Source organism: Amblyomma maculatum, chromosome 11, assembly GCF_055883805.1.
Source record: "Amblyomma maculatum isolate TAMU_Amacu chromosome 11, ASM5588380v1, whole genome shotgun sequence".
NCBI classification, from domain to species: Eukaryota; Metazoa; Arthropoda; class Arachnida; order Ixodida; family Ixodidae; genus Amblyomma; species Amblyomma maculatum.
The window spans coordinates 72907639-72968586 of record NC_139354.1 but is presented as its reverse complement, the minus strand read 5'-3'; the positions used below and the strand labels follow the sequence as shown (position 1 = coordinate 72968586).

The 60948-nt window shown below is 42.5% G+C and overlaps 1 protein-coding gene across 1 annotated transcript; it reads left to right on the top strand.

Annotated features, from left to right (window-relative positions):
• Window positions 1–13760: 13760 nt before the first annotated feature.
• LOC146174157 (uncharacterized) lies at window positions 13761–31214 on the top strand. Its single transcript, XM_084583901.1, has 5 exons — window positions 13761–13868; window positions 16390–16547; window positions 24044–24117; window positions 29819–29902; window positions 30973–31214. Exons 2-5 carry the CDS (start codon window positions 16420–16422, stop codon window positions 31104–31106), a joined length of 420 nt encoding a protein of 139 aa, XP_084440027.1. The 5' UTR covers window positions 13761–13868; window positions 16390–16419; the 3' UTR covers window positions 31107–31214.
• The last annotated feature ends 29734 nt before the right edge of the window (window positions 31215–60948 follow it).

Here is a 60948-nt window from a genome sequence, read left to right as displayed (position 1 = left end):
ATAGTGGATTCTGTCAAAATCCTTGGTGTCATGTTTTCAAAGCACATGACTTGGAATGATCATGTTAATCTTATTAGATCTAAAGTATCCTCAGCTGTCGGAGTTATATCGCGCTTGCACAACATTCTTCCTGTCAAAATTAGGCTGTTGGAGTATAACTCTTTAGTTCTGTCTCTCTTAAAATACTGTATTATCGTTTGGGGTACCACTGGCATCACGGACATGGCCAAGTTGCACCTTCTCCAAAAAAAGAGCTGTGAGATGCATTGCTGGCGTTCCTTATTGTTTCACTACGACTGACCTGTTTTTTTTTAAAATACGACATCCTGCCAGTCTTCGCTTTACACGAATACAGACTTTTAAAGAGCTTCAAAACTGCTTCGCGGAGCAATGAAAATTACGTTGGTAGTTTGGCAGAACTTGCAAAAAAACACCCATGTTCCACAAACCAGAAACAAAGAAATGTGGTTAGTTCCTACACCTAGAGCATATTACTCCGAACAATCTATCTCACACACACTGCCAGTGCTATTAAATAAATTAAACAAAGAAATGTTTGACCGTTTCCAGCATTCAAATACTGTTATTAAAAAAAAATTTCTGAGGAAGTTACTGTGATGACGCTGCGTGTACTTTTGTGTTGGTACTTTTTGCTCCTTTTTAAAGGTGTGTTATCTTCTTTTGTGCTATAATGTATAGCGCAGAATTTATTGTCGCTTGTCTGATGCAATGGCAATGTAAAAAAGGAGGCAGGACCTCTGTCAAGCTTCCAAACTTTTAGTCCTGTCTCCTCCTGTAATATGGAGAAAATAAAAGGCCGATTGAATGATTGATTGATATCACTAATGGTTGAGCTAAGTAACCTCCGAATTTTCAGCATTGAAAGTTTCCTACCAAGAATGGTGCATTTGTCTTATTGCCATCAAGTCTCGCGATAGTTGCACTCGCCAGCTTGGTATTATACTGGTTTTTGGAAATAACCAGCTCTTTCAATTTTTCAATTGTGTAAAATATTTGAATATTAAATTAGACACGCTAAATTTTCTGAATTAGAATCAACATGCATGTTCTCTCAATCTGAGCCGTACGACGTATTTAGACTCCCGTTTGCAATGTTCGGTTAATTGATTGTTGCCTTTATTTATTGGTCATACGCTAAATTTCTTAATTCGCATAAGAAAGAACTGCATTTTATCTCTCAGCATTTAACAGTTCCGAACCCAAGTTTAGAAGCGAAAAGCTTCACTAGATTAGTGAACTCAGGTTTTCGCGTGTGCTCCGTCGTTAGAACACATATAAAGCCCGGCTTTAAAGAAGCCGTATGAACGTGCCTTAGTGGCCAATAGGGGTAGCGTGAATGCAAGGATCCTGAGACCCACGTTGGCATCTTCTTCCAGGGGACCACGGTCATGAATACGGACACGGACACGGCACATAGCGACGAGCGGCTAGACCTGGCGCAGTATTGCTTTCGCAATAAAGGCACAGCTGTGCATGGGCAAACCACGTGACGTCACAGGAGAGGCGCAGGTGGTCCGAGCCGCCGCTGCTGCCGCGACTTCTCAGGTTGACCTTTAGTCGGTGCCGCGTGCTTTCACCGGGCTGTGTTTATGTGTATACAGAAGCGTAACGGTGATGATAATGTGGAATCGGAATAAAGTTTAATCTTATGTGCTTTGCGGCTGTAAGCAATGTTTCACCGTGATGATAAGCGATGGAATATCTATAAGGTGCGACCGTTAACACCAAGGTAAGCCACAACTATCCCAAGGAACCACAAGCTAAGCCACGGTATCGTCGAAGCTTTTCGGTTCTGATATCCAGACTTAACGAAGCTAAGCCACCACCGATTTTTTTAACATTTTATCATTGTTTATTTCTTCAATTAAGCTATTATTTAACTACAATGATTTCTTCAACTCATCATCGCCTCCCGCACACCTGTGTTCATCCACGTGCAACGAGATCACAAATTGCGTTTTAGTATCTTGTCCGCATAGAAAAGCAGCAAGCGTCAGTCACTGACATTCGAGTTAGCAGGCTGGAGCCGAAGCGAATAAAGTACCGCGGAAACAAACAAAAAAATCAAACCACTACATGCAAATGAAATCTGTACATGAACACGGCGGAAGTAAGCTACGCGATCCAAGGAAGTGTATTATTATTGTACGGCAAAGACAAATATATTCGAGTCGCAGATTCGCTCAGGACAGCCTTTGGATTTTCACTTTGTATGTCCCGCAGTTACTCCCTCAGAAATAAAAAGACTTATGAGATAAACGCAAAATACCTGAACTAAGCCATCGCGCACCAAATCAATATTTTACAGTGGCCTCACAGCACTAGTGAAAAATTCCAGGCACGTCCATAGATCAAGTTTCGCGGGAAGACGGAACAGACGCAAGCAAGTTAGCAGAAGAGATAGTCCCCCCTGTTAGTTACTTGGAGCCTCTCGGAAGTGGCGCTCAGCGTCACGCTGAAATGCTTGATTCCCCTATACTTTTATAACTATCGCTCACTAGTTCATTGAGTATTTTACGACGAACACCCTACTCGGCCCAAAAGCAGCTTTGAATGAAAAGGTACTAAATTATCACGTGGTTTATCTAACTTCTACCGCAATGAATCTCGGTGCACCATGTACGGTGCTGCCCTTATATTTCGCTTCCCGCTTAGAATATATCTCCCGTGAAAATTAGTGGCTACTGTGGACATCCTAAACTACGAAACTTTTGTACACGGTGCTGTGCCATTGCTAGGAGCAGAGGTCTAGCGAATTGTGCCACAGATAATTCTCATTTCTTTTACCCAAAGTAGAAAGCGACTAAAATATTGAACACTTCGACTGACTAAGTACGAGTCCCTTAGTCGTTAACCACCAAGCAAAATGATGAAAGGCCGTGCCAAATTCATCTTTCTAGCATCACGTTTGGGTTCAGTGAAATTAACACAAATATTGTCTCCTTTAACGAACATCTCAACGTTTTTTTCCGGACATGTTTGCACATTTAATACATGGCAGCCTCTTGCAGTACGAACGTATTGTTATTCGCGCCATGTACTCTGTCTTTCATGATTTTGTCGTTTTTCAAAGCGCGCAAACATTGCACTCACGGGATTGCCGAATGCGTTTATTTCGTTTTGATTAATAAGGCGAAATCCTTTCTAGGCGCATGGAACGGAATCACGTGTGCGATAGTTGAGCGCGAGATGTGAGCGGAATCTGTGCGTCAGGTTTCCGCGCTGATGTGTCTCTTATCAGTCATCCTGATGACGTCATCAGAAAAATACAAATCTTGTCTCTACCGAGAATCGAATTTTCTTCCAGGATTACGAGCCGATCACTTTAACCAATTCCACTACGCCTCCTTGTCTGTCCTCGAGGATGTTATTCGCGATAACAATGGCGCTACATTAAGTGATAAATACGAAGATGACACTAGCAGAGATAGTGGTGGTGCATTTAGTTGATGTGAGAATAAAAGCAAACGTCATACACAGTGTGCAGCAACAACGCTCCGGCTTTCGATCTTCTGCAGTGTAGATACCGCAGTGTTCTCGGAATTTTTTCGTGTTGCCGTCAACCAATCAATTCAAAGTCGTGGCGGTCCTACTGTGCATGATACATCTGACAACGGAAGCTTCATTTGTGCGGCGATCTATGTGTGTTGGGGCCTCGTTATTCTCCTCTTATTGCTGAAATTTATCATCTTTTCCATGTCACTTATTCCCCATCTGGTGCACCATATCGCAGAGTACTGCTGTTTTCAAAGAATCACATTCGTATAGGCGGACTGCAGGAAGTTGTTAAAGCGTAAACACTTCCGTTGTCGCAGCGAATATGTCGGCGTACCTTATACTGACCTCTTCGATGGCTGAATACATGTTATTGAAATCATAAAAATTTAGTTCATCTGCCCAATATCATGCTAGCTTGAACACTCATTTCACCGACACTTAGTGCGAAGTTGGCACTAGCATTTTACCTACGGTGGCGCAAGTGTTGCTGGGGCAGCACTCGGCTAGCCACTCAATTAGTACCCATGGTCTAGTTTTCGATGCAGATGGTTATGACGAATCGAAGTACAAACGCTCTTCCGTTACCCCACAGCAGCTTATATAGATGCAATAATGAAAACACACAAGCATATAAAGCGGCCGATTTATCCTCTGCATCCCAGACCAACGTTCGTAGCCGTATTCACACAAGATGCCTTGCAACTTTGACCTTACAAGGTGCATATTATACACATTCCTATTTGCTTTAAATGCATTGTAATCAATGCGCACCATTTTCTTTCGGAACAGGTAATGCATTGCCACAAATAGGTACAGAATATTTTGTTTTCTTCAGATAGGGGGATTTCTTTCCGCGAAAATTGATGCAACTCCTAAGGCTCAGCGACCGTGCATGTCTATGAATTCACAAAAAATATGAATGTACCATTGAGCCCATCGATTACAAACAAAAGTAAAGTGTGTCTCACGTATTGCTTTAAATTATCTGCAAGTCCATAACAGACGCGATCTCAAATTGGTGTTCGCAAATTCATGCGCAGTGCAGCAACTTCACAGAGTCGCGCATATATGCCTTGTTGTTTCCGGCTATTGGCTACAGAGGCAGCGCGATGGCAGAAACGTAGGTAGTTAGCTGAAATTATTCATGTTGTGATCATATATTGTTGCGTTTTGCGAACAAAATATATCCCATCGCTACGCTTACTGGAAAATATTTGTCATTGTATAAAAACAGAACCACAACTATAACTCCCTAAGGATTGGTGGGGCACAAAATATTATTAAAACAATGAGCACCCCAACTGAATTTCGAGCTTAAAGATTTTTACTAGCCAATCAAAATGTTCCACCCTATTCACGAAAACAGAAGGTGCTCTAGGGATGGCGCATAGTGACATATTGCCCGTGACAGGGGCGCGAACTGTTTCGCAGTCTAGTTAGTTGTTAGAATATGCCGTTCGATTTTCTGCCGCCAAACGAAAATAGGCTTGTGCATATATCGTAACAAGTTTTTGTTTTTATTTTGAATATCTTGATTATTATAGACGTTCTCAGAAAAGGAAAAGCAAATTATATTCACGACTGTTTTTTTTTTCGGAAACAAACTCATCCGTTAGCTATGCGTCTCAAATAATCTCATAAATCCAGATCCTAGCAGCAGTTTGCGTCCTTTTAACAAAAAAAGGATGGTCGTCAGCGGAAAGCTACAGACTTTGGCTGTTCGGAAGTCCAAGTTCGCTGATTGCTTACACTCGCTGACGGAGCAGCCTACAGCGTCTAATTAATCTTGGGACTGTGTCTTCTCTTAGCTTCCCGTATATTCTTGTGTATACACTGCCTTCTTCATGTAGTTTGTGTTCCTTTTTACTTCATTACTAAAGGGTATCTTAGCTATTTTGCATTCTCTCATCTGACACAAATTAGTATCAGTACAATCTATTCTTCTAAGTGCAAGTCTCAAAATTTAAATTCGCATCCACCTCGACTCTGCATGTCAGGTTAGCGTTGAAGTGTGCTTATCACCTTTATAAGTATAAAAGGGATGCGATTGTTGTCGAAGCGTAAATAGAACGTTGACCCTTTAATAAAGATTTTTGTCACCTAAGCAACGATTTTAGACCATTTAGGCGATGAATTCAATATTGTACTCGAAATGACTTCCCGTGCCTCTGACCTCTAATTTTTTGTTGCACGTGCATAAATACGACTAACAAGGCAGGAAGAGGCCATTTTATGACCTTGTGTGCTGAAGTATTAAAACGAGGACGTTATTCACACTTCAAAGCCAATCCACAATGGTGGGCGGCAATGTCGACATCTTGCTTGCAGCGTTTACTACTCTATTGTTGGAACTGCTCGGAACGTATGCCTTCATGTCCGATTACCCAGAGGCTCGGAGCGACCTCCAACAGTACCAGGATGTAAGCAGGGTAAGCATATTTGGTGAAAATGCATTATTTTCTAAATTCCCTTGTTCAAAGGCACATTGGGATGTTTATTTTTTCTTATGTAATGAGTACAACATGAGCAGGTAGTAAACTACTGAAATCATACTTTTTCTACTCGATATTCTTGTGAGCTGAATCGATGTTTAGAAGAAATTAGAATGGTACGAATGACCCTTTAACCGTGCGCATGAGTTGCAAGATATTATAAACACTTATTTTATAGCAGAAATATACAATTTTTAATCTCTGTGTATATATTCAACACAAAATGATTGACAAAAAAGCCGTCTGTTTCGAAAAGATATATTTAGGCTACATAAAGGCCACGAAACAAAAATGTTCAGAATAGGTTGCCTAAACAGGTGACTCAAGGGTCGAGTTGCGTCTTTTATTCTTAAGCCCTAATTTGATCACAGCCAGGTATCTGACTGCAAAGCGGAGATGTAAGAAAAGGAATGGCTTCCTAGACAGCTGTCAGTATTGTCACGAAGTGATGACAAGGGTCATCACCTCGAACGAAGTGTTTAGTGGCGCACAAAAGGAACTCTTTACTCGGCTGATATGGACCCACTAGTAAACTAAGCGTTTCGGCGGTGGTGATAACAGCAATCGTGCTTGACGATCGGCGAATGTCAAATGTCCGTTTCACTAATCAACAGTAAATTTAAAAGCGTCGAATTAAAAAAGAAGCCGACAGTGACTAGCAAAATCCGGAACATTGTAGAAACACAGACGAGTGGTTGGAACCCTTCGAGATACATCCCAGCGCATCTTGCATGACAAAGGAAATGACAAAGCCGCGTCTTGCTACAGCGAGAATCAACAAACAAAATGTACAGATTTACATTGACAAGGCCGAGGCTGGCTGCTGTTGAAAAACGAATAAAAAATATTTGATTGGGGCGCGGTAATATTCGCCCATACTTGTTGATTATGTCTCAATCGAAATCAGATCCACTTTGTGGGAGCGGCTCGCTACGCAGGTCAATGGTTTCCTTGATATAAACCTTGCGGTCACATTCACCACAGTTTACGGCCACCATGCTTCGCAGTCTCTCTCTGTTTGTCTTACGCTTTTTGTTGCTGCATTTTTGGATATTTTCTTCAGCCATATACTGCGTCAAGCATTTCCGGAAGGCATTCTTTGAGTTAGCGACAGGGAGCCTATCACTATGGCTGTATCAATTGTGTATACACATTTCTTGGAATTTCGAATAAACCGTAGATTTTGTATTCGACAAACATTTACCACAGAGATCTGCACCAATTTTATTAGGAAACTTAATATCTAAAATCTGCACGTTATGGCCTTACGACCATGACACGAACGCATAGCCTTGCAATTGCGATTGGAAAACACGCTTCGGTGAAGTTTCGCTGGCTTGCCTAAGCTTTAAAAGTTCGAAACTTGAATAGGCATTGAATGTTGAGGCTAAAATGAAGGAGGTAATGCACCTCGCAGAAACTGTGAGATTTTCTTTCGTGCAGTGTTGCGCAGTTCATTCGTGCTCTGAAACTGACGGACACAACCAGGAACACTGAAAATTTAGTATTGGTAATGAGAACATTTCGAAAAACGTCGGGCACTCGATAATCTAGATCGCCATTACTGAGACAGGGGCACGTAACGTGTGGAGTTCGCAAAGAATTTGGTTACTAAATGTTTCTGGAACCTTCGAATTGCTATGAGTTAGTGTTCTCAAGGGGAGGTAGATACTTTGTACGGCATGTTTCACAGTAGTTATGGTTGCCATGCACAGAGGAGATAACCATGCTTGTTCACATAGTATCACTGTTAGGTGGATTGAATCTAGAAATCAGCGAAACCTAAATTGGTATGCTAGACTTTCTGCTGCCCTAGAAATAGCTCTACTTATCTATGCTAAAGCAAAATCGTACTGAAGAATGGAGAACGTTAGACCAGTTGGCAGAAAATCTGATTTAAGCATGTAATTATGTGAACCAGTTCACGGCTGCGACAAGGCTACTTTTCGGCTTCAGCCAGTCCATACATCGTTAAAATTTTCGGAAGCCAAATTCAAAAACACTATGCATTCTAGCTAACAGTTTGATTGCTATGCAGTGCTCAAAAAGCAGACCTTCATATTTATTTAGCATTCAATTATTGAGAATAAAAAGTGTAAAAACATTTTACCGCGAGGAGAAATAAATGATATTAAACACTGCTGCTAGATACACAAAAAAAATGTTTCCGTTGGTGAAAATATTTCAGTAGCCACCAGTAAATTCAGAAATATTTATGAAAAATTACGGGTGACTATAGAAAGCCGAGAAGGAAGGTAATTTGATCAACAACAAAGTAAAAACTGACAAACAAATGTAAAATTAGGTAGAACTCAAAAGAAAAAGTGTCTTTCGTTGCACATTCTATGATGTCTGAAAAGACAGCATGACAGGAAACATTCGTTAAATGTGCATTCTGTTGTCGCAACAAGAATGCAGGCAAGAGAATTAGAGGGTCTCCGAGATGTCTTTTAAAACGAAAATGACGAAAGCTTACCTTTACAATCCTAATATTTTCCTCACATCGTTTGCCTCTTATTGGCGTTCATTGCAATGCTACATATAATTATAATTGTTTACACAGAAAGGAAAGGTGCTGTATCTGTCACACTTTCTCCGGAAAGCGTGACGTTGGAAGATACATCATCGCTCCTGTAGCATAGCATTCCTTGGCTCATGTTCAAGTGTGGGATTGCTGATGGCAGGAAAGCTAGAGAATCGCGGAATCTCGCGGATTTTGACAGATCTCGCGCATAACTCTCGCGTACGGGAATTCTTTCCATGAGCCAGAAAGGCTTATACCCTAATAATTGAAAAGACACACTATCTAGAAAGTATTATAATGGTCCGTAATCCACTCATATTAACTGCCACAGACACATGAATACACCGTGACATCAGCGGTGCCGAATTTTAATCGGCAGGTTATGGAGTTAATCGTAACGACAATGATTCACAAGGCGGTGAAGTAGCAATAGTTTGTTATAAAAGTGCCTAAATGTTCTTCAAAGGCCATTTTTAAAAAATGTGGTTTGCAACTGTACGAACTGTTTTATTCTATAAAAATTTATAATACCCACGTCCAGGCCTTGCATGACAAAAGCAATACAAGTTGCAGGTCATAAAGGAAGCAAAGATTAAGTAACGACAACGTGCTTTCCTTGAAGCGCACACCGGCTATCTGAACTGCATTTACTATCGAAAAATACTACAAATCGCTTGGAACTTACCTATGCGTGCATCTCCGGCAAACGTTTCCGAGACACTTGTCGCCAACAAAGCAATCTGCCCCAAATCTCATGGTAAATAGCACTGCCGTAACAAACAGACGAGGAGCAGATGCTGCCTGAAACCATTAGGTTTGTTCCGTCTTCACAGAGAACAATGGCGCCACTCCACAGTTCAATGTGTTTGATGAAATAGCTCCAGAAATTAATATATCTGTCAGTAAATAGGCCGTATTAACGCTTCTTAATGTTCAAGTTCAAGTTTATTTCCTTTTAGCAAGAAAAGGAGGGGCCAGAACTAAAAGCTGTAAAAACAGCTTGATCTTGAACAAGGTTGGCAGAGCAGCAGACAGGAGAAAAATCAATTCACATGTTTATAGCTAAACACGTTTACACAAATAAAAAACGGGTAAAACGTTGTACTGTTCCTTCTGTACGAACGAAGGAACGTTAGAAAATACAGCAGAAAGATACAAGGAAAGAAGTGGGAAAGCACTGCTGATACAGAAAACAATGGTACACAAAGATGCAAAAATATATATATATATACAAATTCATGACAGCTCTCCTCGACAATAGAGGCTGACATCGTGGTTCGACAGGCAAACTGGATCAAGTCCAGCAAAATGTAGCTTATTCAACAAATTGGGTACAGTATAATGCAGTGACTGTGTATATGCGTATGTGCGAGGTACTGGAACAAGCTATTTTTCGTTATGTCGAGTTTGTCTGCTTCCAGGATTTTATTTTATGTCTGCAAGTGAAATTATACAACTGCGATTTGATTTTTTGTGAGACTTATAAGTCAATATAAGTCTGTAATCAAATAACTGGAACACCGAAAGTATATCATACTAGAAAAAAAGCTCTTTGGTGGGATGGAAATAGGTTACACCAGCGATATACCGGACGGCTCTTTTTTGTAGTACATGCAGTTTTGATAAAGTGGTTATTCCTGTGGTACACCAAACTAGGCTACAGTACTGGAAAAGGGATAACACGAGAGCATTATGTAATAGCAGCTTGATTTTAGGAGGTAGAAGATATCTTATTCGAGCCATGACGCCAACAGCTGATAACACTTTCGATTGAATATGGTCAATATGTTCATTCCAAGTCAGGTGGCTCAAAAATACCACTCCGAGTACTTTGACCGAATCTACAAGTTCAGTTTGTTCGGTTCCTAGTCGTATGTTTATGCTACCTGATAAATGTTTTCCTTTCGGTGAGTAACACACAGCTTTTGTTTTGCTCGTGTTAATTTGCAAGCAATTTGCTTTCACTCAGCGATCCAAGTCGATTAAAGCGCTATTTGCTCGTTCTTCAATGTCGATTTCCGTGATCCCGGACAAGAAGATAGTGGTGTCATCTGCGTAGGAGTTAAAAATTACGCCCTGTGTATAGTGTGCCATATCATTAATATAAATGAGAAATAAAAGCGGCCCGAGTATGCTTCCCTGCGGGACGCCAGTGTAAATAGTTTGCAAAGAAGATTTAACATTATTTATTTCTACGTACTGCTTTCGATTTGTAAGGTACTACATCAGTAGCTCGTGGGGTGTTCCGCGGACACCATATCTGTATAATTATTGAAAGAAGGATGTTATGATTTACCAGATCAAATGCTTTTGAAAAATCTATGTATATCCCTAGTACTACATGTTTCTTACTAAATGCTTCTATGATAATTTTTTTTGCGTTAACAGGGCTGTTTCTGTTGACCGATGCTTCCTAAAACAATGCTGATAGTCTAAGAGAAAGTTTTGTCGAGAAAAATATGATGTAATTCTAATGTGCAATATTTTTTTCTATGCCTTTAAAAAATACCGGCAGCACCGAGATTGGACGGTAATTGGAGAACACGTTTCGGTCTCCAGATTTATGTATTGGAACCAGTCGTGCAATCTGCATTGCCCTAGGAATAAACCTGTAGACAAAATTAAATTATAGATAAAAGTGACAACGGGACAGATTAAATCAAGTACGTGCGTTACGGGAAGGAGCTGCACACCACATGCATCCTCAGTTTTACTGTTTTTGATGGACTGAATACAAAAGGGCACCTCGGCACAATCAGTAAAACGGAGAAAAAGTGATTGGCTGCCCACAAACTCAGATAGATACGTGTCCGCGTCATATGCACTGTCACTTCCAGAACCGTCGCAGTGGTCAGCCTGCCGTACGAAAAACATATATAAGGCATCATCCAGTGGGCTACCATTAATTTCCTCTCTCTCATGCATAAATGTATCAGGTATAATTTCCTGAGTGCCAGGATGCAGTAGGGAATTAGGCTTTCGACAAAGCACACCAGAGCGTTTAGCGCTGTAATCAGAAAACATGTTAACAAAGTATGCATTTCTTGCTGCACGTAATTTAGAAGTAAGCCTGCTCCGGTAAGACTTAAATTGAGCAAATATTTCTAAAGTCTTTTCTTTTGCAAATTTGGCATACAAGGCATTTTTATGTTCAATCATGCTCAGTAGTTCTTCCGTTAGCCAAGGTTTTCGGGCTTGTTTTGTTTTTTTTATTGGTGTTAACAGAAAATTTGCGTCATAGAGAGTTTTGAACACGGCAATGAAATTATCACACGCGGCGTCACTATTTCCTGCTTCATAAACAGAGTTCCATGCTTCGTTACCAAAAGCACGACGAAAAGACTGAAGTTTGCCTTCATTCATTGTTCGCATATATTTTGTTTGCTTCACTTTTGTACTAACTTGATGGGGTTTCCAAACTAGCAATAGCGTTCCGAAATGGTCAATAAGGCCAGTGCATACAGCGCTTGCTTTCACTAAATCTGCATTACTATTTGTGATAAATACGTCCCAAAATGGAGGAACTATCTGGGGTAACACGAGTTGGCTTTGTTATTGCGTTCCAAAAACCGTTCGCGTCTATGGTGTTGGATAGCTTCTTTTGGGAGTGTGTTGGCACGAGCATATTTACATATCTCCTCTTAAGTAAAGATCTATCCTATTGTCCATCACGTAGCCGAATAAATGTTCAAGGAAATGAAGAAAGTTGTCGAAATCGCCGGCGGGCGGTCGATACAAGACGCAGTAGACATTTTTATGTGCGCAAGGTAAGCACTTCATAGTCTGCAGTGACTGCACAGAATTCAGCCACTTCTTCACAGATAATATTTTCTTTCATTAAAATAGAGACGCCGCCCCCTCGCCTGTCAAGACTTCGACAAAAAGACTGATAGCCAGGTAGAATTTACACCAGCGAATCCTTGGTGTACCAAGTTTTTGTGAGCATGATAAAAGAAAACGATATGCGGAAAGTGTCAAGCAAGATCGCTAGTTCATCCTCCTTGCTAGCTATTGATCGAACATTTTGGTGGAACAGAGATAATTCCGGGTATTTTCCTATTGCAGTAGATTTAACTTCAGATGGCCGAAGAACCACCTACAAAAAGTTTGGTCAAAAACAGACAATTTAAAAATTCGTCTAAGCGATCTTGGACAGGTCATTGATGTGCTCAACAGAGACGATTGGCGTACCATCTGCTTTCCGGGCGTAAACTTTTCCTTGCCGCGTCCACACATACTTTCAGCCAAGTTCTTTCTTTCGCGCATTTGCCGCTCCAGATAACCATTTCATTGCGGGAGAAAGGTGCTCATTTACAAAAATCGAGACGTTTGGCTCGACTTCCAATGTTTCTGATGTAAGTCTTTGCTTCTTAACCTTTTCAAGAAAAAGGTCGCGTTTAGCTCTATGTGCCAATTGTACGACAATGTTTGGTGCAGTAGAATTTCTGTTCGAACTCGATGGCATGCCTCAACGTCAGCATCATCAAGAGGAACGCCAATGGCTTTGCCGAGCTTCTTGGTTAGTTCTAGAGCATCCTCCTTTTCAGATTGAGGTACCGCTGTCTCCTCAATATTGAAACATCTGGAGTGCTGTTCGTTTTTCAGGAGTCGAATGTCATGCTGCTTTAACAGCAAGCGCAAATCACCACGTTCCTCTTGCAGACTGGTCACGCATTTCTTGAGGTCTGCATTTTCCTATTCAACAATGCTAACCAATGGTTTCATTTCCTCGTAGCTTTCATTTAGGAATGCTAAGCTATTCTTTATTTCTCGTACATCAAATTTCCTGAGGTCTGGCTCGAACCCTTCTTTTAATTCTTTGAATTCTTGTTTTAATTCTCGCTTTAAGTCTTCGAACAGCTTAACGAGCTCTTTCGAAATTTCAGTGATATTTGTGAGCAGATGTTCGCCCTGCACACGCGGCCGAGATTATTCACCTAGTGAATATCAGTTCGCACACTATCAAGCAGAAAGGACGAGTAAAATATGCTTGTGGCAGCAGATTTGTCGGGATAAGTTTCAAAGGGGAAAGCAAAGGATAGCAAGTAGACAAAACAGCAACCAACCTGCAAGATACAAGCAACGGTGTTCAGCAATGTTCTATCTCCGCCACTGCTGCCAATGCGGGAGGCCGGTCGCTGTCGACGAATTTATAGCTGTAGCCGTCGTGACGTCATCGAGAGCAGCTGAATCGGTAGGTTCCATGTGAGTGTCAGGGTGCTGCAGTACCACAGTGCGGCAGGTAAGCAGCAAGCAGCCGGTGACGAGCGGTAGACAGGCGTCAGGCAGGCAGGCGATGAAACTTCGCGTGATGATGGTCCTGCAAGATACAGGTAACGGTGTTCAGCAATGTTCTATCTCCGCCACTGCTGCTGCCAAATTAGATGTTAAAAGCCGCCGGACATTGATGCATTCCAGCTGGCTTTTTTTTCCTTTAAGAAAAATAGTGCGCAAAGTATTCCTGTTTGATATTTATCAATCATTGTCGCAATCACAACTGGAAACATGCTAATGCCACTTAAATAACAAGAACACCCAGCAGTTTTTTTTTTCTCGTACATACCTATTTTCTCGTTATGCACTATGTTTGAAGGCACCTGAGAACACGTTATATTATCATAAATGTCTATTTCTGCATAGCATAACTTTATTGATGGCCAACAGCTTGTTACCCACCGAAAACGCTTACCTGTAACACACATGTGTGAAACTTTGTCATCTTGCTGCAGCGTTGGATAGGTGTAGCTAAGTCGACACGGTTTTTCTGGATTTGGGACAGCTTGTTTCACTAAAACAGCTTTAGAAGCTTAAACGTATTTTTAAAAACGATTTACTGCTTACATGGCTAGCCGCGCAACTAGCATGCAGTCGTCGAATAGAATGTATTGGTGGCATCACTTCTGCCTCTTCTTCTGTACAACCTGGTATCGCACCCGTTTCTGTGCTGGGGCTATTACTTTGAAAAGCGTAATCTCTTACCTGTCATGTTTGTGACTTCTGTCTGTCTGTCGGCGCATAAAAATTCATGATTTTGGTCCACGCGAGATAGGGGAGTTGCATTATATAGTTCAAAATTGTTTCCTGATGACTGGCCACCCGAGGTTCAAACTAGTGCTAAAAGGTTCTTTGGGTTAATGCACACAAAATCTAGCCGAACATTAATTTATGTAAGGACGTTGTGCACATAACATCTGGCTATTTAAACAGTAACGGTGATGTAACTTCCTCGCGTAGTCAAGATAAATTTTTAATTGATTTAGAGGGAAGGAAAGGTGCATGTATCTCTCGCTCTTCTGGGTGGACACCTGTAACGCCCCATTAGTAGAGGAAGGGAGGTGGGAGTCAAAGAAGAGAGGCAAAGAAAGAGGTCCAGTAGTGGAGGGCTTCGGAATATTTTCGTCCACATGGGCTTCTTTAACGCGCACTGACATCACACAGCCCACGGACGCCTTTTTGTTTAGGATTGAGCCCTTGCATTTTAAATCTTGGTCGTGGCTGCAGTTTTCTTTGCCCTTTATAAATGACATCTTTCACGATACATCAGTTAATATACGTCTGTTCGCCGATTATTGCTTTACACCTAATTGCCAAGACCATCAGGAGCTAATAAATATAAATTTGTTTAGCATTCAGGCCTAGTGCTCTGCATCGAAAATGTGCATGAATTATAAAAAAAACAGTAGCAATGACTTTAGCGTGGAAAATGAATCCTTTGCACTTACACCAAAATACAGATAGCAACACCTTAATTATGTTATCAATTATAAATACATAGAAGTGTAATTACATCTTACTTGAAATAAAACGACCATATCACATGGCAAAAAAAGCTGCGAAACAACTTGAATATATAAGGGGAATCCCTGAAAAATCTCCAACAGAAATCGGGCTACTTGGATACAAACTTCGCAGCTCTATGGGAGCTGCGAAATTGTATCCATTGACATATTAAACCTGAATAAGTCCAGGTTTAATGTGTCACGTTTGTTTATAAGTGTTATATGTGACACTGATCTCCATCCGCACTTTTACAGGCTGTCAATTTAGAGACAATGCATGCGACATCACATCTCGAAAGAATAAAAGTTTTCTTGGTTTACCGTAAGAGCTTTAGACAAAAATGGGTTGTTTTCAGTCAACCACCTCGCTTCGAGCCCATTCTAGCTTAAAAAAGTTTGCGGAACTATTTATGTACATCAACTTGGATAGAGCCCCATTGTCGAACTCTTCCTGCTTAGAACGACCGAGATGCAAATGCGGTCGAGTGTCATACTTCTTTTTTTTCCTGAATGCATTGCATAACACAAAGCAGTGTTTCAAATTGTCGTAAATATTTACTTTTGCTTTGTACATGTTGTATTATCTCGTCATCCTTCCCGCGACTCAATGTACAATGCATTGCTGTAGACTGTCTTTCCCTGTCACCCACTCCTCCGTAATAACTGAACGTCAGGCTGGCACTAGGCAACAAATGATAAGTAGAGTCATGCTTGTCTGCCCAAATCCGAAATAAAAGTGCTGTCTTAATTCGAGAACAACAGCTATGTAACCTCTTCAAAGGAAAACTCTACACCGTTTTCAAAAAACTTATAGCTGGAGGAAAAACTATTTAGTGCGGTGACTTCAGTACGAACATTAGGCAACTCGGAATGCATGAGCGGCTTGTCAATCTGAAACTGAGGACGTAGTTCTCAAAAACTGTAAGGACGACCTGCTTCAGTTTATTTGCAGCGTAGCACATTTGATCCCATGACGTATCAAGCTCAGACATAAATACGTTAACGTACCAGTAAGGTTTGAATACAAGCTTCTTCACAGAGAAAAAAAAATGTTTTTTTTTCCCACTTTTTCTAGTGCTACCCTGATACAGGTGAATGGATCTGCATGTACAGAAACTACTTCGCTGACCCTGATTTTGGTGGCTCTTCCAAGTGCCTGAAACTTCAAAGATACGGAAAATATGAAAATTTTACGAGTCCAGTTGTTTTCACTTTTGGACACAATGGTTCCACGTAAGTAAATTTGTGCCTCATCTTCCGAAACACACTACGTTATGCAACGAAAAAGCTCGTAGCGTACAATACAGCGTAGGATTGAAACTATCAAACAAATGAACACACTCGCGACAAACACACTCATATTTAGCTAACGAGTATATAACCGTCGACAGTGATGAAATGTACCACAAGCTGAGAGCTAATTTTTCTCTCCGGTTTTTATTTATTTTAGAGCGATCGGCCTGTCATGCGTTTGTAGAAACGTTTGACTCTTTTTTTGTTGACGCATTGTTTTCTTAAGGAATTGATTTACCGTTGAAATTCGTTTGCAGTGCACTAACAAAGCTAACTTGTGGATTAAATTTAGCTGCCTTAAAATATAACCGCGAAATCACTAGATCGAAAGCACTGCCACGAGAAAATATTTCCTTATAACAGCGTCCGGCTGACGTGCTTTAAATCAATGAAAGACAGGAAATGAAAAAGTTATCTCGCATCAAAGCCATTCACACTGCGCTAGGCAGCGGAAGAGCGAGGCCTGTGCAACATCAACTACTTAAGAACGTGAACTTTTTGGCAAAATTCACTGTATAAAATAGAGCTCCCTGTCAATCGGTAAAAAAAAAATGTTCGTCGGGAATCTCGCTGAATTACATCTACCGCCGTGTAATGCAATTTTTAGTGCAACGAGATACACATTTTATAAGTTCAAAATGTACAAAAGTTCCACCTGACATCAGTTGTACCTTCGGATATCATTTTAATGAGCCAATAACAACTTTAAACGTGTCTTGAAACAATATCCTGAATTCGATAAAAAAACGTCGAAACTAATGAACCTTAATTTGTAGGAATGTGCCTTTTGAGGCAACAAATGGCGCAATTAGGATAAAGAATTTGTCCGCATTATTATTTCACAACGTTTGTAACGTGCATGTTCGTAGTTTCGCTGCGAACAGTTTAGCTTGTTCAAGAAGATGGGAATATCTATCGATTACAGATACAACTTGTGCCAAAGGGCAAAACGCCGCTCTATGCGCCAGCGCCCTGCGAAGAGACCTTTTCAAAACCTCCGCGCTGTGCGTCCGCGTCGTCTGTTGCGCGCTGCATTTGAGCTCGTGTTTACGTGCTCACGCGCGGTTGTTGCTTTCCACCTCCTGGCGCGTTCTGGCCGCCATCGCGCTCCAAGGAAGAAGACAAAAATAACACAATAAATAAATTACGGAGCACTTTTTCGTACGATTTGTGTGGTAAACAGTAACGGGGTGGTTGTCGGCTCTTCTTTTTAAAGAATCTCGTACCGTTCGTATCTCCCAGCGCTTTTTGTACATTGGGTGCCGCAGCGCCCATGCGGAACTGAGTCGGCCACAAAAATAGATATCGCAATCGTTCTATCCTCATACGCGATACTTTTTCGGGAGCTCAATACTGCGCACCCGCTCAAGGGGGTAACTGAACTGGGGATTGCACAAAGTAGATGTAGAACTATTGAGTCAAAGGTTTCTGTGGAGTTTCTTTGGAGCCTTCGACTGATGTGTGTCAGTCGCTTTGGGGCATTAAGCCCCATAAACTAAACCTAAAGCATTAATATACGCTCTTCCATCTTTTTAATTCACATCCTGTAATTGATATTTAGGCCCGTACGCATAATCCTTTGTATAATTCTGATCTTGGAACTAAAAAAACTCCCGCTCGATCTAGGAAGATCGGCTTTTTTATCCGTTCAGGGAGATCCTTTCTTCACCTCAGAACTCTTACTCCCTCATAAAGTTCTCGTAAAATTCTATGAACGGACGACTGCGATCAAACTTTGAGCGTATGAGTACCTCATATTTGGAAACAAGCCTTCAAGTTAATATTTTATTCTAACGATGCCGATTTGTAATAATAATATTTGCTTCACAGGAAATTGAAGGTGCAGTAATTCTTGTCCGAAAAACCTGAATGCGGGTAAGGGAAGGGAAAAGGAGGGAGTGAAAGTTTAAAGAGATAAAGGGATGCCATACTTGAAGCTTCAGAATAATTTCGACCACCTGGGGATCTGTTAACTGCTCTGACACTGCACAATCTGTATATATGGGCTCCCATGCAACGCTTTCTTTAGTCGGCAAATATTTTAAGGCGATAGCCTTTAATGGCTCCCGCACGCTGTTTTTGTCCGTCCGTCCGTAACAATTTCGTTATATGGGAGACGGTAGCTTGCAGCTGACATAGCAGAGCACTAACTGGAAGTAGGGCGTTCTGACATTACATTTGGCTGGAAGGAGCTGTCAACTCGGGGCTCTCCTTTATTTGGGAATGTGATATCAGAGTCAGCCTGCCAAGACCTTGCATTCCCGGTATCCTTAGGCCACGCAGGCACGTTCACACGATACGAATAAAGCGGGGCTTCATATTGTTATGTGGTGTACCATGCTTAAACTTTGATTGAGGAAAACGGAGAAAACTAGAAGGCCTTTCAGGTATGATCTGAATCAGATTCCATCAAAATATGCTGTTGAAGTGAGAATTCGATTTCAAGAATTAGTTCTAGAAGAAAAAGAGCCTGAAGAGATGTGGACTGATGTTGGTGATATAAAACAAGAAGTTGCTACTAAGGTAGTTCCAAAGCAAAAAACTGCAAGAAAGAAAACTGGTTACCTAAAGAGGCTTTGCAAATAGCTGAGGAAAGGGGTAAGACAAAAGTTATGGGGGAAGAGAAAGATACAAGTTTCTCAATGCGGATTTTCAGAAAATAGCAAAGAGAGACAAGAACGCCTTCCTGAACATACAGTGCCAAGCAGCTGAGGGCAACAGGCAAATGAGGAACACAAGAGGTGTGTATAAGACAATCAAAGATATCAAAGGAAGCTTCTGTGCTAAGCTAGGCGTAATAAAAGACAAAAGAGACAGGGACCTCAGTGAAGCCTCAAAGATAAAGGAGAGAGGTGACAGGAATGCACAGAAGAACTGTACAAGAAGAACCCGGATGTGCAAACCCAACATAAGACGGTTGTGATTACAGAGCTCGAGCCGAGCATCCTGAAGAGTGAAGTTGAATGGGCCTTAGCCAGGCTTGCTAAGAACAAAGCTAGTGGAATTGATGGCATTCCAGCTGAGTTGCTTCAAAACACCAAACATGACGCTGTAAACATTCTGTATACATTATGTCAGCAAATTTGGACAACCCTGCAGTGGCAACAGGATTGGACGAGGTCAGTTTAAATCCCCAATCCAAAGAAAAGCAGCGCCAAAGATTCTTTCACCTACCGCACAATCCCGCTTATTTCGCATGCTAGCAAGGTGATGTTGAAAATCATCCAAGGTAGGCTGCAGCAGTATGTGGATCGGGAGCTTCCGGACATGCAAGCTGGGTTTCGCAAGGGTAGAGGAACTAGAGACCAAATTGCCAACCTTTGCTGGATCATGGAAAAAGCAAGAGAGTTCCAGAAACCCATCTACTTCTGCTGTACTGATTATGCGAAAGCATTTAACTGCGTAGATCATGGCAGATTGTGGCAAGCTCTCCAAGAAATGTTAGTTCCAATTCACCTCATCTGTCTCCTCAGGAACCTGTATGAAGGGCAAGAGACCACAGTCAGAACTGGGCATGGTCTTACTGATTGGTTTTCGATCGAGAAAGGAGTGAGGCAAGGCTATATACTGTCGCCCTGCCTATGTAACCTATATGCTGAGTGCATCATGAGGAAGGCCGTTCTGGACGAGTCTTCAGCTTGAGTGAAGATTGCTGGAAAACGTATCAACAGAATAAGATATGCAGATGATACCACTTTAATGGCAGAGAGTTAAGTAGAGCTCAAGAGGCTTCTGATGCGCGTACAAGAAGAGAGTGAGAAGTTTGGGCTTAAACTGAACATTAAAAATACAAAGATCATGGCGTCTTGCCCTATCAAGTCCTGTAGCATCAAGTGACAAGAAGTAGAAGCTGTGACAGATTTTCTCTTCTTAGGCTCCAAGATTACCCCAAAAGGAGACTGCAGCCATGAAACTAGGTGACGCCTGCTCCTGGGAAAGAGAGCCATGGCTAGCCTTGACCGCCTAGCAAAGAGCAGAGACATCAGACTGCCAACCAAGATCCGCATAACTCGTGCTATTGTTTTTAAAGTTGTAATGTGTGGATTCCAGAGTTGGACTGTGAAGAACGTTCACCGCCGACGAATTGACGCGTTTGAATTGTGGTGCTGGCGGATACTCATGAGAGTTCCTTGCACTGCCAGAATATCAAATCATTCGATATTGTCGACCATAAACCCTGATTGCTCATTGGAGGACCATATTCTAAAGTTAAAGCTCAGCTACTTTTGTCATCTGATGAGAGGAGAGGAGTCGCTGGAGAAATATTTCATTTTGGGAAAGGTAGAGGGTCACCGGCAGCGAACGCGATGGTTAGATGGCATTCTTGAGGCGCTGCTGATGACGTTATGTGATATTAGGAAGATAGTGAGAGACCGGAGAGCGTGGCGTGATATGGTCCATAGCGTCACGAAGTTTCGGTTCACGACTGAACGACTGAACTGAACTGTACCATGCTGGCATTCAGCAAGTGAAGAACGAAGTGTTTTTGTGTGTCAACGAAGACGACGTTGAGTCTTGAGTTGTGCTGGTAAACGGTGTCCATTGATTCCAGGGTGATGTTGCCAACTGGTGCGTGATTTCCACTTGTAACATAAGACATTTGCCTGCATGAGTGTTGCATACCAGCGGTTGTGCTTGCTTACTCGCTCGCAGAGGGCCAAGCAGTCGCCCACATCAACGTCATCGGTCTCGCAAAAGTTGCCGGAGTCCCGGGGTTGAGCCATGACGACAGCAGTGGCGGCGGCCATAGAGGGAGTGGCGTCTGTGGACATGGTGACGGTATCGACGTGGCGTCCATTGCGGAGATCCAGCCTGTTGTACGGGATCGATTATTTCACTTCCACCAAAGATGTTACGAGTGGATCTCACGCCCCATAGGCAACACCACTCTGGAATTGATGGACACCGCTTAACCGTTAACTCAACAACTTCGTCTTCGTCCACACGCACATACATTTCGTTCTTCACTTGCTGAATGCCAGCATCACACACCACATAACAATATGTTGGCTGGTAGCATATGTTATCGCGGCATCGCGAAGGTGCTAATGAAAACAGAAAGCAAGAGGTGGCGAAGTGATGAGCGTCGGACAAGCGCGCGATAGAGGCTTTCGCCTCATCGTCGGTTAGTGAAACAAATTGCCCCCAAGGATTTTTTTCTATAGCATTAATAATGCATAAATCAATTAAAATATATAGTTAGCGCAACTAGTTTCCGTTTGTTTCTGCAGTCTATTCTAGGCGCTTTGCCCTCACGATTGGTTTTCAACCTAGGGGGAGACCAGCAATACTAAAAAAAAATAAAAAATTTGCTGACAAATCCGTGCTCCGGTAGATTATTCCACTTCAGAAACGCACGCGTGCTGGCCCATGTTCTGCCGGCTAAAGAAAAGTAAAGAATGCGAGCAAACTTAGTTTTAATCACATGTGTGTTGATCTGTTATCGCGCAGGAAGGCGAAGAGCGGCATGTGAAAAACTGAAGTAACACAGTTTATGCTGCCCACATTGATTTGTGCTGCAAAGATATATTCAATACAAGCCAGACTAATGGTAGTGGTGGAAGTGATTTATTAGCCATTGTGATCCGAAGTAGTTCGCGCATGAAGACTGGTAATCACTGCGGTTTTTTAGCGTCTACATAAAATCACCACATATGAGAGAGTCTGGTATTCAGTGGTTAGCGTTTACACCTCTAGATTCAGAAGGTGGTCGCGTTCTTGGCGAAAGTTTTTTTGGCGATTTGGAGCAGCACTTTTGCAGAATTCGCCGGTGATGGTATCATTATGTGACCTCATAGCCGCTTAGCAATATGCAAAAAATAGGCGTAGCAAATTAGCTGGCAGCTTACGAGTGGAACACAAAACCACTATGATCATTCATACACGAGTATACCACTACTTCTGGACACGTGCCGCCATTTCGTGGCGTTAAAGCGACAGAAGGAAAATTCTAGTGAGAGTTAGCTGCGCAAGATAGCGCGACTAGTCTAGGTTTGCCGCGTGGACACTGTATACAAGCAAGCCTAGTATAGGAAAGCGTATATTGAACTATTCATCTTCCCAGTACAGCATGGAGTTCTACAAAAGCAGTTGGCTGAGTTGGTGTACTGCGATGATCCATTACTAGAGCTCAAAAGAGGGGACAGTGATGTGGTGTCCCTCTCATCTCTGTCTTCTCTTTTGCGCTGTATAGCGTGCTGCACAATTAGAGGCGCGATGTAGAATGCTTCTCCCAGCTAAACTGTAGAATCCTCGCAGTTCGAATTTCGAACAGAAATGCCATGTCTGTAGTATTCTTTAATACCATAATTGTTTGGGTACTTGCCTGATTCAGTCAAAAGAAGTCGGGTGTTCTTACCGTATGTGGTGGCGGCGAGTGAAAAGAAACCATCGCTCCAGCAACATCTGTGGCGCCATTTTGTGCGACAACCATCCGCCGCCTGTTGCCTTGTTGTGACAGTGGGGGGAAACAGCACAAGATGTCACCTCTGGTGTTAACGATGGGGCGATGGTTTTTTTAGCTTCGCCGCCTGCGCACATAGTAAGAACATCCGACTTCTTTTGATTGATTCAGGCAAGTACCCCAACCAAATTTGATATTAAAATTACTAACTACAAAATGCCATTTCTGTGCGAAATGTGAACTGCGATTATTCCGCGGTTTAGCTGGGAGAAACATCCTACATCGCGCCTTTAATTGTGCAACGCGCTATATAGATCAACAAAGCTCTACTGTTTAAATACAATCTTTGAATCGAGTATTTTTGCCGCATCTATTACTAGCTCAACTTTTTTGATTGGTGTTGTTTGAAAAGTGTGTTTGTGTTTTTGATTAAGACTTAGTAGGAAATAAATCAGGTTATGTGGATAATTTATCTATTTCATAATATGTGTGAATGAGCGAAAAAAAAACTAAGACGTAAAGACATTTCTATTATTTTGCAATATTCTTAGTGCATGCGGTCATATTCTCAGTTGTATGGCGTAAATTACTAAACTTTCTGAGCCTCAAATGCGTGTTGATAGTTATAGGAAACAATATACATATATTCTAAACACTCTTACAGTGGCCCTTACTAACATTCGGTCCGGCGCCGTTTTCATAATAAACATATTTGAATGAACATTTACCTCAGATAGCGTCTGTATTGTCGTTGCGCTGCATTAATGCCTAAAAAAAGTGTGTTTGAATCTTTGTTCATTTTTATATGAAGTGCTATCTTAAGCTCAGTTCGCATGCTTATATGCGCTGCATGAAATAAAGCTGCGCACTACGCCGGAATGTTTGAGTTATTGTATCTGCAGAACACACTATTTTGCTTTAGGCTGATGAAAGTTTTAAACAATATTATGCGAAGTCACCTGGCTGAGCTTCAAATCAAAATAGCCTCATGCGGAAAACAAGACGGTGAACTTTTGCCTTTTATATGTCCTAGGAGTGGTATCTTTCATCTGACGTCTTCGCCCTGTTACACAGGCAAGGACCTTACCAAGTTCACCCCTGACGACGGTGAGTATGAAGCTACAACTATGAAATATTTATTCTTAAACTCTAAAATGAATCTAAAATTCATCTAAAACTTAAATAGAGATTTATTTTACATGGCCAAATTGATCATTATGCCGCCTAATCAGAGGGAAAAGCTAGTTTTGTCTTCAGACCGAAGCGTCCTGTTGGATTCCACTGTATTGTAACAGTCGTTAAAAGCTGATAACATAAGCTGAAAGCATTCTGTTGACTGGCCTTCTATGGCCTTCAATGTTTTAAGCAAAAGCGTTTTGGATTCTGGAAAAGGGATGGCATGATTGCGTTCGTGATGACGCTATGCTTGGCTGTAGGAGTAAAATACGACCTTGAGGCTCGTCTGGAAGGAACCTTCCAAATTAGATAGCAGGGACGAGATGATCTTGTGATCAGATGACAAGCCCGGGTGAATTTTAACCTTGTAAGGGATGTTGGATTATGCAGCATCGTTGTGTAGATTTGTCTCTTCTGGGAACAAATTATGCAACCCACCCACATCGTGCGCAGTCACTATGGCGAGGTGCTGCATCGCACATGTGAAATTTCTGATGAAAACACTCGCACAACCTTCCTGCAGCTGGATCAGAGTGCCTACGATAGTTACTCCATTCTTTACTAAATGCGAAAGATAGCTATTGGCGGCAGCTTTGAAGTCGTGAAACAAGTCGTTCCTCACTAGTATAATGACAGTGGGCTGTTCTTACAGCATGCCGTCATCTACAATACGCAGAGCGCTGATTCCTGGAACAACTGTGCTACTGGGGCCATGGCCTGTTTCGACGAGAACGTCACAAGCGTTTCGTGTAGGTCGATTACAGCCCCGCTGTCCTGTAGAAAGGCGAGGTTGAGGATCAAATCCCCCCAACATTCGCACAAAAATACGAATTCTATAACATATTCGAAACTGCAGATAGCAATCTGGGCTGTGAACCTCCAGGCCGGGGTAATTAGGTGACCTCGAGTTGTGCGAATGCTAAGGCCAGATCAAGGCGTCATTACTTTTCTCGTCAATGAATAGTCTGCACCAGTATCACGAAAAGCAATCACACGTGAAATGGGCACGTGAAATGGCCGCATCGCTCCCTATGGATAATCACAAAAACGCGAGTCGAATGTTATTGGCGCCCTCGTTGAAGGAGCGTCGTTCCATGGTTGTCGCCTCCGTAAGAAATAGCGCTACAGTATTTCTTGACTGCGCGCAATTCTCGCGAACCGGTCTTGGTTTACCCCAGGCATTAAGTGGCACAGCTTCTTCTGCACCATGTAGAGGTCGGCGTGCTTGAAGAGACACGTCATGTCCTCCCCACACATGCGGACGCTTTTTTTCGTTGGCTCGTAACGGGAGTGCAAAGCAGCTTCATCTTTATCCTGGTGGTCTGCATTGGGGAACCTGCTTTGAAAATTGCAGCGAAATTTTTCCAGTGGGTACAGGGTGCTCTGGTGGCTCTAGAACCAAACCTAGTACACTCTTCGAAAGCTAGATGCACGTTATAGAGCTTACACTCGTTTCTGGTCCCGGTTTTAGTGGAAACGCCGGTGGACGTTATCTAGACAATCTTCCATATCTTCCTAAGCGTCGCCCTAAAACGATGGCAGTGTTTTCGGCATGTGGTAGAGGATGGCAGCCGGGGCGGTGTATCTGTGGCCATTTTTTGAGAGATCGATGGTCGAGGCTGCGACGTTCTTGCTTGTGTGGCAGGGGCCTGAATTCAGTGAACTCACTACGAAGGCGGTGTATTGGGCACAAATTAACCTGTGTGAGATCCATGTTTACATTTTACCGGTGGCAGGTGGAGAAGCCTGCCCAGCACGGCTCCATCGGATATGCATCCGCTGTTACACAGAAGTACATAATGCAGAAGCATATAAATGCTGATTCACACTGAAATAGCTGAGAAAGCGCACCAATAACATGCCTGAATTTGAACGTTCACTAGTATTTCCGCATGGACATTCTTCTACGATTAACAGAAGTAAAATATGATCAAACGTTTTAGGGGTAAACTCCTTAATTAAAAAAATAAAATTCTTTAACGCATAGCTTTATTGTGGCTTTTAGGCGTAAAATGAGACACGACGGAAGGAGCCCGAAATTTTTCCAAATATCGAGTCGTCAGTTTCGTCCTATAATAAAGCGCGCTGACAACAAAATGCTTGAAAACAGCTGCGAGGAATTCTTTGGATGGCAACATTCGTGCACTATCAATCTCTGATTTTGCGTGGGCAATTGAGTCGTAGCATTGTATGTTGTTTTTCTAGCGTTTATATTTGTAATGCTTGTATGTACTTTTGTATGCGTGGAATTGTTCCACATTTTTGTACCCACTCCTGCTATAGCCCCTTGAGGGGCTGCAGTATTTTCAAATAAAATAAATAAATAAAATTCTATTATAGATTTTTTATAAAACCAGAGAAGACATATTAGGGCTCCGTGTCTTCAAGCTTCATAGCTTGTAATTGTCGATTTTTAATTGTTCTCTAAATCTTCTTCAACACTCCTTTGGGCAGCTTGTTTAAACGACAGAAACCCAAAGGAGAAATCCATAGATCAATCGGGGTCCTCATTTTTAACACTTTGTTGTTTTAATGAAACTGAAGACGGTCAAAGCACAAGCAGCCTACACACCAAAGCCAATATTTTCTGAGATTGTCTTCGCATTGTCCATCAGGCTGAGCAATAAAAGCTCTGGCTTTCTTATCTGTTCTCGTTCATAATGTCAGGAGCCGGATATTCGAGGCCCTTAAGTAAATACATCAAGCAGGATGTTGCAATCAAAGAATAGCTATGCTGCGTAGGAGCGAAGTAGCCTCAAGTGATAGTCCTAAGCATCAAATAGGCCTCTCAGCACTCCTCTTAAAAAAAAAGATATATTTGACGAAAGCTCAGGATGACATGGTAGTCGAGTATGTGGAAGTGAGCGAGAATCCACCCTTGTCTGAAATATGTTTCACTCAATTTTGGAGCTTTTCAAAAGAGTGCCTAATCGCTTCTAAAACTGAGCATTGAGCAGTTTTCCTGCCAAAGATATTTGTAAACAAATTGTTTAAAATAATATTCATTCTACGTCCTTCCCATGTTGTAGCTAACAACTGCAAGTGACGCTACGTTTGAGAACACTTTTGTTTGTTTTAGTTTTTATATCATGAGATTTTAGTTTGTATATCATGAGATGAAATATACAGCAAGCCCATAATGGCCGTTTTACGTTTATAAAATGCCAAAACGGAACAGATAAAGACAGGACTCTACAGCAAGCATTTTAATGTCAAGCGTTATCTCACTGACAGTGCCAAATCTCCGCAACAGCTGAAACAGTCCTTGACACGAACACTTGTCGAATATTTGGCGCCATCTCTCTCAAACAATAAATCATTTTCATTGACCTCTGGCTTCATTCTATTTGATTTGTATCATCAGTATAATAAGTAAAACTGCGACCATATAATAAAAATAGAAAGATTGTTCTTTAACATTGGGGTTATGTGTGTGTGAAGTCAGAGAGAGAGGTACCCATTACTGAAAAACAGTGAATTTAGCCGACATTTGGATTTAGCTCGCATACTACTTAGCATAGGAAGGGGAACTGTGCAGTGAAAGATTGAAAATGAACGGTGAAGAAAATAACAGACGTGAAGGGGGAGATAAAATGCGGCCATTAAATGCGCTGTAAGGTGCATTGTGGAGTAATGGTATAAAATGAAATGATGAAATGCCTCACCCGACAAATGTGCTTATAGAGTTCGCAGCATGAAAAATGTCTGAGGGTAACATGCAGGGTGAATATAGAGTTTGTTAAGAAGCACAATCTCTTTCAAATAAGTAAATAAACAGGTCATTGCGAGTCTTGTTGCCAAGGGAGGCTAAGTGACCTAAAACACTATCCAATCTTAAAAGCACTGGGAAGAGCTTTTCAATAGTACGGACACTTGTCAGCGTACGTAGGGCACTCAAGCAGGATATGTTCCACAGTTTAAATAGAGCCACATTTAATACAGTGTGTACTGTTAATTTGACCGAAATGGTATTGGAAGTCATTTGTAGATTCACAGTTGTGGCGAAGTCAGTGTAGTTGGCGAGGAAATTTCAGAGGTAGCTTTGATCATAGATGTGAGCCCATTGAGTAAAGATACTGTTAGTGATTGGTCGGCAAACTCTAAAGTCGATACTTGGCTTCAAAATCAAAATTGTTTAGCCAGTTTGGATCCATCAAATTTCGTGAATGAAGTCCGAATGTATGTGTGATAATGGTGGCCTTTACGGTCCGCTTCATCTGATTTTTCATTCGCAATTATGCTACAGGAAGCTGGTTTCCACTAAAATGGTATGCAGCGGCCTGCAGCAATAGCCAAATCATGTATATCCTTGATTTCAAAGAAAACAGGATTATGATTGTTTTTCTTCAGCAGGTTATATAGGATTTGCGGAGATGCTGTTGAATCAGTGAAGATAATACATCGTCCGAGGGTTTGGCGCATGATATAGGAAATAAACGTTTTAATGTCATGGAGCTGAGCTGTCAGCGGCTTGTAACAGTGCTGCCGGTGGCACGAAGCTGTTCACATCCACACCGGGAACAGACGTATTCAACTTTAGAGACGATAGTGTCCATGGGAGAAAGGCTAGAGGTAGTAGATTTCATGGCTGAATAATTGTAGGGAGGGGCAGAACTGTACAGCTTGACTAAAGTCACAGTTGCAGTGAGTTAGGTGGACACCATGCACGAAATGCTTCTTTCCATTTAGGACATGTCGGACATGGGTACTCATAGTTTCTTGTACGGCAATAACATCAAGCGGGAGACATCTAGCTTCTGCAAGTGTTCCTGATGCAGAGTATCCCTTTGGGATCCAAGGCCTATCCGCAAGCAGTTATTACGTGCGGTTTTAAGAATCGTCTAGCTTTTTGATATAATCTTTGAAGCACCGGTAAATAGTAGCATAACGCTCCTTCATCGTAGGCTATTTCAAGTAGAACCATAGACCGGCACTTGCTGCGCTATCGTGTTGTCGCCATGATTCTAAAACCTGCGTTGCTGTAGTGATGCTGCAGTGCTGCAGTGCAGTGCGTTGCTGCACTAACAGAGATTACTGTCAATCATAACATCCAGGAATCGCTGTGATCGTACAAACGATACTGACTGTTCACCCAGAAGGAGCGGGAGCGAGTTATTCTTGTTCTTCAAGCTCTGTGTGGCCATTTTCTGGCATCGTAATGAAATATTGGACACATTTGTGCAGCCTATTTACAGGCGCGAACCAGACATATTTAATCAAAATTACTTTATATATACTTCGCAAACTTTAACGCAAAGCTTAGTGAATCATGATGCTTCTGTGAACCCGTAATAAATATGCTCTGGAAAGAACCTAACTATAGCAGGATAGTAGCAGACACACAAGACATTTTCGGGTTGATGTATAATTTAATTGCTTAGGTATACAGAGGACTGCAATATGACGCAGGACATGCATTGATAGAATGTATCATTTGATGGAGAAAGATAAAGGAACTGGTATCGCGTCAGTTTCTATTGCATGTACACTGGTGTAATCAGAAGTAAGCATTCGCAGTGATTCTCATTAAGGTGCTTCTGAAAGCAACGCATTACGAAACACTTTTTGAAATAAAGCTGATTTGTGAAAGCTGTTCAATGTGCTATATTTCTTTTTCAATTTGTCTCTCCAGAAAGTGTCCCTCTCGAAGACTTTTATTCAATATACATTGACTGTTCAAGCTGCCTTGTGATTCGTCATCGCTACGTTGAAAACGGTGAGTAAAGCAAGGTATAAAGGATTGTGAATTGCACTCGTATTTGAATCCACTAACTTTAAATATGACAATTACCATGTAATTAAGAACTGCAAATTATATCATGCTCTGTATTTTTATGGTAACTGAAAACTTCATTTTATAGAACAAAGCTCTAGCAGGTATTTCAAACAGTCCTGCGTTTTCATGTAATAGCGATGCACATGATATGTGATTTTCCTTGCATCCTGTACATTAGAACCAACAAACCTCCCTTGTTTTATTTGAAGAGCTGTATGAGAGCTGGTTGAACAGTACCGAGTCGTGTCATGGGGATCATGAAGTATGAAAGATTTTAATAGTGACACTGGCTACGTTCACCTGACGAAGGCGTAAATCTCGCATTGATTCCCTTCGGTCAAATCTGGAAGAAATTCAACATTACTACCGTGTATAAATAATAGTTATTTTCCCAAAACGCTCATTATTTTACGGAAATTGGTGGTATTATCTTGTTGATGGGCACAGCGAGGAAATGAAAGCAAACTGGAAACTTCTTTGTAGGACAAGATGAGAAGACCAGCTATCTAATAGAAAGCGTATGTGAAACTATGGATGTAAAAAAGCTTGTATCATGAATTTCGGAACAAACTTGATCTTTCCCCTGGGGGAAATTTGGCATAGGAGTCAGCCATTATAGAGCCGGTTAGCTATAGCTGAAAACACTAAAACAGTAACTTTGTGGCATAAAACTTTTCATAATGACTTATGCGAATAGCATGACACCATTGCAACTGCTAATTCAAGATTTTGGGAGAAGTTAGCCATCTTTCCAATTCCAATTAGGGATACCCCCACTGGGTCTGTTGCTTTTCTTCTTCACCATATACTTTACCTTTTATGAAAAGATCACCACAAAACTTTGCGTTCTGAACAAAACAGGGAGGTGGTTTTTATAAGCGCCGGTTTAGATTCCGCTTACCGATAAAAGTAACAGCCTACAGAGAGGTCGGCAGGCACTGATCGATTTGCATTGACTTCACTAATTGGCACATTTTGGCACTTTTTTACATTTTACCTCAACTGAACAGGGTTTGGGTGCTCTCTTTGGCGCCGGGTGGGAACTCTGCGGCAGCCCAACGACTGCTGTGAATTTATCTACGATGAGAACTGTGGATCGTCTCCCAAGTACCAGATCTACGACCCTCAGACGTGCGATTTCTAACCCTAAAGACCATCCGCGTCCAAAGCTGTCGACGTCTTTTAGAAGATTTGTGATTGAAGCCCGATGGCTGTAGAGTTTAAGCGACATTAATTTTTGAAAATTCTTATCATTGCCTTTTGCAGGAACATCCTTATCAATAAATGAAAATACTGTTCTTGCGGTAATAATATTGGTTTGTGGTTCTTTCGTTATTTATATTTGCCTTTCCTCAAGCACAAAAGGATTGATTTCTGGATTGAATCAGCCCGTAGACTTCAACAAAGTTTCCAAGATGGCGGTATGGTGTGGACCTGCTACCATAGAGTTAATACAAAGACTCTAGAGGGAAAGCTGGGCAGGGAAACGAGCTTCTCACTGGTTCGCCGCCATCATCAAATTTATCATTGTGGCCAGCACAGTTTCTGCTCACTGCGTCAAAAATGAACAAAGGTTTGAACAAAAGTTTTAAAAACCGCTGCCGATAACACAACTGTAGGAAATTTCTATACATTGTTTTCAAGTTTCAAGCATATTATGTAATCTTTCAGGCACCTTCTTGGCCATAAAGGAATGATGTAGAACATTTGGAAACCATGTTTGCGAGTAGACGTAGCAGATCAACAGTAAACACACACGACCACCCTTTGACATTTACTGTATGCAGAACTAGCCATCCCGGATAGGCCAAGGGCCGTTGCTGTGGAATTCGTCACTGTCTTTTTTAATATACTGTGGTCGTCGTCTTGCGCCAAAGCAAATTTCTGACATATTTTCAGGTGATCGGGCACAGAAGAGATGCATGTGCGCTCGACGGACGAAATGCATGCGAAGCGCGAAACAATCGCAGGGATAGCCGGCCTTGCGATAACAACTCAGAAGAATCAGGACACCTGTGTGATGTTACAGTAGGTACGCGACGCAACATATCACTAGAAATGCTCCACACGTGACGATTCTGCCGTTGTTTACAGCACCTACTGAACAGTAGCCGCCCGCCGTCGGTTAGCTGCACGCCGCCATCTTCCCACGATCCAAGTTGCCAGCTTCAAACCATCTTCATGTGCCAGATTTAGCAAGTAAAATTCATCTGGCAACCAATGAACAGTGGGATAATGGCGGCAATCACGCGGTCACCCCTCGAATGCATTGGGTGAACGGGCAGCTTTCCCTCTAGAGTCTTTGTATTAACTCTATGCCTGCTACCTTGGGTGCTAGCATAAGGCTTCTATTGGAACGCAAGTTCGTTTCTGTAAACGTACAGTCACGAATATCCTTGCACATAAAGGAGGTGCTAAATATTTCTGCCGAGAATGAATTACTAAGGAGCAGCACGCAAGCGACCAAATGGACACTGAAGACGAAAGTGAGAACGTCGGCGACTACGGCGACTGGACTTTAATCAAGAAACGGAAACCTCAAAGGAAAGTGAAGCCTGAACAGCTTCGTCTTGAACGGGTAAGTCGACCTCTCTTTCCACTCTCCATCAGGCCACTCAACCGAGTACATGTGCATGATATACCTAAACAAGCCATTACAGAGGCGTTAGAAATGACCGCAAAAAGTTGGGAATTGGCAGATTTGGCTGCTTTCCGCTACGATGTGGTAGCAAATCGCGTCAAGGTCACTGTTAGAGATGAGGAACACGCAAATAGGCTCACCGCATTAACGCGACTGGCCGGGAAAGTGAACGGACGCGTCTGCACGTACGAGGTCACGATTGAACGAACGCCAACACGAGGCGAGGAAAAAAGTCGGGGCGTTATCAAGGTGCGTCCCGGTCAAACCATTGAGTACATCAATGACCACCTAAGATGTGAAACTGCAACTATTCTTGACGCGCGTCTCCTAGGAAAGACAAACATGCTGCTGTTAAAATTCGATACAAAGCAGCTACCCAAAAGGCTCGTTTTTGATTACGAAATCACAAGGGTCTACGAGTACAGACCGAAAATTATTGCCTGCTATAACTGCCACGGACTGGGACATATTGCTAGGTATTGTCCAGCAGAAGAGGTTTGTAAGGAGTGCGGACGGCTGCACTCTAAAGACACAGAATGCGATCAAGAGTTATTCTGCGTCGCCTGCCAGAAACTGGGCCACATTTCAATCAATTCGGCTTGTCCTAGTCGTGTACCAAAAGAGCCCAAAGAAAATAAGCAGAGCCCTGATGCAGTTAAGGGACAAGTTACATGGGCAGACAAGGCGCGACAGAACTCGTCGACAGAAACTGCGCTGCCCCCTGTTTACCAACAACAACTGGAAGAGTTGCGAAAAGAAAATCAGCAACTTAGAGAAATGATGGAGAAAGTCCTTGCAAGGCTACCACCGGAACAAAACGTTCATGCATCTCAGACGCAGCGGCAACATGCTTCAGCCTCGCCCACTGGGCAGATGCAACGCGTGCGTTCGAAAAGCCGGCCCGGACGGTCGTCCAGTCGTAAAACAACTGCAAACTCCATAAAGCACCAACATACCGAAACAACACTGACTCAAACGCCAAAGACTCATCAGACGACAAAGGCACTTACCGCACAAGATTCGGCGTATGCGCAAATGCTGAGCATCATGAGGCAAGAGCGACACAACGAGACACAGCGCCTAGAAAAAAGCCTGCGGGATGAGTTTCAAACGATAACAAACGCGATACAGACTCAGATTGAAGCAATTTTTATAGACTTGCACAAAAGCATCCAACACCAGAACGATGAGCCAAAAAGACATAAGCCCGCAGAGGCGCAATAAGAATCAGATCAATATGTCTACAATGGAACTGCAGAAGTTTCACGCAGAGTGGACCTACCCTAAGGGAACAAGTCAGAAAATTGAAGCCTCTGGTCATCCTTTTGCAAGAAACAAGGGGACCTTGCACTATTCGGGGTTACCGTACATTTCAGCAGCCTACCATACTTCACCAGAACAGAGGAAACCAACATGCACAGGGTCAAGCTGCTCTCCTTGTCAGAAACGAATGCACAGCAACCGAATTACAAATTCCTGATCTACGTAATGAGTTCAGAGAAGTAATCGCTGTTAAAATGTGTCCTCCTGGGCAGCGGCCCATGGTGGCAGTCTCCGTGTATTACAGGCCTCTGACTGGCAGTCATAATACCGACTCATACGGGTGGCTCGCCAAAGTCCTGGCCTTGTCAGGAAGCCTCCCCATCCTGGTGGGAGGAGACTTCAATGCTAAGCACCCGACTTGGGGCTACGCCACAGCTGACCCAAGGGGACGTATGCTGCACGACACTGTAGAAATGTCTGGTCTATACATATACAACACCCCGGACACACCAACGCGCATAGGACTACACGCCCGACAACGAGATACGACACCAGACCTGACGTTGGCCACACCAGGATTCATCAGGCAATGGGAAGTCGAACAGACAACATGGGGAAGCGACCACTTACCAATTTTGATCACCCTTAACCGAAAAAAGATTCGTGAAAAAAGGCAAACGGTTGCCATTGACTGGGAAAAGTTTCGGACAGCCACTGGCGGCAACTTCATGGACTTCGCGCAATTCAGTGCCATGGTTGCGGAAGCACGGCCATGGTCCCGAGACACAATAATATGTGACGACACTACCACACACATGGATAGGCACCTTGCCAACTTGTGGCGAAAGGTCAATATCCCTACGCAACAATACAGATATAAAGGAAAGCGCCACAGGGATCTCATGAGCCTTAAGCGTCAATATCGACTCATCAAGGAGTACCAAAAACAGCTCGAAACAGATTCATGGCAAAGCACTTGTGCGACGCTCGGACGCAAACCCAGCCTTAAAAAGCTGTGGGGAATTCTACGAAGCCTGCTGGGGAAAAAGAAAAGCACACCACCACTGCAGAGCTGTTCCTGCGCGAGAACCCAGCTGCACTCGAGGAAAAGGTGATCCACACGTTCTTCCCGCATGCTTCTGAGATACCCACGCCACCATTGCCGGCGATCACGATTGACAACACAGTGATGGAACTTGAAAAACCATTTACATTTGGCGAGCTATTGGCAGCATTAGTCCACGGCAAACCGAAATCGGCTCCAGGACACGACGGAGTAACATAGCAGGAGCTCAGAAATCTTAGCGACGAAGCCCAAGATCAGCTCTTAACTATCATAAACGATTCATGGGAATCAGGAGTGGTGCCAGATGCACTAAAGCTATCATTGATATACCCCATACCGAAATCAGGGAAGGACCACACAAAACCAGAGAACCTACGGCCAATAGCTCTCACATCCACTATCTGCAAATTGATTGAGCGAATGATAGCCGCAAGAATACAGCATTATATCGAATACGTACAGCCTGGGTTGCATCCAGCCCAGGCTGGATTCCGTCCGAATATGGGCACGCATGATTGCCTTTGGCTGCTCCGCAGGGTAATCAACCGCAGGTCTCGCAAACAGACACCAGATTACATCCTCGCGGTTGATATGCGCAAAGCATTCGACAATGTAAACCAACAGGTAATCCTACAAGAATTAGCAAAAAGATATCCCAGCCAAAAAGCATACAATTGGATATGCAGCTTCCTTCAAAGTAGACCTATTAGGCTTCATGGCAAAGCTTCGGGATAGAGCCCCAGAACCTATTACTTGGATAGGGGCGTGCCCCAGGGCTCTATCCTCGGGCCTTTGCTTTTTAACTTGGCCATGACCCGCGTAGCAGAAGCGCTCGAGCGAGACACTTCGGCCCGCTTCACCATCTACGCAGATGATGTCACCATATGGACAGAAGCAGTGGATTACCCAAATGAAGAAGTCATGCAGACGGAGCTCCAAGCAGCAATCTTCAGCCTCACTGACAGCTTGGAAGCATTGGGGCTACAGCTCTCACCTGAAAAGACACAACTCATAAGCATAGACGGCAAGAATTCTACAAACGCCAAAAAGCAGATTACACTGCATCTTGGACAACACAACATCATGTCTGCAAATGGGCAGACAAAAATCTTGGGGGCACAGATTGCTAGTTGCAACAGTACTCGTAAATGGATTCGTACATTGCAACGTAACTGGACCCCGATGTTGCATATGATTCGCCGGATTTCAAACAAATACGGTGGAGCCCGGCAAAAATCGTGCCAAACACTGTCTAGAGCGGTTGCTGTAGGCAGGATTCTGTACGGGGCACCTGTCTATGAGTTTTCTAATCGCGACGTTAAAGACGTCGAAAAGCTACACAGGGCCACTCTTCGCACCATTACTGGGCTTCCTAAGCACACGAGAAATGAAGAGCTACTTAAAATGGTCAGCATACCACCCACACAAGACATTATAAGAGAAGCAAAAATAAGAATGCGATCCCGACTGGAAAACACGACCCAAGGGCAGCAGATCATGGCATGGGACAACCGAATCAACATTGCTCCGAGGCCCCTGGGGACAGACACTTCACCCCCGTAGGAGGCGCCGGTAATCGCGCTAAGGCCACAACGACCTATTAGTAGGCGGAATGTGGTAGCTAGGCAACTTTTAGCACAGAAAACTGCCCTCACAAGACCACTCAATACAATAGACATCTACACTGACGCTACAATTAGAAATGAAAGGGTGAGTGTGGCATGGGTGTGTGTGCCAGCGCCTCAGCACAACGGACAGCCCACGTGCCACCTACCTGGAGGAACAATTTTACACTCCGAGTTGCTTGCCATATGGGGAGCCATAAATACTATTACGACCGCTGCAGCCAGAAAAGATAACTTCAATGGTTATCGAATTTTAACCAAATCATATGCAGCGATTGCAGAGCTGACGGCACCAACTACAGACGACGCAGTGGCCAAGGACATCAGAAAGAGGCTGAAGGGAATGCGGGAAGTTGGAATAGAAATTCAAATTATATGGACACCGGGACATACTGGCACGGACGGGGGAAACGCAGCCGCGCAAGCGGGTTGGCTTGCTGAAACGTACAATGCCCCACACCCCAACTCCATGCCTAAACCGATAGACTTAAATCCTTACCAAACAATGCTCACTAAAGGCTCCTCTGGCAGATCGATGATGCACTATGTACGCACCAAAATAAAACAAGACTGTAAGCTTAGATTACATGAAGCGACACCAACGCCGGTGTTTGAGGACAGGAAAGGGCTCACTCGACCACAAGAAATATTTCTCAACAAAGTAATAACAAACGCTGCTTACACACCGCACATACTTGACAAGTGGTTTCTCCGAAGACACGAAACACTCAAACACAACATCTGCACGCACTGTCAGGAACAGTGTACAGCAGACCTAGAACATCTTATATGGCAATGTCCATCGTTTTCACAAGGAAGAAACAAAATTACGCATATTCCACACGACGACATGCCCACATTAGCAGGTCAGGTTATATCAAGCGCCGAAATACAACACTCCATTGCTACATACGGCAGTGAGAGCGGCCTGCTTCGAGTAGTGTGAGAGAGGTCGACTTAGAGCGCGAAGATCGGCCGCATGGCAAGCAACAAGCAACAGCTTGAAGAACCGTTAAGACGAAGAAGTTACACTCCCATCCCTCCTAACTCCCCAAGAACCCAAACAGCGGCCGAGAGCCATCCCTTCCTTTCAATAAAGGCTTCATTCATTCATTCATTCCCGCGGCGACGCGAACCTTTCGGATTTTGCTTTTTTTTAGAGAACTAGGCCACCATAGGTTTTTTCTTTATTGTATTTAACATGGAAGATACTTTGAAAGCTGAATGGCCAAGATAATGTTGTATTTAACTTATTCAGAATACGCATTTAGGTGCCGGATCTTCGTGTTTTCTTTAATTCAAAACACGGCTCAACCAATTTGTAAAACATTGGCAATTTTCAAGATGGTAAAGCACGTGAAATGTTTTTCCTAGCTAAAGCCAAATAAGTAGTGAGATTTTGTTTCAGCTTCAAATGAGTACAGACGCACGTATTCTGCATACGCGAAGTTTGCTTTCGACAATACACCACAGTCCAAACCTAAAGGAAGTGTAACTCAACACGCCTCGCAAAGCACAATTATATACATTTTAAATGGATATATCAAGACCGATTGCGGCTTCGAGCCTTCCGAGAACAAGGCAGGATGACCACAAAATTTGTGAACAATGTTTAGCGCCCTGCTGGTTAGACTAGTGATTACATGCACACATATATAATGACGTATGCGGGCAGTGTTCTTCGTTTGCTTGACATGAGCAAGAAAACCTTGTCAATGAGCTGCGGTTAGACATATCTTCAAACACCTACTCATTTGTTAATTCAGCCGAGCATTGAACGTTGTCTACCTTACTAGGCACCATCATTTCAACCCTCTTTTCACCGACTCAAGCGACGAAGTAGAAAGCCGTAACAGCGATGAGGCTTTATTGGTTAATGGTTTGGGATTGTCAGCTAGTAAGAAATATTGAAGAAAACATTTGACTGCCATCAAAGATGCTTCTCTCTCAGTCTGGATAGTTTGTGCTGCCAGCAAAGACGACGTCTGAAAAAATGTTTAGCATGGTTCTATCCTCCGGCAATCAGCCTGCTTCACATGTTACAGCGCGCAGCCAGCGCTCGCACGCACATTTGTCCCAACGCGCTGACGCGCGTGGCCGTGGGCCGTCAGTGTTCGTGGCGCAATATGGCGCCATCATGACGGTCTGGGCAAGCACAGCGGAACACATGATGGAGAACAACGGTCTAATATCGCGTGTAGCTGTTTCTTAGCGTGCACAAGAAGCTCTTGTGTAAATTATAGTCAATAACATAAAGTTTGAGGAGCGTTATCCAACAATAATTTGCTACCAAAAAAATTACTGCAATACAAGTGGGCTTATCTTGCAAACAGCTATTGCAATACTGGTGCCCGGTGCGGCTCACCTGGCGTGTGCTAGCTCCGCTGTTAAATGCATCGCGCCTATCTACAATGCTTTTCTTTTATGCACTTTGAAGTGACAAAAGCCCGACGTTTATTAAAACGTTGACCAGTTCAGACGCGCACTCCACTGCCGCTTCGTTGCGAAATGAGGCCGAGCAACATCTAGGGCATGCAGGTAGCAGCGCAGTTCACGTTCTGACGCGCCCGCGGCAAGCGCCGTTGCTGAGAGCTGCGCAGTTGTGCGGGCATGAGGGTTAAACGTTGTAAAGCGAATTAGGCTAGGAGACACGCTGCAGTGAAGGACTGAAAATGTCGACCACCGGGAGTTGTTTGACGTGCACTGACATTGCACAGCATACAGGCGCCTTGCTTTTCATCTGCACCGAAATGCGGCCGCCGAGGCCGGCATTTACTCACGCACCCTTGGCGACAGTAGTCGAGCTTTTTAGCCACTCCGCCAGCCCTGCACAGCGGGGACGCTTTTGGTGCCAAGTATAGCAGGCAGACAGTCTGGTCACTTGGTTATTTGTTTCTTTTATATTCTGACGCGACCGTTCAGGCAAGGCTGCGTGGTTATAAGTGCTGTAGCTGAAACTTCGGGGAATCCGCTCACCTGAGCCTGCTTCTCTGTGTGTTCCTGATTCCACTAGAATGAGAGTTCAAAACTTTTCGCCATGTTTTCTCTGCTTATTGGAGGGGTAGAAAATCCTCAATCGGCTCTTGGCTTGAGCGTAACTGTTTTGCGGGCAGCCCTAACTGCACCATATTACTATAGTTTCAAGATTAATGAGTCCGTCATAAAAAGAATCATGTTATTTCTTGCCATTTTTAGAAATTATCTGTATTTTCAGGCGCGTATAAAGTTTCTACCTAAACTTCGTTTTAGTTTCGTCACATGAAAAGCCATTAACACATCCCCATGACCCGTATACCAATCAAATGCTCCATGGAAAGCGTTATGTGGAAATTCATTGCACTTCCACCGCGGAATCGACGGCAGATTAAGTATTGCTAACATGCAGCAATCCATTGTGAAAGGTGCTCAAGCTACAAGTGAGCAGAAGCAAAGTAATTTCAATGGTCCGCAGACATACGGTCAACTATCCAGTGTCATCACTCCTCCTCTGATCCCTCTACGTCAAGTAATTTCATGACAATATGTGATTCGGCTATGCACACGCTTTCGTTCCAGAGATGTCACTACTGATGGATTTTGAATAATTTTCATACCGCTTTTTAACTAAAACAAAATGAAAGTGTATTCTCGGAAATGTATGATAGTGCAACTGCTTTGGGAGTATCCCCGTATAAACAGCTAACCTGTCGTACTCCTTCGGATGCTTCAAAAATTGGTGTCTGCACTAATGGAAAGCTGTTAAATGGTAGGGGAGATTGCCGCATATCGATTGCGTTACTATTTACTTTACACCCTCCATCACCATTTAGATGGGCTTTTGCCTAAAGCCGTAATGTCTATGCATTTGGCAGAACAATGCGATATGAACGCCAACCTTCAATTAGAACTTAAAAACCGTCTTTCTGCGTCTGTCTGTCTGTCCGTCCGTCCGTCCGTCCGTCCGTCCGTCCGTCCGTCCGTCCGTCCGTCCGTCCGTCTGTCTGTCTGTCTGTCTGTCTGTCTGTCTGTCTGTCTGTCTGTCTGTCTGTCTGTCTGTCTGTCTGTCTGTCTGTCTGTCTGTCTGTCTGTCTCTCTGTCTGTCTGTCTGTCTGTCTGTCTGTCTGTCTGTCTGTCTGTCTGTCTGTCTGTCTGTCTGTCTGTCTGTCTGTCTGTCTGTCTGTCTGTCTGTCTGTCTGTCGGTCCGTCCGTCCGTCCGTCCGTCCGTCCGTCCGTCCGTCCGTCCGTCCGTCCGTCCGTCCGTCCGTCCGTCCGTCCGTCCGTCCGTCTGTCTGTCTGTCTGTCTGTCTTAGAGGGGAGCCAAGGGTCTCGGTTGGCGTGACTCCATTCCTTTCCTTGTATCTTAAACCTGATGTATAGCCAAAAGCTCCTGCCATGTCGTGTGAGGTTTTTAAGGTTTCAATACTTATTAGCCAAAGAGACCCTATTTACAACCCGGTATAAATAACATCTGAAACCTACCAAAATATTGAAGTGAAGTGAACTTTTCCTATAAAACTATACCCTATAGCAACACTGCAGAATACTTGATACTAATTTCTGAATAATTTCAAATTCTTTTACTATAAAATATACGATAGGCACGGACGGCAAATGAGTTTTACAGGCAGCACATCGCGATTTCAGAATAAAGATAACGTCTCATGTGTTACTAGGGTTAAAATTAAGGAGCAAGATTCACTAAGGATCAACTTATCGATATGTTTTTTGAAGGCAATGAGGGTAGCTATTGATTTTGCTTCTCAAGGTAAATTAATGAAACATGTAAACGCTGTAAATTTCAAGGTACGATGACCATAATAAGTTTTACATTAGGTAACCAATAACGATGATGAGAAGCTGGTACAAACTTCTAACGGAAGGGCTGAGAAAATCCGTTGATTAATATACCATCCGTTGGTTAAAGGGATAAATTAAGAAAGCATTATTAAATTTAACCATGTCGTGTACCTTGAGAACGATAGTGATTTGGAATGCAGATTTTTTAGAAGCATATCAATTGCTTATTGTTGTACGGCAGTACTTATCGGCAGTACGGCAGTTATTATCGGCAGTAGGGGAGTTTTATATGTACGTCCCCATACAGCTGGTCAGTAGTGTAATTGAAAGAGAACAAATTCGTAACGGAGGTTGAGAATTATGTCAATGGAGAAAATGTTACGGGATTTAAATAGGACATGTAGACCGTAAGAAGAGGTTTCTATCACAGAGCGCAGATGAAGGTGAAATTTCAAATGATTATCGTTTGTTACTTGAAGAACTTTTATCTGACTAGCATGAATAGCAGGGTAGTTACAAAATACGTAAAATGAAGCACAGTTTTCTCTCTTTCAGAAAGAAACATAATAAAAACATTTTTAAACATTATAGGGCTAATGAAGTGTCCTCTACGCCATCGATTAAAATTTTCCAACTCAATATTTACCTTACCAATTAGCCCACTTTCTTCTGTGGCTGATATTATTGCCGAATTGTATTCCCGGCCATGTCACCTAATTGTAATCAAAAAGCTACTGCCATTCCCGCGATGCTTTGCTCAAAATGCAGAATACGCTAAATATTTACATGATTCGGCATTTACAAATATCCCCTTATTATGCGGTTCACGAACTCTCGAACAAAATATTTAGACTAAGGAAGACTTTGATCGCTTACGCTGTTGAACTGTTTTTTCCTAGTGTCTGTCCCAACCACGAACCCCAAAATACGGCAGCATTCCTTTCGGCTATAGCAAATATCGCCAGGTACAATAGTGACACTTATGTAACGTGCCACAGTTCACTTTGCATTAATATAGGGCAAATAACATTTAAAGAGTGAAGAAAGAACAAGGTCTGGCCTTTCTCAGTACTGTGACTCCCCTCGCTTCACCCACACATCCGTAGTAGTATTATTCCTTTACAGAGTGTCCTAGAGGGCGTGGAGGTAGTTGTGTTGTTCTCTCAGCGTTTTCATCCGGCTTATTTTAACAGGCACAACCACTTTCAGCCCGCCAAGTAGCAAACGAGAGTGCTCATTAGTTTCGACCTTACGCTGGTTGCACGCAAGTGAGGCGTTCCCAGCCAGATTCTCAATGAAACCTGATGTAAATAACTAATCTAGTCTAATGCAGCTATGAAGAATTATGAGGCTTGTTGCGAATAAAAAGTTAACAAAATCATAGATAGTGCGGCCTTCCAGGGCCATAAACAGGGATAATTTACATTACGCAGCAGACAAAAAGCCGCTTGTTCACATCGCTTTTGAATCGGCGAAATAGAATTTTTAGCGGTCGAGTACATTGTTTGAAAAACATACCCGTTTTTTGTGTACAGGCAGAAAACAACCTTAGGTAGATGGATACTAAAATTCAGGCGTTAAGTGGAAGTTGACAGGAAGCAACAACCGGTTTTCTCTACTGCGCGCAAAAAACCTCCTTGTGGTCGCCATGTTTCGATACAAGCGCGCGCGCAGGATTGTAAGGCAAGCATAATGAAAGTAAATTAGACAACCACCAGCATTGAATCAGACAAAACTTAAGTACTAAACTGATTTAACTCAAAAACTACAGCCATACTCTCCCATACTCCCAGCCCCATGCAACTTTTGTCAAAGCGTTTTTCTCGCTTCCGTGTAATACGTCAGAACCAGGATGAGAAAAGTATCCGTTTATACATGCGCTTTACACACACGCCTAGAACTGTTGGTGGAATGCCTTGTTAGGAAAATTGGGAGCGGCGGGTTTTATGAAAGTTGAGAGCAACAGGAGTAGGACATTTCGCAACGTTTAACGGCTGTCTGACATTCAGGGAAACCCAACCAGCTCTACCCGACACTAGCATTTGCATTGAAGCATGCACTTGCACACCCAACTACCTCGCATAAAAATCAGTGCACAAGTGAACGAAATTAAGCACAATAAAAAAGGGCATCAGCAAAAACAGACTGACAAAAAAACCACGCACATGCGTTTAGTTGCAATGACTAATGCTATGCGTACTAAATTGTATATTTTAACCATAACTTGAGGAACTCTACATGTACTGTTCTATAGATTAGTATTTACATGTTAACAAATGAATTGCGTCGGTGCTAGTTAGTGAATCAACCTTTGGCGTGCGCTGTTGTTTCGGGTACTATGTACGCCCGCCACTACGGGAAAAAGATTGCTCCGTTGTGCAACAGAATGAAGTAAATGATTAGGGCTGGAGCGATAGTTATTATTATGCAGGCTATACTGCTAGTTGTATAAGTAGAAAATAACAAAGGGCAGAAAAGCACCTCTGATCTTATACTATTTTTATTGTTCAAGAGTTCGAAAAACTTTTTTCGGGCAAAAGCGCTTTCTTACTCGAAAGCGTACACAATGCTTCCTTCTTGCAGTACACAGTTCTTTGTTCCTAGAGATGTGTATGAGCAGAAACTGCCAAGATGCCGTGATGTAATGCATGGACAATATTTAGAGTACTATTCTGTCCAGTGTATGCTTAAAACCTCAGACAAATACGCGGAATATTTGGTCACTGATTCCGGCAAGGAATTAACAAAACCTTAGACACATACACGGAATATTTTGTCGCTGGTTCCGGCCAGGAATTTTACTGAAAGAGAAAGGTTTGTTCTTGATGGCCTGGAGAATGTGGGCGATCATTGTAGCCATTTACTCAAGTCACCGAACCTGTTAACTGTCGCATAATTATACGTGATGTCGTTGAGCAATATGATTAAAAGAGCTACATGTCCGTTGCAAGTGTTGTGTCTGAGTAAATTTAATGGGGTTAATATCTGCAGGAGGCATTCCACAAATATATTTTTGCATTTGGGGGACGAGAGTTTACTAATTATTCTACTATAGCGATATGCCATTACGTGCTATTACTCCTGACAGCACGAAATGCTCTTGTAAGCCCATTTGACGCTGTGTGATATGGTTATTGGCCTATAAGCAAAAAGTTATTGTCATTTTTTTCTTTTACAGACTTCCCAACGTACCAATGGCACGGCCGCTCGATGCAAGCGCACTAGGTGCGGCCTGCTACATCGCCCGAAACCGGCGGGAGGCGCCTACTTCCAGTCGCCACCGCCGCGGCGCCACCGTTCGGTTACAGCCGCGCGCGGAGACCTGCGCCTGGATGCGCTTTGAGGGAGGCGTCGGGGTGGTAGAAGCCTTTTATTTTCGGGATATAAGAGATCCCCTTCACACAATTTGGCAACACGAATTAGTATATACTGTCATGACTAGTGTGGCCATGTCAGCACTTAGCGCTTGCTCGGCAAGGGTGTATACTGGAGTATACCCCGAAAAGCTTATAGTGACGGTGATTCAAGGCCACTCGATTGGAGAGCTCGCATTGTCGTGATGTTGCATTCGGATCCAATTGTTTGTCACATGAAAATGTGACCCGGCTGTGAACAATTCGAAACTGTTCAGCTGCCATGGTAGCCTAATGCATAACTACTTAATTAACTATGTCGCGAATTCCGTGTGTCATTTTCATACCGTTTACTCATTCCTGCTACAGCTTTTATACACAAATTGATGTCAACCTGTTCTAAGCTGCCAGCGCTATGCAATAAAAAAAAATGTCCTACTATGAGCAACCTCTGTGAAAATGCGACGTGTCACCAACGATTCTATCTCATCCTGAAAATGTTACGGTGGAAATATGAAGATATTTATTAGGTTAAATCTAGAAGATAACCTGGGATCTTCGACTCAGTTGGAGGCCTTAAACTTTGTACGCCAGAACGCTATCCGTCATGGCTTCTCGTATTTTGCATGCCCGGAAAAAGTAAGCGCGCTTGATAGAGCCAGTCTGCCTCAAGGTGCTACGTAGGTGCCATCGAGTGTTCCTCAAGGTGCATCGAGTGTTCCTGTTGTGAAACTCTTAGCTGCGATCATAACAATGTTCCCGCTTCAGAGCGCCACTGCAGCTGAGATTTAGTGAGCAGCCGAGTACGCTTATTTAATGACCACACAAAAAAAGGAAGAAAATTACCAATCGCAGACGGAAAACCTTTCTTGTGAGAGGTTTATGCCACAGCCATAAACGTCGTTCCATTGTTGAGTTGACATTTCCAACCCAGCTCGCTATCAGTGGGGGCAGCAACTTAACGATATCTTGCATAGCGCCTTAGCATGGGCACGATCATTGTTTTTATAGATTAGCTACAAGTACTGTGTACAGTGAGAAAACAATGATGAAATCAAAAGTTTACATGGCTTGCTACTTCGCCGGACCTCTTCAGATGCGACGCACAGATTACAGGCACAGCTTTTGCGCACAGATTTTCGCTCCATGAGCCTAGAACGGCTTTCGCTTTAAAAACAAACACATCCCGTCTCAATGTTAACGTGCTTGCACACGCGCACACAAAAAGTTTGCTTTTACCACGCAGACGCGAGGCGAACGCGCCCAGGAAGGAAGCAAACCGCGCGCTCAGAGCCGGCGACCCCGGCAGTGACGTGTCCCCGAACAGTGGCGCCCTCAGCAGAAATAGCGGGCGCAACTATAAACTCCCCAAGGACGCGCTTGCCCATTGACGGCGGCGCGACGCAGCAGGCCGCACCCAGTGCGCTTTCATCGAGCGGCCGTGCCCATGGAATACATGCGTTCCTTCAGGTCCCTGAGATGTGTCTTGCACAGAGCGTGCACACTAATTTCTCATTCCCCTGACTGCCTTTCTGTTTCAACCCTTTCGCTCCTTGCGGCCTAGCATTATTGAACAGTCTACACTCGTGTTAATTTAATTGTTCTTAATCATCCATGTCAAGTATTGTCTACATTATGATATTTTATTCCTTGCTTTCGATTGGGGCGGCCGGATTTCTCGCCGACTAATAAAATATATTACAGAACCGCCTCCCAGCCGCCAGCCGACCTCTGCCCTCAAATTATACTCTGAAATGGATGTCATCACTCTTATCATCTGTAAGGCTATGCTATACGTACAGTGAACGTCCCCCTTGTGTAGAGCGCTCGATCAGCGCACTTCATTGCATAAACATTGATACCTCGTCGCAGTTTCTATTTTTTACAAGCAATGCTTTTACAGAAATAGATCCACGCATACCTGTGAAGAAGATGAGCATGAGCACTTTGTCCGCAAATTGTGGGCTGATTTTAGTTTCAATTTTTAAAATTCCCGGTTTATACCTGTCACCTTGCAGCCCATCTCTTGGCTTAACATTGTAACATTATGGTTAAACTTGGTCACTTCCATTTCAACCTCTCTTTTCCTTCCAAGACTTTCTTTTAGAATATACTGACAGAACATCTGTCACCTCGCAGCCCTTCTCATGGTAAAACACTGTGATCTCACCATTAAACTTATTCGCTTGCATTTAAACCTCTCCTTTTTTTCAAGGCCATATTTTGGGTCTACTGACAGTGAAATTTCAGGTCTCTGCGGTAACTGTTCCACTTGGTTTCCCTCGTCACCACTCAGAACATCATTCAGGCTTGACGCCAGCAAAAGACGGCAAAGCTGCGCGCCATTCCCTGACCCTTCATTTTCCGTTCCAATGACACCAAGTTCAATGTCTTTCTAGCAAACAAGCCCTTCAATTTCCTCCTTACTCGAATAAAATGGAGACGGTAGGAATGCTAGACAAGGAGAATGAAGACATGCTTCTGACATTCCCGGCGTGGCGTATTTGGTCAAGGCTCTCATCTGGTGATTGGAGGGGAAGGAATTAGATTCCCAGTGGAGCATCTTTTCTTAAGCAATAAGAATCCATGAGCCAAGGCCGATTAGGCGGATACTTTCTCTCCAGAGATTGTGCGCATACTTTTGAGGCGAAAATGAGCAGTGTTATTCTGCTGACGTAGCGGATGCTCTTTCCCCTCTTTTGTCGACCACAGTAGAAGGCAGATTGTATGGAGACACTGATTAAGCTACGCGCGGACATGTTAATGCAAAACGGTACGTTGTTGAACCGGCACGATAGCCAAAATGGCTGGTGCAGCAATGCAAACTACGTGTGGTGATCGACAACGATGAAAACATGGCGTGTGTCGTAAAGGCTATCTCTTATTTTACCGAGTATAGTTTTTTTCTTGATCCCCGTCTTTGCGTACCACGGGAGTAATTTACTCTTCGCGAACGTTCAGCTGCGGGAAGTGTGCCTAGCTTTAAAGGCAGTAACTAGGTAGCCCAGAGGTGATTTAAAGTGAAGTAACGTAAACCCGTGGCACGAAGAGGAGCTAAGGTTATTTGAAAACCGTCAATGACCAAAAAGTTCGGTGGGGGATGAAGTATCCACCGAGAAAGTAGCTTTAACTTTAACTTTAACTGAGCTTTAACTTTAGAATTTGACCCTCCAATCAGCAGTCAGGGTTTATGGTCGACAATATCGACTGATTAGATCTTCTGGCAGTCCAAGGAATTCTTAAGAGTCTTCGCCAGCACCACAATTCAAACGCGTCAATTCTTCGGCGGTCAGCCTTTTTCACAGTCCAACTCTCGCATCCATACATCACAACTGGAAAGGCCATAGCACGGGTTATACGGATCTTGGTTGGCAGACTAATGTCTCTGCTCTTTACTAGGCGGTCAAGGCTAACCATTGCTCTCTTTCCCAGAAGCAGGCGTCTCCTAATTTCATGGCTGCAGTCTCCTTCCGAGGTAATCTTGGCGCCCAAGAACAGAAAATCTGTCACAGCTTCCACTTCTTGTCCATTGATGCTCCAGGACTTGATAGGGCAAGACGCCATGATCTTCGTCTTTTTAATGTTCAGTTTAAGCCCAAACTTCTCACTCTCTTCTTGTACGCGCATCAGAAGTCTCTTGAGTTCCACTTCACTTTCTGCCATTAAAGTGGTATCATCCGCATATCTAAGGTTGTTGATACGTTTTCCAGCAATCTTCACTCCAGCTGAAGACTCGTCCAGACCGGCCTTCCTCATGATGCACTCTGCATATAGGTAAATAGGCAGGGCGACAGTATGCAGCCTTGCCTCACCCTTTTCTCAACCGGAAACCAATCAGAAAGACCATGCCCAGTTCTGACTGTGGCCTCTTGCCCTACATAAAGGTTCCTGAGGAGACAGTTGAGGTGAATTGGAACTCCCATCTCTTGGAGAGCTTGCCACAATCTGCTGTGATCTACGCAGTCAAACGCTTTCGCATAATCAATAAAGCAGAAGTAAATGGGTTTCTGGAACTCTCTTGCTTTTTCCATGATCCAGCGGATGCAGTACTCCATGCGAAATTTCCTTAATTGCTTACATTTTTGTAAGATGCGGCACTCAATGTGAACGGTAAATTACAATGTCCTTTAGTACTTTACGTCGTATATGTATTGCTAGATCCAGAATGCGCCCCTGTCAAGAAACAATTCTGAACCCCTCTTCTCGTATGTTATATCACTGGAGCCCTTTTTCTGAAAGGATATAATATTCGAAATCTAACGCCGGCACTTAACAGTTCCTGAGTCACGTGCATTTCTTTTTGTTTTTGTGTTATTCCATACCTTCCCGGCATAAGCACGTTTACATATAAAAGTGGAACATTTCTATCCGGAAGGATGAAGGCACAAACTTCAAAGTCGCCAAATCGACAAAACTTTGTTGCAATCAATCTCATTAAACTGACTAAGTGTCTGGTGTGGAAATGGCTGCATAACTGACAGCCATGACGTGATCTGCGTGGTAGAAAAACACGTTCTGAGAGCCATTGACGTAGCGTACACCGCCATAACAAATATAACTGTGAAACGAGAACATTAGATACTATAGAACTAACTTCTGACTGACAGCACCAACAGTGCTTTATAGAATGGGAAGGGGGGGTTCTCACGGGGCTCCGACTCTGCTCTCTCTGCATGCAAATGCTTTCCTCCGAGATGGGAGGGGAGGGGGAAGGCGGGGCCGCCTGGCTTACTACGCCAGTTCTCTCATCCCCAGTCCCCTCCGCTGCATCTCCGGGGGAAATATGCTAAGAGGGGAAAGATGAGGGCACCTCGGGAAAGAGAGGGAGAGGGCGCTCGCCACGTAGCGCAGGCACGGGGAATATTGAATTCTCACAAGATGAAAACAGGCGCATGCGAGGAAAATCAGGATGATAGAAGTTCATGATTCATGTGTGCGCACGCTTAATGACCCCCATGCATAAATTTAGTGCAGCTCAATGCCAATGCAGAAGGGCATAAATGAAAAGTAACAAACTTTAAGAAGTTCAAGAAACTTGAAAGAACATTGAAGCACACAAGTAGGCTGCTCGCCTACCTGTCTGCTTCGCATAGGCGGATAACTTTGCTCGTCAGTTTTCAGAAGAAAGGGGAAGAAAATTTGTCTTATCTTTTGAGCGACACAAAACTGATAAGGACGTTTGGTGTGGGCGGAATTAAAACTGCAAGCGCTCCATTTGCCTTATGCCTTCCCGAATCAAGGAGGGAATGGCTTAAACATTTCACGGCTGATATTGACGGTGAGGATAATCTTTTAAGTGTCGCAAGTGGAACGTGACCATACACATTCAATCCTTGTTGTTTATTGCACGACTGTGGCTTTGGTCGCTTCAATCCGACTGGTTAATAGATCCTGTATATCACAGCCTACAGTCTCTAGATTACGTATGACCTGATTAACCATTTATTTGTGGTGAAATATGTTTGATACCTCTGTGGATGCCACAAACAGTGGTAGATAGAACAATGTCTTCTAAAAGTTGCAATATCGGCCGTGTATCCGCACGGTCGATAGTGTTGTTGTTGTTGTTGTCCAATCAATGACCAATGATCAATGACGAACAACCTTCATCTTTGTCTCTTTCATTCAGCGTATAGAGCAATATCCTCGAATTAATCTTCTGAGAATTATGCATCAACACAATTTATATTGAACGCAATGGAGGTTGAGTATAAGACATATTATGTTTGTGTGTTGATTCTAGCGCATAGTCCATATTTTCTGCTAGGTTTTACAGTTCTGATATGCGTAGAGTCTAAAGGCCTTGTTTTTTTTTCATTTCTTGTTTAAAAATTTGATGCAGTGAGTGAACAAAATAACGCAGTAATGCGCTATTATTGATTCATTACGGCCGAATGAGGTTGTCACAAACCCACTTTACGGTCAAAACAGGCTCCGAATCCGCTTCACGGTTACCCGTCGTCTCTCTATGAACACATTTATAAGTTAGGCCGGTCAACCCATGAAGTACGTGCATAGGTGTGTGATGGAGGAATAAGTTCAAAAAGGTCACTTTTTTTTTAGAAAAAATTGAAATATTTATAGATAGTAGTCCGAATTACACCGCATAATAATAAAGTAGAATGAAAAAATAAAACGCCACAACAAGATATTAATAAAAGACTAGTTAAATGACAAGAGGAAAACCCGACAATGACCAAAAAGCTGCGATAAAAACAAGTCTATATAAAGATAACAAAGCAAGTATTCTAGATAAAATAAGTATGATCAAACGTTGCGCGGAAAACACAGTAAAAAAATATTACTAAGTCCGGTAAAGGTTAACAAAATCGAAAATAATGTTCGATTGAACAACAAACAGTCTGTGGCGAAATGGAATTCTCACGGCTTTCTTGTGAGTTGAGGCATCGAAGGTTGAGTTTATCGGTAGCAGCGGCCATACAGGTGAGGCGAACGAGGCGTCGATCGCGGACCCGAAGAAACACAATACGCTCTCCCGGAGCAGCCGCGTGAGTGGCCCGGAAGTCTGAATCTTCCCAGAGCGCACTGGAGCAGCCGTGTTGCGGTCGGTTATTTTATACACTTGGCTTGTGTGCAGCACCCGCCTCAACTACAAGTGGTCGCTGCCCCTGCCGGCCTGCTGAATCTTGCTCAGAGGAGCGGCGGGGTCCAGTGAGTTTTTCTCTATATCTGAGGCAGAAGCTCCCACGACGTCCTTTGTATGATAGGTGAGGCAGCTTGTGACGCTGCCCCCCACTGAAGAATATTGCCTCTCAATATTCTAGACATCCACAAGCGCCGAGAACGACGTTATTACGCCGCGCAGAGGGGTGCAGTATTTAGATGCCTGGTTAGGAGGTATGCAACCGTAGGGTGAGGCCCAGTGCTTCCACATCAGCAAACCCTTCATTGTTTGGTGGTAGCCACGGATGCAAGAAAGCTGCTGTGCGCAGCCTATAACTTCAATATTCTCAAACACAGCATTGGTGTCGTCTAAGAACACGTTTCAAAGGAATAGGGTGATTTTCGATACTCCTGAGATATGTTTAGCCTGTCAAAAAGTCTATCCTCTGAACAAATTTCGCTTTGTAGCAACTGCCTATGCTGGAAACTGCTGAAATGTTACCAAACGTTATCCCAGGACAAAGCAGACAAGACAGTACACGCACCCCTCTTCAAAGATACATTGAGTGCTTCCTGACAGCCTCGAACGTGCGACAAACACCACTTGCTAAGCACCGCATTATAAGAATTATAAGAGAACACCACGACTTCTGCACCGAAGCCCCTATCGCCTATCCCCGTGAGAACAACAAGCCATCCGCGGGCAATTCGGTGAAATGTTGCGTGAAGATGTCATTTGGCCATCAAAGAGCCGCTTAACGGCACCAGTCGTTCTTGTTCCTCCATGTTACTGAGACCACACCCACCGACTTGTTATCAGTGCACCTAGCAGACAAAATGTTTATAGCTGGATGTCAGCTCGGGATGAAAAGAAGATGTGTTAAAACGTTTTTTTTAGAATACACCGCGACGTCCGCCATGTTGTTAGCTTGTTAGGCCTTTAAGCGTCCAAGGATAACGTTTGGAAATGAAGAGGAGCTTGTTGGTCCTTAGGACATATTTATCCGTGTGATATAGCATGTTGGGTATTTGTACATTAGTTTTCGCAAGCGATGCTCGAAAAGGCATATTGTGTAAGTTGGTAGTTTCAACCTTTAATTTTTTTACATGCAACATTTCAACGCCCTTTTGTTATAGAGGTTGCATAATGGAACTTGCGCGTAATGGACGTTTTCACCCGGTGCCACAGGTTAGCAGCAGCGAAATGAATGAGAGTTTCTGTCATATTGCCATGAAAGTAATACTACGCGAAAAGTGCCTAGTACGACCTTATCCCGTGCACAGCGGCACAAGCTAAACCTTGTTCGTGGTCTAGGTTTTAGCTTGATTACCTCTGCGCAGTACAAGTTTTATTGCACGCGGACGTCGATTGAAAAGCGATACTGGCTGTTGTGTACCCACGGACATCTGTAGAATGACGAAGTAAACGTAAGGCGTGGAGAGCAGGCTCACAGATAACAACCGATTTTCTTAAAGAACGTAGACAAACTGGTTTTGCTCGTTATTATCAAAAAGAGAGGCTTGCATGTCGAAGCGCTTTCCCGCAGAAATAGAAAATAGTAAGGATAGCGGAGATTTTAGCAGGCAATTTATATAAGGCTGACTGCTTTCGAGCTTTACCAATCGTCTTTTTCTCCGCGGCTGTCTAATATTTCATGACAAAAAAGGAACATAGGCTTATAGCTATGCACTCTACAAAGGCAACTAGCACTGTTATATTAAGACCAGTCTATGAAGTTAGGGAGAGGCAGGTTTTACGAAGGACTTTTGATTACGTCCGAAGGCTTTTTCATATTTAGGAAGACAACCAAACGTTTGGCGGGAATTAAACATCTGCCATAATCATAGTTGGATGATCAGGTGGATGTGTGAACATTATAATCTTTAGGACTGTGCTATCTAACTTCGTTTATATTTTAGTAAGATGTATGTTGCAGTCGAGTCAGGTATGCCTTAGTAAATATCTAAACATTTATTCTTAAGCTCTTTCGAAATGTCTTGAGTGTTCCTTCCAGATCAGTACACTTTCCATTCAAACAAACCTGCAAAAGAAATTGAGGCAAGGTCTTAACAAAAACAGCGCACTCCCAAAAAAGAATTCGCATGCATCAGTCAAACATTTTCAATAAGCTATCGTTTGGGGTCCTTGAAGTTGCAAAATAATTTAGCAGGTAGCACTTCCGCCTCTCTTGGTAGAGCGGAAAGCTTTTATTTGTCAAATGTGGAGATATTGAATTTCCCCTTAAGTTAACGAGCGATTCTGGCTGCTACCGACTGCCGCAGTGACTGACAGTTTGCACAACACTTTCTGTTATCCATATGGTAATAAAAATAATGGCTGTTACTGTTCTTGGCAATCGCTCAAGTAATGTGTCCAGTTTAAAGACAGGTCATACCTTCGAGAAGATTTATTTACTGTTGCTTTTGGATTCTAAATTCTTTGATTGCTCTGCAGTGTCCCTTTGGGACAATCTCTTGGCAAGATTGTGGTAAAAGGAGAAGCGACTTTCCGTTTTCTTTGGTGGCAACAAGCTAATGTGCCAAAATGTCGGGAATAACATGCGGCTACAATCCAAATCTGCGATTTGAGCTCGTGCGGCAAGTCGAGGCGGCGAGCCCTCGTTCTGCTTTTGTCTTTCCTCTCTCGAAAATTGTGGCCCCATGCGCCACAAACCTTTCTCGAGATATTTACTCCACTTTTCATTTCCCGATCTCGTAGTAAAATGTCAGTGTATCCTTATTCATTTCCGCTAGCTGTGCTGAAGAATATTGTTGGTTCCAACGCTTTAGCAGGTGCGCCACCTCCTAGATACAGGGCGAAAAGGTGTTTGCTCATTCATGCAGGCCCTACTGGGCTCTTGCCCGCGTATCAGTTAATGCTCTTGTTGACTGCCTGACTTGTACTTATTGGATACTTATAGCTCTAAATAACTGCTTATAATACCTTGAACCCTTTAGAAAAAAACGATACGATGATGCAAACTGTTATTTCACCATAGCTGCATCAGGTTCCACAATATTCAAAGGAACTCGAATAATAAAATGTGACACTTTTCTTGAATAGCTTTTGTTACTCCGTTTCTGTAGGTGTTTGATATGTTTAGGAACATTTATCAAATTAATATTAGCTGTGTATAGAAAACAAGCCGACGCGAAGCAATTATTTTATGAATGTTTGTTTACACCATTACATTGGCGACCTCTCCGCATTTTCTTCACGCGATAAATTATCTGTCGAACCAAACAGTATGTTACAGCATCAAAAGCAGAATTACAATACGCGAGATGCTACCAAGTGATAGCAAAAGTTTGTTGATTGGATTTACTTAAGCAACTTCTCCGTTTAGAATAAAACGGTAGAAAATAAAATAAGCACAAATAAGGCCAACTTGCAAAACAATGTTGCGGCTATAGACAAAAACCGTGTACCTTTAGATGCAAGGACTGATATTCCGAGTATATCTTTGCAAATGCTAACAATTAATTCAGAAAAACACATCCACTGTTCTATATATTAATCTGATGCTTTAATAAAGGAGTAACATATAGGTAGCAACTAATGAAAGGATGGACAGTATCACTGAAGCCATATCATTTCCAATTTTTATAAGAGTAAAACACTTAGTAAGGTCAGATTACTTCCAGACTCGAGTGTCCATGATGCATTCTTCAACATTCAGCCTTTTTTCAAAGCGTTATTTATAACTTCAAACAATCACGGTGTCTTGATGTGATGTTTCTACAACAGAACCTGATTCTTACGTCGTAATATTTAGCAACATCTTAGAATTCTGAAGAATATTCTAGGTCTTTGGAAACAAAGAAGAATATGAGTCATAAAAAGAGTTTCTAGCCGGTGCGCTTTAAAACTGCCGGTGTGATAGCAGCCATCTACTGTATTGGCCGATACGCAAGCCGTAGAGTATTTACATGCGATAATGTTTAGTGATATTATTGTTACGAAATACCCGCTTACAGTTTTTGAAGAATAAATGCTATCTTCTCTATTCCTAACCAGACAAATCACATCCAGTCTCCATAATATTTTTTCTGCCTATACGAAACATTGATAGGGAAACAGCTGTAAGCATTCATAAGTATTTTGTTAGAGTAATCTTAATGTGGTTGATATCTATACCAGGCAGTCGACAAAGATGTTCTCAAAATGACGTCGAGAGTAAGGTTTTTCTTATCTGAGACAATCTTTTCACTGCTTATTTTTTGTCTTCATTCTGAAGAACAGAAAAAAGCTTTGTCTTTAGGTTTATGATCTTGCAATATTGCTTATGTTTTAATTTCAGATATGCTTAAAATAATCAATTACCGCAGCATATTTTCTATAGATTATGTGGTAAGCCAAGGTTTTTCGGCGGTGCGAAGTCACTTGTTGATTTCTCGCAGAAATGAGCCCATATAAATATTTTTATATTTGTGCATAATGATCTAATCCATTTCACCATTAATACGGGGTTTGTTAACAGTGTAGTGCCCCGGGGGTCAGCTTCAGAGTCAGTTCGTGTGGATTGTAATGCGTTTCCAGTGTTCCTAACCTCTTGATTCTAAGATTTCATTCCTACTTCTTCAATGAATAGGACCCGCACTAAAGCTAAATCAGCGCCACAACAATGCTCAGAAGCAGATCTCCTTGGCTGTACACTTTTGATTAAGGCAGTACATAAAAGAAACAACTGAAATTATATTTTTGAAGGTGGACTTATAAACCTCCGAGCTGCCTTAATTTATTTGCCGCATAGGCCTACTACTCAGCGTAACGCCTATAAATTTGCTTTTTAAATGCCCAGACAGGATATAAATTTACGCTCAAACGGTCACAAATGTCAAAGAGCACATTAGATGATTAGGATATTTGTTGCGCAGGTGGTGACATCTCGGAGTATTTATGTATCGCGCTGCTGATTGCCTGAGCTGTTTTAGGGAATAATAAGGGCATTAGTTACTAAAGTGCAGCGTGTCCATCACCTTGTATAGACCAGAGTAGAAGACAATTTTGAAGTCTCCACCGATATTTTGTTCTAATGTTTTTTTTTTATTATTATTGACGTATAAACGTTTTCACAAATAAAAAAAGCTCTAGTACTGCTCCAAGAGGGATGATGTGAAACTGTAAAGAACAACCAAAAACATCACACAAAAAACGTATTGGTCACTTCTTATTCCAAATATGGTAACAATTTCAAAAATAAATCCTTAAAAGCGCTGTTAGAATTGCGCTCCCACTCGACCACCGAATTCCCCCGGCCCATGGCGCAGTGGTTAGGCCCTTAGACGGCACTATACAAAAATGGGGATCCAATCTGGACGCAATGATCGCTTTTTGACAAAGGCCAAAAGCATGGCGTCCATGTGCTTTCTGATGTCAGGGCACAGTAAGCAAGCCCAGGTGGTCTAAATATCCGCAGCCCGCCATTACGGCGTCTATGGTAGACTGAGCTGCTTTGGTACGTAGCACCATATAAAGCAACCAAACCGTCGTCCGATTCTGTGTAATCGGTAGATTACATGTTCGTTCATTGAAATGCTTGAGAGTCATTTCTGTTCTGCGATAATGGTATGAATAATTAGAATTTTAAAATATACTATGGAGTAGTTTTTTTTTAATTTGTGGCTAGCGAAGAATTGGAAAAGAAGAAAAGCATTATTTTTTGCATCAAGAGCAAACATCAACAAAAGTGCCATCTGGTGCCGGTAAATTTCTTGTCGAACAGGATAGCGAACTGGTTTCATTAACCGGTTAACTTCCCTGCCTTTCTTCCTTCTCATCTTCCTCGTCTTCCTCCCCCTCCTTCTCCCCGTCCTCCTCCTCCTCCTCCTGTCTAGTAGCACAAATCTTAAATATCTTTACAAGATCGTCTCGGCTTTCTACCTCTTTATAGAGGAATAAAGATAGATGGCTTCAAACTGAGAGAAAATACTTTCCCATCATTTTCCAATGCATACAGATAGCTCATCTGCATTTGTCATCTGCATTTCTAGCGGCTTCTTCGACTTCGGAAAAAACAGAGACAAACAGATAGAGACAGGCAGGCCGGTAGACATACAAACAGAGACAGACACGCGCAGGCAGAGACACGCATGCAGGCAGATATACAGACATACAGACAGACGACGGACCGACGGATGGACAGACGGATAGACGGACGGACCGACAGACAGACAGACGGACCGACAAACAGAAGGACCGACAGACAGACAGACAGACCGACAAACCGATAGATAGATAGATAGATAGATAGATAGATAGATAGATAGATAGATAGATAGATAGATAGATAGATAGATAGATAGATAGATAGATAGATAGATAGATAGATAGATAGATAGATAGATAGATAGATAGACAAATAGATAGATAGATAGATAGATAGACAGACAGATAGACAGATAGACAGATAGACAGAAAGATAGAAAGATAGACAGATAGACAGAAAGATAGAAAGATAGACAGAAAGATAGAAAGATAGAAAGATAGATAGATAGATAGAAAGATAGAAAGATAGATAGATAGATAGATAGATAGATAGATAGATAGATAGATAGATAGATAGATAGATAGATAGATAGATAGATAGATAGATAGATAGATAGATAGATAGATAGATAGATAGATAGATAGATAGATAGATAGATAGATAGATAGATAGACGGTACAGACAGACAGATAGATAGATAGATAGATAGATAGATAGACGGTACAGACAGACAGACAGATAGATAGATAGATAGATAGATAGATAGATAGATAGATAGATAGATAGATAGATAGATAGATAGATAGATAGATAGATAGATAGATAGATAGATAGATAGATAGATAGATAGATAGATAGATAGATAGATAGATAGATAGATAGATAGATAGATAGATAGATAGATAGATAGATAGATAGATAGATAGATAGATAGATAGATAGATAGATAGATAGATAGATAGATAGATAGATAGATAGATAGATAGATAGATAGATAGATAGATAGATAGATAGAAAACTTACTTTTATTCAAGCCAACTAGTCACACTTGTATTGTAATAAAATTGTAGCTGATTTCGCCTCTTGGAATATCTGGGTATGTGAGCCGCTTACACATCTCAATTTTTCGGATCGTTTAGATGTTATTGGATATTTTTGCGAAGCATTTTTGCAGAAAATAGCCCATATTCAACTGCGCACCCTTTTTCTCGCAGTAAAACATAACTGCTAACATGATTCTGAAAAATTGAATGCGAACTTAAGATGACGTAATTTGAATTTTTTATTATATCTGTGGGTGTGGGATTTTCTAGATTTGTTGCCTTCGTCGGAAAATGACTAAAGCGATGCCCTTGCTGTAGAGCATCGGCCTCGTATTCGAAATGATAGGTTTGGTCTCCGGTGCTTCGTACTTGTGCTTTTCAATTGGTACACAATTTTCCCCGCTCCGTTTTTCTGCACTACATTGTGAACGGCTTCAGAAAAGGTTCTTGGACCAAATGCTTACACTAAATGGCCAGTGACCAGTTCTGCCATCAGACAACCTTGCGCAGCAGTATGCGATATGTGGCTTTCGCTTTTGGTGTATCTGTTTAAATCCCATAGCGAATAGACTTAATGATGCTGATTCCCTGGGCAGTTGATTCTACCCATTTCAGAGAGTGGCCGGTAGTGGCAATTGAACCCACCACATTCCGGAGTCGATGCGGGTGCTGTAACACAAGGTCACTGCTGCTAATTAGTTGTTCCCGAAATGTGTGCATGTGTGTCACCCGGATGGTTCATTGCATCATCAGCATTATCATCATCATCAGCCAGACTTTACCCAATGCAGTGCAAAGGCCTCTCCGATATTTCTCCAATTAGCCCGGGCCTGTGCTAGCTGCATGCACTTGCCCATGCGAACTTCTTAATCTCATCCACCCACCTAACTTTCTGCCGCCTCCTGCTACACTATTCTTACCTTCGAAACCAGTTTGTTACCCTAAGCGACTATCGGTTATGCTCTCTTCGCAATACATGTCCTGCCATGCTTCCTTCTTGATTTCCACTCGAATGTCAGTGACCTAAGTTATCTATCTGACCCACTCTGCACGCTTCCTATCTCTCAACGTTATACCTACCATTTTTTTGTTCCGTAGCAAAGAAGTGGATTGCAAAGTATAGAAATAATTTTCCCCTTTTTGGGTTTGCTTTGTTTCCGACAAAAAAAACATCATATTTATCGCAAGACATCATTGGCCTAATTCAGCTTACCTTTGTGCTCTTGGTCTGCGAAATGCTACAGGGTGTGAAGTCAGGTGGATCGTGCCGGAATGCACTTTCCTTGCCGTCCCGTGTACTTTTGCAGACCACATGACAATTTTGTATATTGTATTCTTCGGTGTAATGCTAGAGAAACAGATACAGTATTTGAGGCACTATACTAATCGTGCTTTATGTCACACAAATATCTCGACTAGAGTATCTTCAAGCTTTAACGACAAAAATAAGTGCCAGGGTGTGTTCAGATAAGAACGGTAGTTCAGGTCCAATGACAATTCCTATTTTCAATGCATTTTTTATGTGTGGTGGCCAAATGCCTGTAAATAAAGGAACAAACTTTAGTTTTGGAGCATACGGTGTAGTTTTTTTGCAAAAAAACCCTATATTACTAGATGTGAAAAACGCTGTTTTTGCCAATACAAAAAGTTCCAAGTTTGGAGATATGGTGCTTGCGCAATAGAATCTCGATGTGAATAATTTTGAACTCACTAAAAGCATAGAACGTTAATAATATAAAAATATTCTAAAGTTATTTTCCTGAAGTTTAGTTACCAAAAAAATCGCAAACTTTGCTTCAGGAGCGGCGCGCTGCAAAAATGCAAATTTTTAACCTTACATGCTGGCACGATGACTCAAGTTGTTTGCATTAAACGGGGTACGTTCTTAACTGCGAAAATAACCCTCTGACATGTAGATCGTTACCTATGTTTTCCACTACGCATCAAACTCGACCGAAATTTGAAAATGGAAAAAAAAGGGCTTACTAGTTCGTTTAAAAAAAAAACATCTTCAATTTTTATTAAGATCCTTCTCAAGAATTTCAGTATCTCAGACATACTGCGGAATAAAATATTGTTTCACATATATTGTTTAAAAATGTAAGCTGAAAATATAAGTTAGTGCTCATCCTGAATATTGCCAGTGTTCAGCCGCAAATTCCGGCGAGACTAAATAAGGCGTTTCAACTGAAATGTTTCGTATATTTCATCTAGTTTCTTATTTTTAAACGAATTTGAAGCTTGAAAGTTGTCCGTGTTTTTTTTTCATATTTTCTTTTGGCTTCGGCCAAAATTAGAAATGTAAAAATGGACAACTTTGATTAAAATCTAAAGAAAAGCTACATAAAATTCGTTTTTTATCAAAATCTGACAAAGCCAATCCTAACTACAATATGAATATCAAGCATTAAACCGTATTGCAGTATGTAAACAAAAATATAAAATTAATGTAAAATTGAACGCACAGTTTTAATCATAGAAGTGCTTGGGGCTTCCTTTAAGAGTAGCTGTCAAAACTGCGATTTATATTTGCTTGATTTAGCTACACTTATGTAATATCTTCTCAATGCGTATAAACTATTTTACCCTTGTTGGCAGAGTTGAA

Coding starts and splice junctions, on each gene's coding strand:
- LOC146174157 (XM_084583901.1), top strand. CDS start 16,420: ATGTACAGAAACTACTTCGCTGACCCTGATTTTGGTGGCTCTTCCAAG. Junction 16,548..24,043: donor TTTGGACACAATGGTTCCAC/GTAAGTAAATTT, acceptor TATATGTCCTAG/GAGTGGTATCTTTCATCTGA. Junction 29,903..30,972: donor TCATCGCTACGTTGAAAACG/GTGAGTAAAGCA, acceptor TCAACTGAACAG/GGTTTGGGTGCTCTCTTTGG.